We start from the raw sequence: 72,089 nt of genomic DNA, 5'->3' as shown, positions 1-72,089 counted from the left end.
GGATGTCTTGCCACCTCTGGCATTACAATCTAGTGGACGTCTTGCCACCTCTGGCATTACAATCTAGTGGACGTCTTGCCACCTCTGGCATTATAATCTAGTGGACGTCTTGCCACCTCTGGCATTACAATCAGGTGGACGTCTTGCCGACTCTGGCATTACAATCTGTTGAATGTCTTGCCACCTCTGGCATTACAATCTAGTGGATGTCTTGCCACCTCTGGCATTACAATCTGTTGGACGTCTTGACACCTCTGGCATTACAATATAGTGGACATCTTGCCACCTCTGGTATTACAATCTAGTGGACGTCTTGCCACCTCTGGCATTACAATCTGTTGGATGTCTTGCCACCTCTGGCATTACAATTTAGTGGACGTCTTGCCACCTCTGGCATTACAATCTAGTGGACGTCTTGCCACCTCTGGCATTACAATCTAGTGGACGTCTTGCCACCTCTGGCATTACAATCTAGTGGACGTCTTGCCGCCTCTGGCATTACAATCAGGTGGACGTCTTGCCGCCTCTGGCATTACAATCTGTTGGATGTCTTGCCACCTCTGGCATTACAATCTAGTGGATGTCTTGCCACCTCTGGCATTACAATCTGTTGGACGTCTTGCCACCTCTGGCATTACAATATAGTGGACGTCTTGCCACCTCTGGCATTACAATCTAGTGGACGTCTTGCCACCTCTGGCATTATAATCTAGTGGACGTCTTGCCACCTCTGGCATTACAATCTAATGGACGTCTTGCCACCTCTGGCATTACAATCTAGTGGACGCCTTGCGACCTCTGGCATTAGAATCTAGTGGACGTCTTGCCACCTCTGGCCTTACAATCTCGTGGATGTCTTGCCACCTCTGGCATTACAATCCGTTGGACGCCTTGCCACCTCTGGCATTACAATCCAGTGGACGTCTTGCGACCTCTGGCATTAGAATCTAGTGGACGTCTTGCCACTTCTGGCATTACAATCTAGTGGACGCCTTGCGACCTCTGGCATTAGAATCTAGTGGACGTCTTGCCACTTCTGGCATTACAATCTAGTGGACGTCTTGCCACCTCTGGCCTTACAATCTCGTGGATGTCTTGCCCCCTCTGGCATTACAATCCGTTGGACGCCTTGCCATCTCTGGCATTACAATCTAGTGGACGTCTTGCCACCTCTGGCATTACAATCTAGTGGACGTCTTGCCACTTCTGGCATTACAATCTGTTGGACGTCTTGCCACCTCTGGCATTACAATCTAGTGGATGTCTTGCCACCTCTGGCATTACAATCTAGTGGACGTCTTGCCACTTCTGGCATTACAATCTGTTGGACGTCTTGCCACCTCTGGCATTACAATCTAGTGGATGTCTTGCCACTTCTGGCATTACAATCTGTTGGACGTCTTGCCACCTCTGGCCTTACAATCTCGTGGATGTCTTGCCACCTCTGGCATTACAATCCGTTGGACGCCTTGCCACCTCTGGCATTACAATCCAGTGGACGTCTTGCCACCTCTGGCATTACAATCTAGTGGACGCCTTGCGACCTCTGGCATTACAATCTAGTGGACGTCTTGCCACTTCTGGCATTATAATCTAGTGGACGTCTTGCCACCTCTGGCCTTACAATCTCGTGGATGTCTTGCCCCCTCTGGCATTACAATCCGTTGGACGCCTTGCCACCTCTGGCATTACAATCTAGTGGACGTCTTGCCACTTCTGGCATTACAATCTGTTGGACGTCTTGCCACCTCTGGCATTACAATCTAGTGGATGTCTTGCCACCTCTGGCATTACAATCTAGTGGACGTCTTGCCACCTCTGGCATTACAATCTGTTGGACGTCTTGCCACCTCTGGCATTACAATCTAGTGGACGTCTTGCCACCTCTGGCATTACAATCTAGTGGACGTCTTGCCACTTCTGGCATTACAATCTGTTGGACGTCTTGCCACCTCTGGCATTACAATCTAGTGGATGTCTTGCCACCTCTGGCATTACAATCCGTTGGACGCCTAGCCACCTCTGGCATTACAATCTGTTGGACGTCTTGCCACCTCTGGCATTACAATCCAGTGGACGTCTTGCCACCTCTGGCATTACAATCTAGTGGACGTCTTGCCACCTCTGGCATCACAATCTAGTGGACGTCTTGCCACCTCTGGCAATTCAATCTAGTGGACGCCTTGCCACCTCTGCCATTACAATCTAGTGGACGTCTTGCCACCTCTGGCATTACAATCTGTTGGACGTCTTGCCACCTCTGCCATTACAATCTAGTGGACGTCTTGCCACCTCTGGCATTACAATCTAGTGGACGTCTTGCCACTTCTGGCATTACAATCTGTTGGACGTCTTGCCACCTCTGGCATTACAATCTAGTGGATGTCTTGCCACCTCTGGCATTACAATCCGTTGGACGCCTTGCCACCTCTGGCATTACAATCTAGTGGACGTCTTGCCACCTCTGGCATTACAATCTAGTGGACGTCTTGCCACTTCTGGCATTACAATCTAGTGGACGTCTTGCCACTTCTGGCATTACAATCTGTTGGACGTCTTGCCACCTCTGGCATTACAATCTAGTGGACGTCTTGCCACCTCTGGCATTACAATCTAGTGGACGTCTTGCCACCTCTGGCATTACAATCTAGTGGACGTCTTGCCACTTCTGGCATTACAATCTGTTGGACGTCTTGCCACCTCTGGCATTACAATCTAGTGGATGTCTTGCCACCTCTGGCATTACAATCCGTTGGACGCCTAGCCACCTCTGGCATTACAATCTGTTGGACGTCTTGCCACCTCTGGCATTACAATCCAGTGGACGTCTTGCCACTTCTGGCATTACAATCTAGTGGACGTCTTGCCACCTCTGGCATTACAATCTAGTGGACGCCTTGCCACCTCCGGCATTACAATCTAGTGGACGTCTTGCCACCTCTGGCATTACAATCTAGTGGACGTCTTGCCACCTCTGGCATCACAATCTAGTGGACGTCTTGCCACCTCTGGCAATTCAATCTAGTGGACGCCTTGCCACCTCTGCCATTACAATCTAGTGGACGTCTTGCCACCTCTGGCATTACAATCTGTTGGACGTCTTGCCACCTCTGCCATTACAATCTAGTGGACGTCTTGCCACCTCTGGCATTACAATCTAGTGGACGCCTTGCCACCTCTGGCATTACAATCTAGTGGACGTCTTGCCACCTCTGGAATTACAATCTAGTAGACGTCTTGCCACCTCTGGCATTACAATCTGTTGGACGTCTTGCCAGCAAAAGCAACAAAAAAAAGAACTCCAAGAATGTTTCTGGCAAACAGACTTGCACCAATCTACCACAAAAGGTCTTTAGAAAATAGGACACCGGTGTCATCACATTTTCGTGGCCACTTGTTGCTAGGCAGATTTGGTTAAAACAAACATCACTGCCCCGTGGGCCATCATGTCATTTATTGGGAATGTAATTTCACGCGTGACTTTGATGCTTTTTGGCCAGGACTCTCTTGAAAAAGAGGTTTTTCATCTCAATGGGAATCTTTTACTGGTTCAAAAAAATATATAAAATACAGTTCGTCTTAAATATAGAACACACTGCCTGAATAATATTAGTGTGCTGCAAACAGACAGTTTGGCTTCTGCCACGGCCAGCGAGCAGTGCCAGCACCATGACAACGGACTCCTCCTGACCTCGCTTGTGCTCACAGTGTAGCTCGTGCGCATTATTGCACCCAGAGTGCATCACAAGGCATTAACAATCTTACATAGCGTATCAGCTACTTGTTTGTTTTGCATTTGCATTATTGACACACGGCATGTTTATCACTTAAGTACAAACCCCCAAAAGCAGTGAAGTTTTCACGTTGTGTAAATGGTAAATAAAAAGAGAATACAACAAATCCTATTCAACTTATATTCAATTGAATAGACTGCAAAGACAAGATATTTAACCTTCAAATATTTTGCAACACATTGCAAAAAAGGCATTTTTACCAGTGTGTTACATGGCCTTTCCTTTTAACAACACACAGTAAAGGTTTGGGAACTGAGGAGACACATTTTTGAAGTGGAATTCTTTCCCGTTCTTGCTTGATGTACAGCTTAAGTTGTTCAACAGTCTTCCTTCTCATATTTTAGCCTTCACACATTTTCAATGTTTGGACTACAGGCAGGCCAGTCTAGTACCCGCACTCTTTTACTACGAAGCCGCGCAATTTGATCCTGTTCTGTCTCCATGGAATGTTTGATCCTGTTCTGTCTCCCTGGAATAATTGATCATGGAATTTTTGATCCTGTTCTGTCTCCTGAAAGTGTTGGATCCGGTTCTGTCACCCTGTAATGTTTGATCCTGTTCTGTCTCCCTGGAATGTTTGATCCTGGAATTTTTTATCCTGTTCTGTCACCCTGTAATGTTTGATCCTGTTCTGTTTCCCTGCAATGTTTGATCCTGTTCTGTCTCCTGGGAGTGTTGGATCCTGTTCTGTCACCCTGTAATGTTTGATCCTGTTCTGTCTCCCTGCAATGTTTGATCCTGTTCTGTCTCTCTGGAATGTTTGGTCCTGCTCCGGCTCCCTGGAATGTTTGATCCCGTTCTGTCTCCCTGGAATGTTTGATCCCGTTCTGTCTCCCTGGAATGTTGGATCCTGTTCGGTCTCCCTGCAATGTTTGATCCTGTTCTGTCTCTCTGGAATGTTTAGTCCTGTTCCGGCTCCCTGGAATGTTTGATCCTGTTCTGTCTCCCTGCAATGTTTGATCCTGTTCTGTCTCCCTGGAATGTTTGGTCCTGTTCCGTCTCCCTGGAATGTTTAATCCTGGAATGTTTGATCCTGTTCTGTCTCCCTGTAATGTTTGATCCTGTTCTGTCTCCCTGTAAGGTTTGATCCGGTTCTGTCTTCCTATAATGTTTGATCCTGTTCTGTCTCCCTGTAATGTTCGATCCTTTCCTGTCTCCCTGTAATATTTAATCCTGTTCTGTCTCCCTGTAATGTTCGATTCTTTTCTGTCTCCCAGTAATGTTTGTCTGACCTTTGATGGGACTGTGCAGAAAATTTAAATTTCCCTTCAGAGATAAATAAAGAATCAAAGTATTTCTGACTGTGATCTTTATAAAACAGCAGCAGGCGACAAGTGTGTTGTATTACTGATCAAATATCATCCCGGGGGCCATGGATCAATCATTCTCAGGCCAGATCCAGCCCGCCGGCCTTGACTTTGACACCACTGATGTCGTCGTAGCGGCGGGTGGAGGCGAGTACAAGGTGCCAAATAATGGCCTCTGCGGCCTCACCCGATCTTAAAAGGCGTGCAGCTCGAGAAGCGCAGGCCAGGTATCTTAATCCCCGCCACCCTCGGGATTCCCCGGCCAGAGATCCCATTAGTCCAGATAAAAGGTATTCCCGGAGAAGCTGGACGCAACCCCCCCGACCTCCACCTGACCCCTCGCTGCCTGCAATTACAACGCCCACGCCAGCTGGCGGTGAAAAGAGCTGTGAAGCCTGCGCATGTCCTGATGAACAACACACCACCACACGGAGGGCATGGAGGAGGCGTGCACCCCCCCTCGCCGTGACCTTGAATTCCGCCCCTCAGACTGGGTCGTCATGTGGAGCCACTGAGCAATAATCACACACCAGGTGAACACTCAAACACCGCGTCGTCTCACTTTAATCATGTCCAGAGGACGGGCGTCGGAGCGTGAGGAGGCAGGAAACCACCGGAATATTCTCCGCTGGGTCGGAACTCTAGGTACACCCGCTCGGTGGGGGTGACGCCTGACTCAAATGTCCCAAACCAAAAGACTTAAGACAACCTTTTATGATCCACAAGGGAAATGGTTCCACACAGTAGCTCAGTTACAAGGATGGAAAGTGTAAGGATGGAAAGGATAATGCAGGTATAAAATAGACTAAAATTGCCAAAAATGCAATTAATTACCTCACAAATTACTGACTTTAGAGTAATTAAATAACATAGAGACTACACAAACTTAAAAGCCTACTGAAAGCCACTACTACCGACCACGCAGTCTGGTAGTTTAAATATCAATGATGAAATATTAACATTGCAACACATGCCGATACGGCCTTTTAGTTTACTAAATTGCAATTTTCAATTTCCCGCGGAGTTTCTTGCTGAAAACGTCGCAGAATGACAGGACATATAAGCGCAGCACAATTTGCGGCTAAAAGTCGGCTCTTTTCATCACGCAATTAAACAGTATTCTGGACATCTGTGTTGCTGAATCTTCTACAATTTGTTCAATTAATATTGGAGAAGTCAAAGTAGAAAGATGGAGGTGGGAAGCTTTAGCCGTTAGCCACACAAACACACGGTGTTTCCTTGTTTAAAATTCCCGGAGGTGAAGCTTTACTATGGATCAGAGCGGTCAAGCGAACATGGTTCCCGACCACTTGTCAACCGGCAGGTTTCGGTGAGAAAATTGTGGTAAAAAGTCACCTTGCAGCTGACGTCGACTTCCCTCAGAGACTGGCCTCAAGACACCCGTGGACACACCCCTCCGGCTATCAGGTACTATTTAATCTCACTAAAACACTAGCAACGCAATAGAAAGATAAGGGATTGCCCAGAATTATCCTAGTAAATGTGTCTAAAAACATCTGAATCTGTCCCAATGCAATCGCCTTTTTTTTTTTTTGTGCCTCACTCTAACTTTCCTCATCCACAAATCTTTCATCCTCGCTCAAATTAATGGGGGAAATCGTCGCTTTCTCGGTCCAAATAGCTTTTGTCACTGGAGGCTCCCATTATAAACAATGTGAGGATGTGAGGACCTCCACAACCCGTGACGTCACGCGCACATCGTCTGCTACTTCCGGTACAGGCAAGGCTTTTTTATTAGCAACCAAAAGTTGCAAACTTTTTTGTCGATGTTCTCTACTAAATCATCCATCCATTTTCTACTACTTGTCCATCAGTGTTGGCGCTAGCGATTTTCAAAATGGGAAACCATCAAGTCATAAACAATGGGGTCCCGCAGTAAATTTTTGGGGTACCACTTTTTTGTGAGCGTTTTGAAAACAAATGATAAATGTATGCATGATCCTGTTACAGCTTACATTCGATATTGTGGGTGGGAGGGGCCTATCCCCGGGTGCATGTCTTTGGAGGTGGGAGGGGCCTATCCCCGGGTGCATGTCTTTTGAGGTGGGAGGGGCCTCACACCAGACGCATGTCTTTGGAGGTGGGAGGAGCTTCTCACCAGGTGCATGTCTTTGGAGGTGGGAGGAGCTTATCCCCAGGTGCATGTCTTTGGAGGTGGGAGGGGCCTATCCCCAGGTGCATGTTCTTTGGAGGTGGGAGGGGCCTATCCCCGGGTGCATGTCTTTGGAAGTAGGAGGGGCCTCACACCAGACGCATGTCTTTGGAGGTGGGAGGAGCCTATCCCCGGGTGCATGTCTTTGGAGGTAGGAGGGGCCTATCCCCAGGTGCATGTCTTTGGAGGTGGGAGGAGCCTATCCCCGGGTGCATGTCTTTGGAGGTAGGAGGGGCCTATCCCCAGGTGCATGTCTTTGGAGGTGGGAAGAAGCAGGAGTAGAACCCACACAGTTACAGAGAGAACATGCAAACTCCACACAGAAAGATCCCAAGCGCAAAATCGAACCCAGGACCTTTGTATTGTGAGGCACATGCACTAACCCCTCTACCACCGTGCTGCCCATATGTAAATGTATTCAGTTATAAACATTCATTCACTTTCTTCTTTCCTTCACGGATCCAAACTTTGCCACTGCCGGTATTTCTGTCTACATTTTTATTGTAATATTTTCAGAAGGAGTTTGTTCTATTTTTGACAAAGAAAGTTGACTTTGTTTTTTTGTTTCAATGCCATGATTTCAATAGTTGGCGTGCACAGATGTTCCTCCATGCAGCCCCCGAGCTACAATGACTTTATAGACACCCCCGTTCCAAATAAACTGATTTTCAGGGGACAGTTAATCTCCTCTGCTATAAAAAATGTGGTCAATGACTCCTCCACAGTCACTTTATGTCATGTGCACGCTCATTACCACACACACTTCATTATTCAAACAATGAGCCGTTAAAAAGAGAATCAAGATGACCTCGATGCTATAACTTTATGAGGGGGAAAAAAGCCAACGCTGCAAAGTTAAAGAGGTGATGAATATCAACAATTTAGCCACAAGTGAGTGGAGTAAAAGATGAGATTGCATACAAATAAGAGACGTGTTCTGCTCAGTCGTCTTAGTTTGTTTGGGAAGGAACCTTCTTCCTCTAACTTGAAAAACACTGACCACATGCTAGAGTCATTATACACACAAGTCAGGCCAATATGTCACAAACCTAGTCCAGGAAAAATAAGTCTATGCGCCTTAAATCAGTGTTTTTCAACCACAGTGCCGCGGCACACTCGTCATTTCACCTAATTGGGTTCAAACTATTTTTGGCAAACCAGTAACTATAGTTGCAAATGATGTGTTGTTGTCGGTGCTGTCTAGAGCTCGGCAGAGTAACCGTGTAATACTCTTCCATATCAGTAGGAGGCAGCAGGTAGCTAATTGCTTTGTAGTGTTGCGTTTGGACCAGATGTTCCACCAAGGGAATTTAAGTTACTGGTCAATCCCAAGTTCTTTTGATGACACATAAACTGAGTTTAAATGATCACCCAGAACAGAATAGGTATTTTGCCATTTATTCCAAAGCTTTAGGGAGTCCAACCTAAAAACAACACATTCAAATCGCGTCGCCAAGTTGATCTGAAAACATTACGGAAGTGTTGTCTTCTTCAATATGCCAATAGCCCCCACCCTTCAGAACGAATACACATGCTTATTGTTCTACTTAGCCTGAGACAGGATGAGATAAGAATTCAAGGTAACTTACAGTGTACCATCGGTCACGAGATGGAGAAAAAATAGAAATAGTACAAATGGAAACCCCTAGCTATTTCAAATATGACTATAGAAAGAAATAACTCTTAAATATGGATATATGTAGATATTCATCTCCGTCAGAAGATGTCGGGAACAGCGGGAGGCAGCGTGCAGGTAAAAAGGTATCTAATGCTTAAAACAAAAATAAACAAAAGGTGAGTTCCGCTAAGAAAAGGCATTGAAGCTTAGGGAAGGCTATTTAGAACAAAACTACAACTGAACTGGCTACAAAGTAAACAAAAACAGAATGCTGGACGACAGCAAAGACTTACTGTGGAGTAAGTACATTCGAACATGACATGACAATCAACAATGTCATCACCAAAAAGGATAAAAACAACTGAAATATTCTTGATTGCTAAAACAAAGTAGATGCGGGGAATGTCGCTCAAAGGAAGACATTAAACTTCTATAGGAAAATACCAACAAAAGAGAAAAAGCCACCAAAATAGGTTTGCAAGACAAGAAGTAAAATACTACACTTAGGAAAAGAGCCAAAAAAATCCATATAAGTCAGGGTGTTATGTGACAGGTGGTGAAAGTACACCTACTTTGAGACAAGAGCTATATTGATGCATGCTTGGTTATGCTTTAAAGTCATATCCAAAAATAGCAACATCAACATTGTATTGTCTAATGAGTTTAATTTTTTTATAATTTCTGCTGGTGGTGTGCCTCCACATTTTTTCAATGAAAAAAATATGCCGTGGCGTAGATGCGGAGCATAGATGGTGAAATCTCTAAATTCCTTGCAATAGCTGGTTGGGAAATGTTGTCCTTAAACAATTTGGTCAGGCATTTGTTGACAAAGTGGTGACCCTCGCCCCGTCCTTGTTTGTGAACAAGTGGGCATTTCATGGAAGCTGCTTTTTATACCCAATCATCAATCATTCAATCAATCAATGTTTACTTATATAGCCCTAAATCACTAGTGTCTCAAAGGGCTGCACAAACCACAACACGAACCACTACGACATCCTCAGTAGGGAAAGGAAAACTCACACCCAGTGGGACGTCGGTGACAATGATGACTATGAGAACCTTGGAGAGGAGGAAAGCAATAGATGTCGAGCGGGTCTAACATGATACTGTGAAAGTTCAATCCATAATGGATCCAACACAGTCGCGAGAGTCCAGTTCACTGCGGAGCCAGCCAATCATGGCACCCACCTGTTCCCAATTAGCCTGTTCACCTGTGGGATGTTCCAAATAAGTCTTTGATGAGCATTCCTCAACTTTCTCAGTCTTTTTTGCCACTTGTGCCAGCTTTTTGGGAAACATGTTGCAGGCATCCAATTCCATCCATCCATCCATTTTCCCTTCCATTTTCTACCACTTATTCCCTTTTGGGGTCACGGGGGGCGCTGGCGCCTATCTCAGCTACAATCGGGCGGACGGCGGCGTACACCCTGGACAAGTCACCACCTCATCGCAGGGCATCCAATTCCAAATGAGCTAATATTTGCAAAAAAGGACAACGTTTCTCAGTTAGAACATGAAATATTTTGTCTTTGCAGTCTATTCAATTGAATATAAGTTGCAAAGGATGTTTTTAATTACCATTTACACAACATGACAACTGGACTGCTTTTGGCTTTATGTATTTAATGTAACTGGAGAACCCCTGCTTGATACAGCCCATGCCCTGACAGCCTTTAACTATTGCACGGACCAGAACTCTTACACATGAGACTGTGTGTGTGTTTTCAAACCAGCCCACTCAACTTTTACTCTCACCTCCAAAAAAGGAATGCATAAAGAGCTGCAGTCCGACCACTTCCTGTACGGGCTGCCCCTAATGGAGTGTCCACTGTGGGTCTTACCTGACACGTCACGAGCAGCTCTCCTCAGGCGTGTGTGTTCACAGCTGCTTTCCATATCTGCCAGATAAGAACAACTATCAGAAGCCCAGAAGAAGTAAGAGGGGGGAAAAAAAACAAAAAACATCAATCTTAACTCCCAGATGACTCAAGAATTCCATTATTGTGTGAAATAAATCTGACAAGGCCACATCAGGCCAGCTTCATTACATGGCTGGACTTAAGCGGATTTATGTTCCTCGTGCACGTTTCTGACGCTCAAGGAACTCTTTGTTTTACAGCTCGGAGCGTATGAAAATCACGGCGAAGACTTTTTCAACATTCCTGACTTGTACAATTGACCGCGCTCTGCGTTGAAGGAATACTTGGGAGCACGTACTGTGAATTCATTGGAGGCTTCAGTGTTATTCTAATAAGGAAATGTGCTTTTCCAGCCAGGGTACACACCTCAATTATTTGAAGGTACTTGGTTGGGCGGCACGGTGAAACAGGGGTTAGTGCATGTGCCTCACAATACGAAGGTCCTGAGTTCAATGCCGGGCTCGGGATCTTTCTGTGTGGAGTTTGCATGTTCTTCCCCGTGACTGCATGGGTTCCCTCTGGGTAGTCCTGCTTCTTTCCACCTTCAAAGACATAAACCTAGGAATAGGCTCCTCCCACCTCCAAAGACATGCACCTGGGGATAGACTCCTCCCACCTCAAAGAACATGCACCTGGGGATAGGCCCCCTCCCACCTCCAATGCGATGAATCTGGGAATAGGCTCCTTCCACCTCCAAAGACATGCATCTGGGAATAGGCTCCTCCCACCTCCAAATACATGCACCTGGGAATAGGCTCCTCCCACCTCCAAAGACATGCACCTGGGGATAGGCCCCTCCCATCTGCAAAGTGATGCACCTAGGGATAGGCTCCTCCCACCTCCAAAGACATGCACCTGGGGATAGGCTCCTCCCACCTCCAAAGACATGCACCTGGGGATAAGCTCCTCCCACCTCCAAAGACATGCACCTGGGTATAGGCTCCTCCCACCTCGAAAGACATGCACCTGGGGATCGGCCCCTCCCATCTGCAAAGTGATGCACCTAGGGATAGGCTCCTCCCACCTCCAAAGACATGCATCTGGGGATAGGCTCCTCCCACCTCCAAAGACATGCACCTGGGGATAGGCTCCTCCCACCTCCAAAGACATGCATCTGAGAATAGGCTCCTCCCACCTCCAAAGACATAAACCTAGGAATAGGCTCCTCCCACCTCCAAAGACATGCACCTGGGGATAGACTCCTCCCACCTCAAAGAACATGCACCTGGGGATAGGCCCCCTCCCACCTCCAATGCGATGCATCTGGGAATAGGCTCCTCCCACCTCCAAAGACATGCATCTGGGAATAGGCTCCTCCCACCTCCAAAGACATGCACCTGGGAATAGGCTCCTGCCACCTCCAAAGACATGCACCTGGGGATAGGCTCCTCCCACCTCCAAAGACATGCACCTGGGGATAGGCTCCTCCCACCTCCAAAGACATGCACCTGGGGATAAGCTCCTCCCACCTCCAAAGACATGCACCTGGGTATAGGCTCCTCCCACCTCAAAAGACATGCACCTGGGGATAGGCCCCTCCCATCTGCAAAGTGATGCACCTAGGGATAGGCTCCTCCCACCTCCAAAGACATGCATCTGGGGATAGGCTCCTCCCACCTCCAAAGACATGCACCTGGGGATAGGCTCCTCCCACCTCTAAAGACATGCATCTGAGAATAGGCTCCTCCCACCTCCAAAGACATAAACCTAGGAATAGGCTCCTCCCACCTCCAAAGACATGCACCTGGGGATAGGCTCCTCCCACCTCCAAAGACATAAACCTAGGAATAGGCTCCTCCCACCTCCAAAGACATGCACCTGGGGATAGGCTCCTCCCACCTCAAAAGACGTGCATCTGGAAATAGGCTCCTCCCACTACCAAAGGCATAAACCTAGGAATAGGCTCCTCCCACCTCCAAAGACATGCACCTGGGGATAGACTCCTCCCACCTCAAAGAACATGCACCTGGGGATAGGCCCCCTCCCACCTCCAATGCGATGAATCTGGGAATAGGCTCCTCCCACCTCCAAAGACATGCATCTGGGAATAGGCTCCTCCCACCTCCAAAGACATGCACCTGGGAATAGGCTCCTGCCACCTCCAAAGACATGCACCTGGGGATAGGCTCCTCCCACCTCCAAAGACATGCACCTGGGGATAAGCTCCTCCCACCTCCAAAGACATGCACCTGGGTATAGGCTCCTCCCACCTCAAAAGACATGCACCTGGGGATAGGCCCCTCCCATCTGCAAAGTGATGCACCTAGGGATAGGCTCCTCCCACCTCCAAAGACATGCACCTGGGGATAGGCTCCTCCAACCTCCAAAGACATGCATCTGAGAATAGGCTCCTCCCACCTCCAAAGACATAAACCTAGGAATAGGCTCCTCCCACCTCCAAAGACATGCACCTGGGGATAGACTCCTCCCACCTCAAAGAACATGCACCTGGGGATAGGCCCCCTCCCACCTCCAATGCGATGCATCTGGGAATAGGCTCCTCCCACCTCCAAAGACATGCATCTGGGAATAGGCTCCTCCCACCTCAAAAGACATGCACCTGGGAATAGGCTCCTGCCACCTCCAAAGACATGCACCTGGGGATAGGCTCCTCCCACCTCCAAAGACATGCACCTGGGGATAGGCTCCTCCCACCTCCAAAGACATGCACCTGGGGATAAGCTCCTCCCACCTCCAAAGACATGCACCTGGGTATAGGCTCCTCCCACCTCAAAAGACATGCACCTGGGGATAGGCCCCTCCCATCTGCAAAGTGATGCACCTAGGGATAGGCTCCTCCCACCTCCAAAGACATGCATCTGGGGATAGGCTCCTCCCACCTCCAAAGACATGCACCTGGGGATAGGCTCCTCCCACCTCCAAAGACATGCATCTGAGAATAGGCTCCTCCCACCTCCAAAGCCATAAACCTAGGAATAGGCTCCTCCCACCTCCAAAGACATGCACCTGGGGATAGGCTCCTCCCACCTCCAAAGACATAAACCTAGGAATAGGCTCCTCCCACCTCCAAAGACATGCACCTGGGGATAGGCTCCTCCCACCTCAAAAGACGTGCATCTGGAAATAGGCTCCTCCCACCACCAAAGACATAAACCTAGGAATAGGCTCCTTCCACCTCCAAAGACATGCACCTGGGGATAGGCTCCTCCCACCTCCAAAGACATGCACCTGGGGATAGGCTCCTCCATCCTCCAAAGCGATGCACCTGGGGATAGGCTCCTCCCACCTTCAAAGACATGCATCTGGGAATAGGCTCCTCCCACCTCCAAAGACATGCACCTGGGAATAGGCTCCTGCCACCTCCAAAGACATGCACCTAGAAATAGGCTCCTCCCACCTCCAAAGACATGCACCTGGGGATAGGTTTGATTGTCAATATTAAATTGGCCTTTAGTGTGTGAATGTTGTCTATCTGTGTTGGCCCTGTGATGAGGTGGCGACTTGTCCAGGATGTACTCCGCCTTCTGCCCAAATGCAGCTGAGCTAGGCTCCGGCCCCTTCCCCAAAATGGACAAGCGGTAGGAAATGGATGGATGGTTGGGGGCCTGTGCAAAAAAAAAAAATAATAATTCCCTGAATAACATTTTTGTGTTGAAAAGATAATCTCAATATTTTGTTACATTCGAGAACAGGGATGTCAAACATGCAGCCCGTGGGCCGAATCAGGCCCGCGAACAAGCTCTATACGGCCCGCGAGATTAGTATGCTGAGTGTGAAATTGAGGTGCATTTTTAAACTAAAGAAACTGCTGTTCTAAATGTGTCCACTGGGTGTCGCAATGGCATTTCTAGTTTGCAAGGAAAATTGGTTAGACAAGCAAATTTACAGAAACTGAACAGTGGTAATCAGAATGAGGTAGTTTATACATAGAAGTGTTTTTGTTCATGCTTTATTTTCCATCCATCTATCAATTTTCTACCGCTTGTCCCTTTTGGGGTTGCGGGGGATGCTGGAGCCTATGTCAGCTGCATTTGGGCGGAAGGCGGCGTACACCCTGGACAAGTCGCCACCTCATCCCAGGGCCAACACAGATTGAGAGACATTTCTAATATAAAGTTGTGTAAAGTTCTTAATTGTATCCGTCAGTAAACTCGCCATGAAAGCACAAAAAATACAGGTGTAGTGAGTTTACATTATTCACCTAAGAACTTTAGGTGTTGTTATTGCACTAGTGAGCCACGGATGAGGCTCACTAGGGCAATAAAAAGTTTTTGTTCAATCCATACTTGCCAACCATGAGACCTCTGATTTCGGGAGATGGGGAGGGGGGGCGTGGTCGGGGGGTGGCGGAGGCATGGTTAAGAGGGGAAGGAATATATTTACATCTACAATTCACCAACTCGAGTATTTCATATATATTTCCCATATATGTGTGTATGAAATAGTTAACTTTCAGTGAATACTAACTATATATATTTATTTTATCATATATATAAATAAAATAAATAGTTTCAGAAGGCACCTATCAAATACACAGTAATAAAAACACAGTTGTTCTACTAACTGTACTGTGCTTGCTGGGTACTAAAAAACAACAACAACACTTACCTTTCACTATTTGAGTAACCTTTGTTCTGCCATTTATTTCTTCATTTTGCTTGTCGACGGTGTAATATATTGGGTTGGAGTTAATAACCAGCCGAGGTGATGGAGTTACTGTGGGCTTCAGTCAGAACAGACTCCCTCACTTGCCGTCAGGTGCGCAACGCCACGTAAATCGTTGGCCAATCAAAAAGCAACCCCATAACGCTATAGCCAACATTCACCAGGAGATGGCAACAGAAAAGATAGAATCACTCTATTACAGACGGCGTGCCATGGCTGTAACTTCCTCGTTCTTCTGCTTCGTCTCCTTGTGTGTGCAGTTTTTTTTATTCAAATCCGTAGAGGTTTTAACGTGATTGGGCGTGGCCTCCAGATCCAGCTGAATTTCGGGAGATTTTCGGGAGAAAATTTCTTCCGGGAGGTTTTTGGGAGAGCCGCTGAATTTCGGGAGTGTACCAGAAAATCCGAGAGGGTTGGCAAATATGGTTTGGCGGGGTTTGCTGCTAGCGGGTTGTATAAAATAGTCAGGAAGTGTCATGGATACAAAGGATTCTGGGTATTTGTTGTGTTGCGTTTATGTTGTGTTACTGGGAGGGTGTTCTCCCGAAATGTGTTTGTCAATCTTGTTTGGTGTGGCTTCACAGCGTGGCGCATATTACTAAGCGTGTTAAAATTGTTTATATCACAACCATTACTGTACTCTGTGTCACCCAGTATGCCTTGCAGTCGTGTGCGTGTGTCTGCATAAGCCACACACAACATGATGCTGAATTGACAAGCAGATCGTACATGCAGTAGAAGGCGATAAATTCAATGGCTTCATAGCACGCCCTAACACTTATTATCTGGGTGACTGCCGGCAGTCATTCTAGAGCAGGGGTAGGGAACCTATGGCTCTAGAGCCAGATGTGGCTCTTATGATGTCTGCACCTGGCTCTCAGATAAATCTTAGCTGAGATTGCTTAACACGGTACGTAATGAATAATTCCCCTGGTAATCACAGTGTCAAAAATAACGTTCTAAATATAAAACATTTTCACGCATTTTATTCCATCCATCCGTTCCTACCGCACCTGTTCAAGAAGTCGCATTAACGGTAAGAAGTATTTTATTTATTGTTGGTTAGCTTCAGAATAATAATGTTATTAAAAATAATAAGAGACTTGTTATACTCGGAAAATGTTGGTTTTATCTGAAAATGCACGCATTTAGTTGGATTCAGTCTTAAAAAAATATTATATGGCTCTCACGGTAATACTTTTTAAAATATTTGGCTTGTAAGGTTCTCTCGGCCAAAAAGGTTCCCGGCCCCTGTTCTAGAGAATATGAGCGTCTCCTACTGTCTTCTTCGCTTTGTGACACGGGTCTTAAATGGCTCTTTAAATGGCATGTATATCAAATATTTCCGGGAGATTTAACCGCCACCCGCCCGAATCTAAGTAAAATTAATTTTTTCGTCATGTCACCCGCCCGAATCTAAGTAAAATTAATTTTTTTTGTCATGTCACCCGCCCGAATCTAAGTAAAATGAATTTTTTCGTCATGTCACCCGCCCGAATCTAAGTAAAATGAATTTTTTCGTCATGTCACCCGCCCGACCCGCGGTGAGACCGCAAACCGCGCATCTCTACTACCAATACATCTCAATTTGGACAACGTTCAACTGGGATGAAAAATATCATGGCTGAAACGACTGAAGGTTTAGTTTTTTTTCAACATAAAAACACCACTTGATGAAATGTAAAAAGTTGTGTTTGCTACTCTTCTTATGCTCTCATAACTGCCAAAGAGCCCGTAAAAGGCGAGCGGTGAAAGTTGCCTGGCTCGCCGCCTGGCACTTCAGAATTCAAGCAATAAATGATGTCCGTACGCGTGCTGGGAGTCACGGCGACCCCAGAAAAGTCTCCGCCGGCCAGCCCAAGCAACATATTTCAACAGGCGGGCCTCGTTAAAACGGCAAGCGATCATCTCCTGAGATCTGACACGCTCTTAAGAAAAAAAGCCTCACTTTGGTGAAAACATTGAGGTGTGGAAAGAAAAGGGTTTTTCTTGAGCTGAGCGCAGGGTGGAAGTGGAGAACGTGGAAAGGAGGCTGCAGCTGGAAGTCTTTGGCACATGCAGCCATGAGATCTGGGGAATTAACAACATGGACGTGACAACACGCCAAGATTCCATGTGCTGCACTTCAAGCAAGCAGCAACAGAGGAGAGGAAGAGTGACATTTACATTTCTGCATGTCTCATGTACAGCAGGAGACTGCCACCTACAGGCCGAGTTGCTGCTTGATAATGCAATGAAAACAATTACACACCTATTTAATAATACCACCTTAACATTTGGCAAACAATTATACATTATTTTAAAACCTCTTCTCACTCCTGTGCTTACCAAAGGCATGCGGTAAAAGTAAGCATGCGCTAATTAATTTAAAACCTCTTCTCACTCCTGCGCTTACCAAAGGCATGCGGTAAAAAGCAAGCATGCGCTAATTATTTCAAAACCCCTTCTCACTCCAGCGCTTACCAAAGGCATGCGGCAAAAGTAAGCATGCGCTAATTATTTCAAAACCTCTTCTCACTCCGGCACTTACCAAAGGCATCCGGTAAAAGTAAGCATGCGCTAATTATTTTAAAACCTCTTCTCACTCCTGCGCTTACCAAAGGCATGCTTTAAAAGTAAGCATGCGCTAATTATTTCAAAACCTCTTCTCACTCCAGCACTTACCAAAGGCATGCGGTAAAAGTAAGCATGCGCTAATTATTTCAAATCCTCTTCTCACTCCGGCACTTACCAAAGGCATGCGGTAAGAGTAAGCATGCGCTAATTATTTTAAAACCTCTTTTCACGCCTGCGCTTACCAAAGGCATGCGGTAAAAGTAAGCATGCGCTAATTATTTCAAAACCTCTTCTCACTCCGGCACTTACAAAAGGCATGCGGTAAAAGTAAGCATGCGCTAATTATTTTAGGAAGCGAGTTTGACATGGCAGTAATTCAAAACAGGCGCATACTAAATACCCTGCGGCAATTCAAGGAAATACGGTATTTATATACAGCTCGGTTGGTAGAGTGGCCATGCCAGCAACTTGAGGGTTCCAGGTTCGATCCCCACTTCTGCCATTCTAGTCACTGCTGTTGTGTCCTTGGGCAAGACACTTTACCCACCTGCTCCCAGTGCCACCCACACTGCTTTAAATGTAACTTAGATATTGGGTTTCACTATGTAGAAGTGTTTTGAGTCACCAGAGAAAAGCGCTATATAAATACAATTCACACATTATTTAATAACTCCACCTTAACTTTTGACAACCAAACAATTACACAAAACAACTGGGTAAAGAATGATGGTATTATTTTCCACCCAACTCTGGTTTGAGTCACACATTAAGAGTTACTAAAATGGCCTTCTTTCATCTCCGTAATATCGCTAAAATGTGTTCCATTTTGTTCACTAGCAACACTGAGATCATTATTCATGCGTTTGTTACGTCTCGTCTCCATTACTGTAACCTATTATTTTGGGGTCTCCTTAAGTCTAGCATTAAAAGATTACACTTGGTATAAAATGCGGCTGCTTGACTTTTGACAAGAACAAGTCTTATCATATTACGCCTATACTGTATATACCTTTTTATATATATATATATATATATATATATATATATATATATATATATATATATATATATATATATATATATATATATATATATATATATGTCCCGGCAAAAAAATCTGCCTTCAAAGAACTCAGGCTTATTAGTGATTCCCAGAGCCCCCAAACAAGTCTGCGGGCGTTTTCTATTGGGGCTCCAGTACTCTGGAATGCCCTCCCGGTAACAGTTAGAGATGCTACGTCAGTAAAAGCATTTAAGTCCCATCTTAAAACTCATTTGTACACCCTAGCCGTTATATAGACCTCCTTTTAGACCAGTCGATCTGCCACTTCTCCGGTCTGCTTTCCTCTGCCCCCCTCTCCTGTGTGGAGAGGTTATCAGGTGACCACTGCTCAGTCTCAATGGTGGACGCGCTAGCTGTTCAAAGTCGGGACCCAGGATGGACCACTCCTTTGTGCATCCGTTGGGGACGTCTCTGCGCCGTGACGTGTCTCCACTCAAGATGATCCCCTGCTGGCCCCACTATGGACTGGACTCTCACTATTATGTTAGATCCACTATGGACTGGACACTCACACTATTATGTTAGACCCACTATGGACTGGAATCTCACACTATTATGTTAGATCCACTATGGACTGGACTCTCACATTATTATGTTAGATCAACTATGGACTGGACTCTCACTATTATGTTAGATCTACTATGGACTGGACTCTCACACTATTATGTTAGACCGAGTATGAACTGGACTCTCACTATTATGTTAGATCCCACTATGGACTGGACTCACACTATTATGTTGGATCCACTATGGACTGGACTCTCACACTATTATGTTAGATCCACTATGGACTGGAGTCTCACACTAGTATGTTAGATCCACTATCGACTGGACTCTCATACTATTATGTTAGATCCACTATGGACTAGACTGTCACTATTATGTTAAATCGACAATGGACTGGACTCTCACACTATTATGTTAAATCGACAATGGACTGGACTCTCACACTATTATGTTAGATCCACTATGGACTGGACTCTCACACTATTATGTTAGATCCACTATGGACTGGACTCTCACTATTATGTTAGATCCCCTATGGACTGGACTCTCACTATTATGTTAGGTCCACTATGGACTGGACTCCCACACTATTAACTAGATCCACTATGGACTGGACTTTCACACTATTATGTTAGATCCACTATGGACTGGACTCACACTATTATGTTGGATCCACTATGGACTGGACTTTCACACTATTATGTTAAATCCACTATGGACTGGACTCTCACACTATTATGTTAAATCCACTATGGACTAGACTATCACAATATTATGTTAGATCCACTATGGACTGGACTCTCACAATATGATGCTAGATTTACTCGGCATCCGTTGCACCGGTCGTCCTCTCCAAGGTTTCTCGTTGTACCCATTGGGTTGAGTTTTTCCTTGCCCTGATGTGGGATCCGAGCAGAGGATGTCATTGTGGCTTGTGCAGCCCTTTGAGATATTTGTGATTAAGGGCGATATAGGTAAACTTTGATTGTTTGATAATCAACGTAGTAATCAATAGGGTTGTACAGTATAGCGGTTCTTGTATAGTATCGTGGTACTAATGAATAAAAAACGGTATTATACTATGTTTGAAAAGTACCGGTTTGCCATATTTTATTTTTTTTTACCGGCATGATGGCGCATCAATGTCATGCTGTGACATTGCTGGTTTTACGAGCAGAGGAGCATGTTGGGCAGCGCACACACACAGAGTACTTACAAGCAGACACAGTGTGTAGACAGAAAAGGGAGAATGGACGCATTTTGGTGTAAAAAGTAAATATAAAGGTGAAGTTATAACACTGAAACACCCTCAGGAAGAGCTGCTTTAAGACATGGCTAGCAAGCTAGCAGCTAACATCCACCCACAGTCGGCAGTGTTTTAGCTACTTCTAAGTCACGAATCCTCGCCTGCATGGCGACAAAAAAAGTAAGGTTCTTACAAGTACCATTATTACTGGAGGACGAGGAATAGCTAAACATGCTTCACTACACACTGTAGATCACCGGCGTCACAATGTAAAAAAATGCCATGGGTGGATTTACACCTGACATCCACTGTAATGATATCTAGTACAGGAGCCTAGCTAGTCGATACTACTATGACTACATCGATATTTTTTATAGTCACAAAATCGTTTTTCCTCCTTTATTTTTTTCTAAATTCATATTGTAATAATAAACTCAGGAAATACATCCCTGGACACATGAGGACCTTGAATATGACCAATGTATGATCCTGTAACTAATTGGTATCGCATCGATACCTAAATGTGTGGTATCATCCAAAACTAATGTAAAATATCAAAGAAGAGAAGAATAAGTGATTATTACATTTTAACAGAAGTGTAGATAGAACATGTTCAAACAGAAAATAAGCAGATATAAACAGTAAATGAACAAGCAGATTAATAATCAATTTTTACAGATTGTCCTTTATAACAAGTACAAAATAATAGGTGTATAAATGACAATATGTTACTGCATACGTCAGCAGACTAATTAGGAGTCTTTGTCTGTTTACTTACTACTAAAAGACAAGTTGTCTGGTATGCTCAACAAATAGGACTAAATTACAATAATAAACATAAGTTTACTATACCCTAAGATTGTTTGTTAAAACAAAGACAATAATCACATCTTATTTATTTGGAAAAGAATCAAAATACATGTTGGTACCAAAATTTTGGTATCGAGACAACCCTAGTGATAACACAATACATAATTTGATCTATTTTTCTCAGGTTCTGTACAGTTTTAATATGCAGGTATTGTGTTATTTGTTTGGACCTCGACTGATTTGCTACAAAGATAGTATTGGAATTAATCTGCAAGTCAGTCTCATGAATGGGGTTGGTTTCCTTTCTAATACCCGATGTCTTTCCTAGCCGGGAATCTAACCCACGGCCTCTGCCGTGACAGGCAGCTATTCAAGTGTAAAAAGAAGTTAACACGTCAGGGAATAGGTAGTGTACTCACCCCTCGATGATGCTCGGTGTGGACGTTCTCAAGGCTAGACACATCTTAGGTTCATGTAATTGTCACACAAGTGTAAAAAGAAGCCGAGTAATGCACATGTAAACAATATGACAGTAGTGGAAGTGAGCACTTACCCATGACTTGGATGATGCAGACATGCAAAGGACTATAAAGAGAAAGATCATTCTGCTCTGCTTTTATTGGCGTTGACTTGAACTGTTGTACTTAGCAGCCAGGACAGACACTTGCTTCCACTATGTTGCAATATCCAAAGAACCTACATTGTCAACACTGTACAACTTCTTTTTTGTTGTTGTTTTTAAAGTAGAAATTACTCATTTTGACAAAAGAAATAGACCACAAAAACCAACTGAAGTTGTATTCGATTACTGTTTTTTTAACCCCCCACTGTTACTGTTAAACAAGCACAAAAAACACACAAAAGTAAAAAAAAAGAAAAAAACTTTTTGAGACATCAGTGATTTTTTTCCAGAAAATTCTCCAAAAAAGTACACGTCTGAGGCTTCGCAGTTTGACGTTCCACGGTACTTGTTCAAACCCCGTTTCCATATGAGTTGGGAAATTGTGTTAGATGTAAATATAAACAGAATACAATGATTTGCAAATCCTTTTCAACCCATATTCAATTGACTGCACTACAAAGACAACATATTTGATGTTCAAACTCATAAACATTGGTGTTTTTTTTGCATATGATAATTAACTTGCCCTTTCCCAACTACACGTGCCAAAGTAGTTGGGAAAGGCCATGTTCACCACCGTGTTACATCACCTTTTCTTTTAACAACACTCAATAAACGTTTGGGAACTGAGGAAACTAATTGTTGAAACTTTAAAAGTGGAATTCTTTCCCATTCTTGTTTTATGTAGAGCTTCAGTCGTTCAACAGTCCGGGGGTGTCCGCTGTCGTATTTTACGCTTCATAATGCGCCACACATTTTCCATGGGAGACAAGTCTGGACTGCAGGCGGGCCAGGAAAGTACAGGCACTCTTTTTTTTATGAAGCCACGCTGTTGTAACAAGTGCTGAATGTGGCTTGGCATTGTCTTGCTGAAATAAGCAGGGGCGTCCATGAAAAAGACGGCGCTTGGATGGCAGCATATGTTGTTCCAAAACCTGTATGTACCTTTCAGCATTAAAAGTGCCTTCACAGATGTGTAAGTTACCCATGCCTTGGGCACTAATGCACCCCCATACCATCACACATGCTGGCTTTTGAACTTTGCGTCGATAACAGTCTGGATGGTTCGCTTCCCCTTTGGTACGGATGTCGATTTTTTCAAAAACAATTTGAAATGTGGACTCGTCAGATCACAAAAAACTTTTCCACTTTGCATCAGTCCGTCTTAGATGATCTTGGGCCCAGAAAAGCCGGCGGCGTTTCTGGATGTTGTTGATTAATGTCTTTCGCTTTGCATAGTAGCGCTTTAACTTGCACTTACAGATGTAGCGACCAACTGTATTTAGTGACAGTTGGTCACTAAATACAGGGGCGGCATGGCGTAGTGGCTAGAGCGGCCGGCCAGAAACCTGAGGGTTGCAGGTTAGCTTCCCACCTATTGACATCCAAAAAATCGCTGCCGTTGTGTCCTTGGGCAGGACACTTCACCCTTTGCCCCCGGTGCCGCTCACACTGGTGAATGAATGATGAATGAAGATAGGTGGTGGTCGGAGGGGCCATAGGCGCAAACTGGCAGCCACGCTTCCGTCTGTCTACTCCAGGGCAGCTGTGGCTACTGATGTAGCTTACCACCACCAGGTGTGAATGAATGTTGAGTCCCACTTCTCTGTGAGCGATTTGAGTGTCTAGAAAAGCGCGATATAAATCTAAGTTATTATTAAAATTATTTTCTGAAGTGTTCCTGAGCCAATGTGGTGATATCCTTTAGAGATTGATGTCGGTTTTTGATACAGTGCCGTCTGAGGGATGGAAGGTCACGGTCATTCAATGTTGGTTTCCGGCCATGTCGCCTACGTGGACTGATTTCTCCAGATTCTCTGAACCTTTTGATGATATTATGGAGCGTAGATGTTGAAATCCTTAAATTTCTTGCAATTGCACTTTGAGAAACGTTGTTCTTAAACTGTTTGACTATTTGCTCACGCAGTTGTGGACAAAGGGGTGTACCTCGCCCCATCCTTTCTTGTGAAAGACTGAACATTTTTTGGGAAGCTGTTTTTATACCCAATCATGGCACCCACCTGTTCCCAATTAGCCTGCACTCCCGTGGGATGTTCCAAATAAGTGTTTGATGAGCATTCCTCAACTTTATCAGTATTTAATGCCACCCTTCCCAACTTCTTTGTCACGTGTTGCTGGCATCAAATTCTAAAGTTAATGATTATTTGCAGGTTGAACATCAAATATGTTGTCTTTGTAGCATATTCAACTGAATATGGGTTGAAAAGGATTTGCAAATCATTGTATTCCGTTTATATTTACATCGAACACAATTTCCCAACTCATATGGAAACGGGATTTGTACAATAAGTGGCTTTTTTTCAAATGAAGGTAATGCAAGCGTGTTGTGCATGTGTATGAGGAATTTATTTCAGACAAAGTATTATTATTCACACTTCTTTACAATACGTCATAAAGTCCGGCAATCATTTCAATACTTTTAACAACTTGACAGTAAAAGTCGACCATTTCAAAGACAGCCCATTAATTAGGTAAAAAACAGACGATGAGGAAAGACCTTGATTAGTCAACACAACCCCGAAGCAGCCGCTCTGAACCTGACACCAGCTTCTCTCCTCTCGAAAAACGGTGGCCTTATTTAAAGATTTACTACTTTATGATACAAGCTTCGCTATAGACCACGTTGCGTGTTAGTTTGTACATGTATTCATACTGACTTAAGTTCATAGCAGTGATCATCAAAAACAAAAAAGATACTCAAAAGAAAGAAATGGAAACTTTTTCCCACTGTTAGCACTTTTTTCCCCTTTTTCTCACCCTCAGCATCACACACACACACACACACACACACGCACACACACACTATACTTGACAACCTCGAGACCTCCGATTTCGGGAGGTGGGGGTGGTGTGTGGGGGGTGGGGGGTGTGGTTAAGAGGGGAGGAGTATATTTACAGCTACAATTTTCCAAGTCAAGTATTTCATATACATACATATATATATACATATATATATATATATATATATATATACACATATATATATATATATATATATACATATATATATATACATACATATATATATATATATATATATATATATATATATATATATATATATATATATATATATATGTATATGAAATACTTGACTTTCAGTGAATTCTAGCTATATATGTACAGTATATATTTATTATATATGGCTGGGGAGAGGGAAGTCTGGGTTTCCCTGCTTAGGCTGTTGCCCCCGCGACCCGACCTCGGATAAGCGGAAGATGATGGATGGATATATATATATATATATATATATATATATATGTATATGTATATATATATATATATATATTAATTATATATATAAGAGAAATACTTGAATTTCAGTGTTCATTTATTTACACATATACACACAACACTCATCTACTTACTGTTGAGTTAAGGGTTGAATTGTCCATCCTTGTTCTATTCTCTGTCACTAGGTTTCTAACCATGCTGAACACCCTCTCTGATGATGCATTGCTGTGTGGCACGCACAAAAGTGTTTTCATCAAATGCACTAAAGTCTTGAATCTTCCATCTCTCCCTAGCATGGCCCAAAACGTACAGTAGATGGCAGTATTGTCCTGTTTAAGAGTGTCACAACATTGCTGTTTAGGGCAGACGAACTGCTTTACGGTAGACGAAAACGTGACTGCTGTTGTTGTGTGTTGTTACCGCGCTGGGAGGACGTTAATGAAACTGCCTAACAATAAACCCACATAAGAAACCAAAAACTCGCCCTCGATCATTCTACAGTTATAACGTCATTGGGCAGGCATGCTGTTTATATTTTGGGAAAGCGGACGTGAAAACAGGCTGTCGACACATCACTCAGGTCCGCATGGAGCTGGAGGGGGCGTGGCCTCCAGCTCCGCCTGAATTTCGGGAGAAAATTTGTCCCGGGAGGTTTTCGGGAGAGGCGCTGAATTTCGAGAGTCTCCCGGAAAATCCGGAAGGGTTGGCAAGTATGAGACAGACACACACACACACACACACACACACACACACACACACACACACACACACACACACACACACACACACGCGCTCCGAAATTGGAACAAATACCTATACACAAGATAAAAATCGATATATTTAAATTTCAATATTAATGATATTACTGGATTCCACGATGAAAGGCAAATGAGAAAGGACCCAAAAGAAAATCCCTTTTTTTTCCCCCTCTTAATGCTTCTTCATGCAAGTGGGAGGAGCTTTCGCCGCCATCGTCGACTTTGCGAGTGACTGGCCTCACGCTCTCCTCCCGGCCCCGTTCCCCTTTTTCTTCAAGAACATTTTAAAAATTGGTCCAAAGGAGCGAAAACACAAGTCATTTTCATGGCACGGACGCCACCGGTGCTGAGGCAGAAAACGTGGGAGGAAGATGGCACAATGTGTCTCTGTTCCTCCGATGGAGAGGAACAATAAGATCCACGAAGAAGGAGGAGGAGGAACACCACACACTTGCCGTTATACTGGTTAAGTGCATTAAGGGGTTAACAGCGTTCAGTCCGCAAATGCATCCGGTGCGGTATTTTTTTTTTCCTTCTTTAAAAAGGTGTCCAGCGAGGGCACAGTCGATGGCGATGATGTCACAAGGCGACCGTGATTCTTGTTGTGTTCGCAGTCAAGTGTGGATCGGTTGGCACAACAGAGGAAAAAAAGCCTCCAACGGGACGAAAAAAATATCCGACCAAACAACAACTTAACTTCCAGTGATTCAGTCCACCGCTGACAGGATGACCAGCAGCAAGAGGAAGGGGATGGGGTGTGTGTGTGTGTGTGTGTGTTAGACGGAGAAGGGTTTATGAAAGGTAGATTCCTTACAAGAGGAGACAGCAATTGCTCTCTGTGGTTTTTTCTCTGTTCCGCTGACCTAGAAAGAGCAGAGAGAACAAGTGTGAGTTGGCATTGTGGATCAATCATGCCTTCAAGAGATGAAGGCGGAGCAGACTGCTGGTTTCTTTGTCTACTTTGCCGCCTAGAGCAGCGTTTTTCAACCACTGCGCCGCGGTGTGCACAGGTGTTTCTATGGGTTGGAGAATGCTTATTTCGAGTCGAGTTATTTGAGAAATCAGACTTATTTAGTGCAGGGAAACTTAGTCGCTGGTATGGAAACAAGAGTTGAGAACATTCAAGAAGAGGTTCTAGCATACCATCAACACTAAAATACTCCAAGGTGTGTGCCTACAGCAGGGGTGTCCAAACTTTTTCCACTGAGGGCCGCACACTGAAAAATCAAAGCAAGCGGGGGCCATTTATTTTAAAAAACAATCCAATATATGTATAAAAAATTTACATTTGGGCCTCCACTCAGGCTTGATCCCGGGGACCCCAAAGGGTTTTGGTAAAAATAAAATGTTAAAAATGTGCCATTATTCAGTATTATTATTTATATTATTATTCAAGTTTTAAATCTCTGGATCAGGGGTAGGGAACCTATGGCTCTAGAGCCAGATGTGTCTCTTTTGATGACTGCACCTGGCTCTCAGACAAATCTTAGCTGACATTGCTTAACGCGATAATTATGAATAATTTCGCTGGTAATCACAGTGCTAAAAATAACGTGCAAAATATAAAACATTCTCATGCATTTATATCCATCCATCCGTTTTCTACCGCACCTGTTTAAGAAGTCGCATTAATGGTAAGAAGTATTTTAGGTCACGATGGGGGGGGGGTTGCAGCTTGCTGCGGGGTCGTTCTCCCAAGAAGGCAGACGGACTACTCGGGACATGGCATTTAGGTAAAAACATGATTTAATTTTAACTAAAAAAATATACAAACAAAAATTGCTCACAGCGGAGGCACAACTTGGGCTAAAGAAAAAAGCTAACGCATAAACAGACTAAGAACATAAATCAAACAAAACTTACTTGGCATGAAGCACGAAACTATGGCAAGGCATGAAACAAGTCAGCACAGGGCGACTGACTGGCAAAGACAAGCTTAAATACTGCCTCTGATTAGTGCTCGGGAAGCAGGTGAGCGGGGATTTTGTCCACCAGAGACAGGTGGACAAAATGAGTAACCAAGGAAACCAGACAAGGGAGTGGAAAAAAACAGGAACTTAAAGAGTCCAAAGGACAAACAGCACCTGGCCAAACAAAAACATGATCAACAGACATGACATTTTATTTATTATTGGTTACCTTCAGAATAACAATGTTATTAAAAAGATTAAGAGACTTTTTATACTCTAAAATGTTGGTCTTACTCAAAAATGCACGCATTTAGTTGTATTCAGTGTTAAAAAATATGATATGGCTCTCACGGAAATACATTTTGAAATATTTGGCTTTCATAGCTCTCTCAGCCAAAAAGGTTCCCAACCCCTGCCCTAGATCAACATTAGGTCTATCTGTTAATATAATGTTTTTAAAGATTTAAGTTGTATGCTCTTTTTGTCAAAGAAAACCATGTTTTTTATGGAAAAAAACTAAATATGCAATATTTTCACCCAATAAAATGTTTAAGTAGAATATTTGAGGTTATATAATAATTGGAGCCATAAAAAGGTCAACAACTCATAACACCGTTGATTTCAATACACTATTATTTTTTGTGCAATGACACTTAAAAACAAACACTGATCCAAAGGGGTCCTACTCATTAAAGTGTTAAAAAATAAATTATACTTTTTTTTTTTTTACTGTTTACTTTTAACACAATGGTCTCGATATCATTGGGGATAGGTTGATTGGCAACACTAAATGGTCCCTAGTGTGTGAATGTGAGTGTGAATGTTGTCTGTCTATCTGTGTTGGCCCTGCGATGAGGTGGTGACTTGTCCAGGGTGTACCCCGCCTTACGCCCGATTGTAGCAGAGATAGGCACCAGCGCCACCCGCGACCCCAAAAGGGAATAAGCGGTAGAAAAATGGATGGATGGATGGATGGATGGGTCTCGAGATCAACTTCAGATCTATTCGTCAATTGTACGTTTTTTTGGAGTTTATGTTTTTTGTTTGTTCATTTTAGGCCCTTCTTTGAAAAAAAAAACAGCTCAGTTTTTTATATGGCAAACACAAAATATCCAACATTTGCCCACAAAAATATCTCAAAGTGGAATATTTCATATGACGTAATTGGAGCATTGAATAGGTCATATAATTCATAATGACATTGGTTTTGATTCATTATTATTTTTTAAAGAAAGAAACAGCCTGCATGGCAGCTGTGTGTTATTGGAGTAAACATTGCAAAATGTTCCTGTTACATTTTACATTTGCTCTTTTATACCACTTTTTTTGTTTAAATTTTTTTCCATAGTATTTTTAAAATGTGCCGTGGGGCCGTTAAAAAATGACCTGCGGGCCGCACTTTGGACACCCCTGGCAACAGTGTATATTTCACTGTTATATTGCAAAATTATTAAAGAATTTTATTATTAAAAGGGTCACTTTATATAATGTTTCTATATTTAAAACACTTCCTTGTGGTTTGCATCAGTGGTCCCAACCAATGGTCCGGTGAACTAAAGTCTATGGATAAATGATAAATGGGTTGTACTTGTATAGCGCTTTTCTACCTTCAAAGTACTCAAAGCGCTTTGACACTACTTCCACATTTACACACACATTCACACACTGATGGAGGGAGCTGCCATGCAAGGCGCCAACCAGCACCCATCAGGAGCAAGGGTGAAGTGTCTTGCTCAGGACACAACGGACGTGACGAGGTAGGTACTAGGTGGGATTTGAACCAGTGTGTTCTTCTTTGCAAAGAGAAAAGGTTAAGTTAAAGTTAAAGTGCCATTGATTGTCACACACACACTAGGTGTGGTGAAATTTGTCCTCTGCATTTGACCAATCACCCTTGATCACCCCCTGGGAGGTGAGGGGAGCAGTGAGCAGTAGCGGTAGTCGCGCCCGGGAATCATTTTTGGTGTTTTAATCCCCAATTCCAACCCTTGATGCTGAGTGCCAAGCAGGGAGGTAATGGCTCCCATTTTTATAGTCTTTGGTATGACTCGGCCGAGGTTTGAACTCACGACCTACCCATCTCAGAGCAGACACTCTAACCACTAGGCCACTGACTAAAGCCCAGGGGCTCCTACATAATCAACATCATGGCGAGTTTTTTCATGTATTCATTTTTCATGCACTTATTTGCTATATTTATCTGCCACACATGGAAAGCCAGCACGTGAAAATAATGCCTACATTAAACCGGTCCCTGGTCTACATGACATGTAATGGTGGTTCTTTGGTCAAAATGTTGAACGGATTTTGTTTGAGAGACCTTCTTCAAGACACTATCTGACTGGCTCTTCTGAATGCGCACATTTTTTATGTACCAAAGCCCTCTTCCGGGCTAACCCCCCTTCGACTGTGCCTCCACCCTGTCAGCCATGATGTAGTTTTAAGTGCGTCCATATCGAGTATACTGACTGATATAAAGTAGAACTAAATGCTACTTTATATTAGAAATGACAACAACGGCGGATTTTAGCATGCATGTGCATGTACGAGCCAGTCCGCTTCAGAACAACAGCATAGTGACAAAGAAGGAATTTATTGACTACAAATGTTTCTACTAGGGCTGCGAATCTTTGGGTGTCCCACGATTCGATTCAATATCGATTCTGGGGGTCACGATTCGATAATATATCGATTTTTTCGATTCGATTCGATTCTCGATTCAAAAACTATATTTTTCCGATTCAAAACGATTCTGTATTCATACAATACATAGGATTTCAGCAGGATCTACCCCAGTCTGCTGACATGCTAGCAGAGTAGTAGATTAAAAAAAAAAAAAAAAAGCTTTTATAATTGTAAAGGACAATGTTTCATCAACTGATTGCAATAATGTAAATTTGTTTTAACTATTAAACGAACCAAAAATATGACTTATTTTATCTTTGTGAAAATATTGGACACAGTGTGTTGTCAAGCTTATGAGATGCGATGCAAGTGTAAGCCACTGTGACACTATTCTTCTTTTATTTTTATAAATGTCTAATGATAATGTCAATGAGGGATTTTTAATCACTGCTATGCTGAAATTATAACTAATACTGATACTGTTGTTGATAATCATTTTTGTTTCACTACTTTTGGTTTGTTCTGTGTCGTGTTTGTGTCTTCTCTCAATTGCTCTGTTTATTGCAGTTCTGAGTGTTGCTGGGTCAGGTTTGGTTTTGGAATTGGATTGCATTGTTATGGTATTGCTGTATAGTGGTTTGTTGGATTGATTTAAAAAAAAAATCCCCCCCCAAAAAAAAAATAAATACATTTTTTAAAAATGAGAATCGATTCTGAATCGCACAACGTATTCGAATCAATTTTTCCCCACATCCCTAGTTTCTACCATTCATGGAGATATCCCCTGAAGTAACAAAGGCAAAATACGTCACTCGAGACTCAAATTCTAAAAGGCTTGTTTGGAAAATGTTTTATAAATATATCTCTGTCATGCCTTCGTGGTTTAGATTCTGATTTTCCAGGGTTATGGTGATCCCAAATACAGAAAAACAGGTTAAGAAATGTTTTGCTTAACAGAACCCCTTTGCCGGATAAGAAGAGGCAACTAATTGTCTAGAAAATCTAGATAGTGTGAGGAAGCACTAGTGATCACATTGACACTGGGCAAGCACGCTGCTGCTCACTGCTCCCATCATCTCCCAGAGGATGAACGAGGGGACGGGTCAAAAGTGGAAAACAAATTGCACCAGACCCAGTGTGTGTGTGTGTGTGTGTGTGTGTGTGTGTGTGTGTGTGTGTGTGTGTGAGACGATTGTTGGGACTTTAATTTGAACTTAAAACGAAGAAATACATGAATAATGGATTGGGATTTCCATAGCACCTTTCAAGGCACTCAGAAGCCCATTATTCATTCATTCACTCCACAGCCACACACTGATGCTAGTAAGCTGCTGGAACCACGTCAGCCCTCAGGTATATGTCACACAAATATATAAATATATATATATATATATATATATATATATATATATATATATATATATATATATATATATATATATATATATAAATATATATATATATATACGTTTTTCAACCTTTTTTGAGCCAAGGCACATTTTTTGCGTTGAAAAAATGCGGAGGCACACCATCAGCAGAAATCATTAAAAAACTAAACTCAGTTGACAGTAAAAAGTCTTTGTCGCAATTGTTGGATATGACTTTAAAAACCTCTTAAGGACCAAGTTGTTTGTTTACATGTTTTTTCTTCCTCTTTGCTATTTGGGCAGGTAGCGGGGGTGTATATATTTTCACGTCTTCATATATATATATATATATATATATATATATATATATATATATATATATATATATATATAATCTGTTCATGAATGAGTATATCCATTCGACCCCCGTGTTCAATGGAGAAGTCTGATCTACAAAATTTGCAGGCAACATACCCCTTCCTCTTGGAGCTGTCCTGGATGAACTGAAATTTTTTTTTTCCAATCATTTTGGAACTTGCAAGCGTACTTCTTCTTATTCGTCGTCGCCACGTCTCTTCTTCGTTCTTCTGCTTCGTCTCTGTTATCTTTTTGGACATTACTACTTGCCGTAGTTTTGAAGCAATGCATGATGGGAATCCGGATGTTGTGCGTCAGTGTATTAACGTGCCGGCTTGAATAAACATGCTGAGAAATAGCTCTGTGCCTGCCTACTCTATGTCTTATAGATAAACCTATGGATAATGGAGACATATATAATAGTCTCCTTTTCAGGTTGTAGAGGACGCTAAAGGCACGCCCCCAATATTTTTGTCAGGGTGGAAATCGGTAGAAATTCGGGAGAATGGTTGCCCCGGGAGATTTTCGGGAGGGGCACTGAAATTCGGTAGTCGACAGGGAAAATCGGGAGGGTTGGCAAGTATGGTTCAAACCCCGGTTGAGTCATACCAAAGACTATAAAAATGGGAGCAATTACCTCCCTGCTTTGCGCTCAGCATCAAGGGTGGGACTTGGGGGTAAAATCACCAAAAATTATGACTGGGCGCGGCTACCGCTGCTGCCCACTGCTCCCCTCACCTCCCAGGGGGTGATCAAGGGTGACGGGTCAAATGCAGAGAATAATTTCGCCACACCTAGTGTGTGTGAGACAATTATTGGTACTTAAATACACACAAAGAGATACAAACAAGTAATAAAAGTTGGTTTTACATAATATGAGCCCTTTACAGATAAGATGAGAAGGCAAAGCAAGGACACTACTAAAGATGTAGATAAGAAAAAGCAGGTGAGGAAGCACTAGTGACAATGACACTGGGCCAGCTTGTATAAACATACATTGCTTAACAAGATGTGTGTCATAAAACGAGGAAATACATGAATAATGGATTGGGATTTCCATAGCACCTTTCAAGTCACTCAGAAGCCCATTATTCATTAATTTACTCCACGGCCACACACTGATGCTAGTAAGCTGGGTATGCTCCACATAAATATTTTACAAAACATGATTACAACTCCAAATGTTATTGTTACTTATTTGGAAAATAAAGCCTAAGAAGAGTTTTTCACAGGCAACTACACGTAAAGGGGTCAGATGGTGGTCTAATGCATGCGTCCAGCACAGCGTATGCTCACCGTGGGAGTTGGGCTCAGGAAGCGTTTCCCTGGCAACCAGGTGCATGACGGTGGTTCGGCCCGGGGGCAGTTTCAGAGCTGTAGAGACAGAACATACATACATTTATTTTAGCCAAGTTTGAGGAGAAACACCATGTGATGTTCACTTGCGTTTAAGAAAATACGCTCATAGGAGTGCTCTTTTGGAACTAAACGTTAATACAGCTACAGAATGTCTGTACAGCGTTACAACCAAAACTGACACGTGATACATATTGGCCGATATGATACAAATATCAACCTTCTTTTATTTAACAGCAATTGCTTTTTGTGCATGTAATCTTCCTAATATAGAGATGATATTATGCTCTTTTACAGGAAGAAAGGAAATTGCCCTTAACATGACTCATGTTATTTAATACTGTTGCTGCTTGTTTCAACTTTAAACAGACATAGCTTTTAATAGCTTTTTGGATGTGTCACCAATACCAGCAGCACCTTTCAAATATTCACAACAAGTATTTGAGCAAAAGGAAATGGAAGTGTGATTCCAGTGTACACTCAATGACACAGAAACATAACACACCGACCGTGACTTCAATCATTCTAAGTGAACACAAAAACAGCACATCCATTTGAAAATGTACAATGGCACACATTACAGACTTTTAGTCTGGCTTGTTTTCCAGAACGATAAACATTTCAGTCTTCTCAGCGGTCAGTCTGCTCCTCCTTGTTGAAGATGCGCAGAGAAATCTTCCAAAACAGCAGTAAATTGATTTACTTCTTAGCACGAGATCAGGGGTGTCCAAACTTTTTGACTCGGGGGCCGCATTGGGCAAAACAATGTGTGTGTGTGTGTGTGTGTGTATATATATATATATATATACATATACATATACACACGCATATTAATGCATACCGTATTTCCTTGAACTGCCGCCCGGTATATAGTATGCGCCTGCCTTGAATTACTGCCGGGTCAAACTCATTTCGCAAAATAATTAGCGCATGCTTAGTATTTCCGCCGGGTCAAACTCGTCACGTCACGAGTGACACTTCACCTGTCCTCATTTTCAAAATAGAGGAGGCTGATTTCAATAATTTTAAATCACATAAAGGGAATAAGATTAAGAGCTATTCAGTAGGATTTAAGATTCAAGCTATTGATTACCGGTATGCTAAAAAGAACAGTAAGCAGCTATGTTTTATTAATATACCGTAGCTGCGTATGTCAAATATGAGTCATTAAATGACTCCCGCCTCCTGGTGGTAGAGGGAGCTAGTGATCCTTCTTGCGACTACTTGGCTGCAGAAGAAGTGACAACGAGTGTCGTGATATGTGCTGGAAACGGATATGACGCAGGGGATGCACAACGGACCTTTTAGGATGTAACACCACTACTCTTATGCTGGCTATGTAAACAACCGAGCTGAAATAAAGCATGTTGCAGTCATATATACTCAGTGTATTTTTTATACAATAACACTTCATGGTGGCAGCGGTGGGATAAAGAGATCACCCATGGAGCAAAACGAGTAAACTGATAAAACAGTTTACTAAACTGGACTTTCAATCGAAGCAGGAGGTAATAAAGGAAGATCTCCATCGAGACGGAGAGACTTTTAAAACTGAAGAAAGATAAGGAAGACTTCTATAAACAAGTTATCAATGCTTTTGATCAGAAGGAGCTGCAAATGGACTTCATTTATAAGTAAAGGTAAGACTATAATAATGTTTTTCTAATTAAATGTGCTTTTCATGATGGTATCCTTACATCACACTCAAATTTTTACCGCATGACTTTGGTAAGCGCTGGAGTGAGAAGAGGTTTTAAATTAATTAGCGCCCCGGCGGCAATTAAAGGAAATACGGTATACACATACACACACACACATATATATGTATATATATTAGGGCTTGGCGATATACGCGTTATATTGCAGGTTAGTTTCTGTGCGACATAGAAAATGACTATATGTTGATATTGGAGTATACGTTCTCACGCAGTTGCTTTTAGCTACGGGCATTACACTGTAGGCTCTTCTCACTCCTTGTGTCTCCTTCTCACAGACAGTATGCACACCTTCTTACATACGTCACAAACTTTCATGTCATACGTCACATACGTATACCCCCTCGCGGAGCAGAGAGATGCCGCATGGGTAACGTTAGCTGTGATGCTAGCGAAGCCGTGCGAGTGGTAATACGAGAAAAAGAAGGTGCGGATCTGGTAACAAATGAAGGAAGAATTAATTCCCCAAAAAAACAGCAGGGGGTCCATCGTCTGGCGGTGGTTTGGCTTCAAGCGAGAATATGTCGAATAGACAACTTTCATTTGTCAAATGTTGGGCACAAGCGTTGCTACCAAAAGTAGCATTAGTGCTAATATGTAGCATCATGGGACGGCGTGGTTAAGTTGGTAGAGTGGCTGAGCCAGCAATCTGAGGGTTACTGGTTCAATCCCCACCTTCTACCATCCTAGTCACGTCCGTTGTGTCCTTGGGCAAGACACTTCACCCTTGCTCCTGATGGGTCCTGGTTTGCGCCTTACATGGCAGCTCCCGCCATCAGTGCGTGAGTGTGTGTGTGTGTGAATGAGTGAATGTGGAAGTAGTGTCAAAACGCTTTGGGCTCCTTAAAAAGGGGTAGAAAAGTCCATACAAGTACAACCCATTTACCAACATTTGAAAAGTCACCTGCTAATAACTGTTAAATAAATACAGTTTTGGTCAATTGACTTAGTTGTGATTTCATTCTCTGCATGAAAGTTAAAAGTAGCATATATGAATGCAGTATGAACAAGACTGTTTTAATGTAGACACATAGAATCATCATACTGCTGTGATTATATGTATCAAGTGTTCATTCAAGGCTAAGGCAAAATACGGATATATATATTGTGTATCGCGATATATATATATATATATATATATATATATATATATTATGCGCGGTTTGCAGTCTCATCCGCGGAGTCCGCGGATAAACCGCGGGTCGGGCGGGTGACATGAAGAAAAAATCGATTTTTATTAGATACGGGCGGGTGGCGATTGAACCATCCGGAAATATTTGATATACATGGTTCTGGGATCGGTATCCTTTACCATTCAAAGAGCCATTTAAGACCCGTGTCACAAAGCGAAGAAGACAATAGGAGACGCTAAAATTCTCTAAAATGACTGCCGGCAGTCACCCAGATAGTAAGTATTAAGGCGTGCTATGAAGCCATTGACTTTGTCGCCTTCTACAGCATGTACGATCTGCTTGTCAGTCCAGCTTCATGTTGTGTGTGGCTTCCACGGCAACACGAAAACGACTGCAAGGCATACTGGGTGACACAGAGTACACTAATGGTTATGATATAAACAATTTTAACACTCTTAGTAATATGCGCCACGCTGTGAAGCCACACCAAACAGGATTGACAAACACATTTCGGGAGGACATCCTCCCAGTAACACAACATAAACGCAACACAACAAATACCCAGAATTCTTTGTATCCATGACACTTCACCCTGCCACCCCCCCGCCCCCGTGCGTCGGTAAAGTGGGCGGGGTTGGGGGTGCGGGGTGTAAAATAAATTCAGGTAATGTCACGGATACAAAGGATTTTGGGTATTTGTTGTGTTGCGTTTATCTTGTGTTACTGTGAGGATGTTCTCCCGAAATGTGTTTGTCAATCTTGTTGGTGTGGCTTCACAGCGTGGTGCATATTAGTAAGTGTTAAAGTTGTTTATATCACAACCATCAGTGTACTTTTTATTACCCAGAATGCCTTTCAACATTGTACGTGGAATTGCGGAAGCTGCACACAACATGTTGCCGGACTAACAATTGGTTTGTACATGTTGTTGAAGATGTCAAAGGCAATGGCTTCACAGCACGCCCCTATTCTTGCCATCAGGATGAACGCCAATTGGATGTTCGCAGGCACGTTAGCGGCTCCAATTGTCTTCATTACTCTGTGAAACGGGTTCAAATAGCTTTGTGAGTGGTAAAGGTGGCCGACCTCTGATGTATTAAAGCGGGCGGGTGGATGCGGAACAATTAAAATGTTGGTTCGGGTGGACGGCGGGTGGATGACGACATTGGTGACGCGGTTGCGGATGATATAATTGCCTATCCGCGCATCTCTCATATATATATATATATATATATATATATATATATATATATATATATATATATATATATATATATATATATATGCACACACATGGCGACACCAATAGAGCTCAGCTGAGAGCAGTGCCCTATTGGTGATGCAGTTTGCGCTCGTGTGAGTGTGGCGGGAACAGAGAAGTCTGAAAGAAATAGCTAAAAAACAAAAAACAAAAAAAACAACAACCACCACAAGGTGGAAAAGAAGCAAATGGCATAGAGAAGACGAGAGAGGGTTTGCAATCATTTAAAACTGAAAAAGAGACATCGTGGTGAAATGTTTGCACTGTCAAACAGAGCTGGAATTTCACACAAATCGACGACGCGGCACATTACCAGAAAGCCTCATTCCTATTAAAGAGCAGCAAAAAAGCAGAAACAAGGTAAAGGTCTATTTTGGCAAATAACGCCATTTTGCATGTCGGACTTGCATAATTTTTAGAAGTAACACTGGACAAATATTTTATTCAAACACATGGGGGCTTGTGAATACGTGTTAGCACCTGCATGTACTGTATGTTAATGCTAAAGATTTGTTTGTCCGAAAATCAAAAACCGATTAATACATTTTTAAATGTATATCAATCAATCAATCAATGTTTATTTATATACAGTAGCCCTAAATCACAACTGCCTCAAAGGGCTGCACAAACCACAACGACATCCGCGGATCAGCGCCCACATAAGGGCAAGGAAAATCTCACAACCCAGTGGGACGTCGATGAGAATGACTATGAGAAACCTTGGAGAGGATCGCAAATGTAGGTCACAAGTGATAGCTGTACAACAGTTGTCCATAACTGTGAGGTACAAATATAGTCTATTTATGATAGTGGCTGTAGTTTGTACAGCGTTATACTGAAATCACTTTTTTATATTTGCCTGGTGGTGGTGTAGCATCTCACCTCCGAGGGTCACATTGCCATGAAGGAAGCGCCCCTGGAAGATGAGGCGGAGTATGCTGGGGCTGCTCACCCTCTCTTCCTCCCAGCCTGGCGGCACAACAACATCACGATTAGGACCATGTGATGGTGCAAAAATGTGGCCAAAAATGCAGTAAAGAAGGACCAGGAAAAGGACGGACAGACGTGGGCGAACGTGCTTAGCTGCAAACTGAGCTCACCCGTGGGCCAGTTATCAAACACATGCTTGGCGATGTCTGTGGCCGAGTCGTTTGGCGAGAAGGTGAAGTTCTCGGTCTTCCCGCTGACCAGGATGAGGCGGAGGTGTACCTGAGACAAGCAAAGAAAAAACATCAAAAGTAGTACCAGGGTGGAATCCCTCCTCTTATTCTGACCTCCTCGGACACGGGGCGACACGCGGGGGGCATTCCAGCCTAATGAGATTTACATCCACCCTCCCACGACGTTCCTCCGTTCACTCGGCCGAGCGAGGACCGACGCAAGGAGAAGCCGGACAACGTAACGAGAAGGGTGCGGCTAAAGGCCGGCGAGCTCCCGCTTGTCCGGGTTGTTGGCCTAATGCGATAACCCCGGGTGTCCCAGACAGCTCTGGGCCACGTTATTAAATTTACATGGGGGAGAACTAAGACGGAGAGAGGGGGGGTGGGCGGTGCATATGTGAAGGGGAGGACTTCTAATTGGGGGGGGGGGGACTACCACCAGGCAACCTGGTCACACAAAGAGCTAAAAATAGAAATGTTTTTAAGAGGTCTGAAATATTTAAAGTTAAAGTACAAAAGATTATCACGCACACTCTAGGTCTGGTGAAATGTGTCCTCTGCATTTGACCCATCGCCTTATTCACCCCCAATTCCGACGCTTGATGCTGAGTGGGAGGTAATGTCTCCCATTTTTATAGTCTTTGGTATGACTCGGCCAAGGTTTGAACTCACAACCTACCCATCTCAGGGCGGACACTCTAACCACTAGGCCACTGAGTAGGTCTGAGTAGGTTATCAGCAATTCAACCTCAGAGTCGATCAAGAACTTGGACCAGGGTTATTTAATTGGTGGCCAGGGGCCAAACCTGGCCCGGGAGTGACACTGTACTAGCCTGTGACTTCAGTTCAAAACTTGAGAGCCAAACATTTTTGCAGATAATTCCTAAAAGTGTGCTCTGTTGTGTAGAAGAATATGGACCAGTGTAAAAAAATTGACAGATCCTAACATTGACATTGAACCTTTGCCAGCAAACATAGAAAACTGGGGCCTTAACTTGCGATTTATATAACTGAGGTGGTCCTCAAGGCACCCCTTTAAGTCCTCTTTTTTGGAAGTCGGGTTGTACGGTATACTGGTACTAGTGTAGCACCACGATACTCAATCAATCAATGTTTATTTATATAGCCCTAAATCACAAGTGTCTCAAAGGGCTGCACGCCACAACGACATCCGCATAAGGGCAAGGAAATACTTACAACCCAGTGGGACGTCAATGAGAATGACTATGAGAAACTTTGGAGGACCGGATGCAATGGACATCAAGTGGGTCTGACATATTGTGAAAGTCCAGTCTATAGTGGATCCAACATAATAGTGAAAGTCCATTCCATAGTGGATCTAACATCAGAGTGAGAGTCCAGTCCATAGTGGATCTAATAGTGGATCTAACATAATAGTGAGAGTCCAGTCCATAGTGGATCTAACATAATAGTGAGAGTCCAGTCCATAGTGGATCTAACATAATAGTGAGAGTCCTGTCCATAGTGGATCTAACATAATTGTGAGAGTCCAGTCCATAGTGGATCCAACATAATTGTGAGAGTCCAGTCCATAGTGGATCTTACATCAGAGTAAGAGTCCAGTCCATAGTGGATCTAACGTAATAGTGAGAGTCCAGCCCATAGTGGATCTAACATAATAGTGAGAGTCCAGTCCATAGTGGATCTAACATCAGAGTAAGAGTCCAGTCCATAGTGGATCTAACGTAATAGTGAGAGTCCAGTCCAGAGTGGATCTAACGTAATAGTGAGAGTCCAGTCCATAGTGGATCCAACATAATCGTTAGAGTCCAGTCCATAGTGGGGCCAGCAGGAAACCAGCCCGGGCGGAGAAGGGTCAGCATACTTTCCATCCATCTATCTATTTTCTACCGATTATCCCCTTCGGGGTCGCTGGAGCCTATCTCAGCTGCATTCGGGCGGAAGGCATTGTACACCCTGGACAAATCGCCTCCTCATCACAGGGCCAACACAGATAGACAACATTCACACTCACATTCACACACTAGGAACCATTTAGTGTTGCCAATCAACCTATCCCCAGGTGCATGTCTTTGGAGGTGGGAGGAGCCTATCCCCAGGTGCATGTCTTTGTAAGTGGGAGGAGCCTATCTCCAGGTGCATGTCTTTGGAGGTGGGAGGAAGCAGGAGTAGAACCAACGCAGTCACAGGGAGAACATGCAAACTCCACACAGAAAGATCCCGGGCGCAGGATCGAACCCAGGACCTTTGTATTGTGAGGCAAACGCACTAACCCCTCTTCCACTGATACTAATTCATCATATTCGGTACTATAACACCTCTAAAAGGGACACCCCCACCCTTTTTAACAGTTATGACAGCGCGTCATCGTCACGGTTATACGAGCAGAGAAGCATGTTAGCGCACACACACACACACACACACACACACACACACACACACACACACACACACACACACACACACACACACACACACACACACACACACACACACACACACACACACACACACACACACACACACACACACACACAGAGTACTTACAAGCAGACACCGTGTGTAGACAGAAAAGGGAGAATGGACGCATTTTGGTGTAAAAAGTAAAGATAAAGGTGAAGTTATAACACTGAAACACCCTCAGGAAGAGACATGGCGCAGTCGGCTTTAATTGAGCTACAGTACTTCTAAAACAGAATCAGACTCAGAATCGTTTCTATTGCCATTGTTTGAGAACGGGTTCACAAACTAAGAATTGTACTTGATGCAATGGTGCAACATAGAACACATAGAACACAGAATAGAATAACATGAGCTATAACTGAGCTATCAGATGTTATATTTCATGTGCCTGATGGCCGAGGAGAAAAAACAGTCCAGGTGGCGGGAGGTGTGGGTCTGGATGGACCCTAGTCTTCTGACTACGTGTCCCATTTGTCCTCCCTACATGGGGATAAATAAAGTCAGTTTCTTACAAGTATCATTATTTTTTATTTATTTATTTATTTCGGCAATCTTCACATAAAACAAAGAACAACAACAAAAAAAAGGAAAACAAAAAAACACTCATTTGAGCAATGATTGAGCCGAAAGGGTGTAGGTTGAAGCAACGCTTATATAAACCTATCCCATCACAATAAGAACAAGATTCAAAAATATATAAAATCTAAAACATGCTTCACTTATATTACTTTTTTTTAAGCAATATATAAGCAACATATATGTAGCACACGTCTCATATACACAGTTTAACATTTAAATCAAACATATACATTTGTACACTTATATATATATATATATATATATATATATATATATATATATATATATATATATATATATATATATATATATATACACACAATTCATTTAAATTCCATATAAAGTGGTAATATATACATTTTAATATAACCTATATGTATAATTATGAAATCATAAATTGTATTTATATACATATTATATATTATTGTCTTTCAAAAAAAAAGACGAGGAATATCTTAACATGCTTCACTACACACCGTAGTGAAGCACAATGTAAACAACACAATGGGTGGATCTACACCTGACATCCACTGTAATGATTCCAAGTACAGGAGCGTAACTAGTCGATACAACTATGATTACATCGATATTTTCTATCGTCAAAAAAAATATATATATTTTTAAAAAATTCATATTATGTTTATAAAGTCAGTAAATACGCCCCTGGACACATGAGGACTTTGAATATGAACAATGTATGATCCTGTAACTACTTGGCATCGGATGGACACCCAAATTTGTGTTGTCATCCAATACTAATGTCAAGTATCAAAGAAGGGAAGATTAAGTCATTATTACATTTATCACTTATAATAACTGCTTTGCCAGCAACTTGAGGGTGCCAGGTTCGATCCGCGCTTCCGCCATCCTAGTCACTGCCGTCGTGTCCTTGGGCAACACTTTACCCACCTGCTCCCAATGCCAGCCCCACTGCTTTAAATGTAACTTACATATTGGCTTTCGTTATGTAAAAGCGCTTTGAGTCACTAGAGAAAAGCGCTATATAAATATAATTCACTTCACATTTTGATACCGGTACCAAAATGTATTTTGATACTTTTCGATACACCACAAAAAATGGCAATATTGTGATTATTTGAACAAAAAATCTGAGGGTACATGAAACATGTTTATTATTGTAATTTAGTCCTTAAATAAAATAGTGAACATACTAGACAACTTGTCATTTAGTAGTAAGTAAACAAAGACTCCTAATTAATTAATTAAACATACAAGATTTTGTGACGCTAAAAAATATCGATGTAATCATGGTAGTATCGACTGGATTGTATTTAACTTGGTATCATTACAGTGGATGTCAGGTGTAGATCCACCAATGGCATTTGTTTACATTGTGACCCCGGTGAGCTATTGTATCCTCCTACGGTGTGTAGTAAAGCATGTTTAGCTATTCCTCATCCTACAGTGATAATGATAAGTGTAAGAAACTTACTTTAATTTTTGGCCACGGAGACGAGGATTAGGGATTTAGAAGTAGCTAAAACGCTGCAGACTGCGTATGGATGTTAGCCGCTAGCTAGCTAGCCATGTCTTAAGGCAGCTCTTGCTGAGGGTGTTTCAGTGTTATAACTTCACCTTTATCTTTACTTTTTACAATAAAAGGCATCCATTCTCCCTTTTTTAGTCTACACACTGTATCTGCTTGTAAGTACTCTGTGTGTGTGCGCTGCCATACATGCTTCTCTGCTCGTAAAACCAGCAATGTCCTGATGCGTCGTCATGCCTGGGAACCGGTACTTTCCAAACGGAGTATAGTACCGATTTTGATTCATTAGTACCACGATACTATACTAGTACTGGTATACAAATCGGCCGTTCTTAAGTCAAATGTTTTCCTTTTTCTAAAATCGATAAAATTGAACGATTGCTTTTTAAAATGATGTTAGATCAATACCCACAGTGTCGCCCGGAAGGCAAAATAGCCGACCACAGATTAATGTAGTTGAATTTTAGGAATATAAATCGAAGTTTGGATTAACTAACACCCTTTTAAAGTAATATCTAAATGGGGAACATTTATCTATGATTATATGGAAAATGTGCTGATGTTGTGTTTGACAGAAAGCAGATTCCGCAGAAGTCTGCTTTTCCAAATTAATGCTGCACATTATTATTACATTACTTCATAAAATGACTATTGTTTGTGGAACATTGTGTACAGAACATTTGTTATCTAAAAGTTTGTTTTTAAAAAGGCATATTGCGTGTTAAAATTTATCATTTTTGGGGGGCCAAGCTCTAATGAAATTGATTTCATTGGGATACGTTGATTTGAAGTACAAGTGTTTTGGGTTAAGAGCTGTGTCACAAAACTAATTATGCTCCTAAGTTGAGGTGCTACTCTGTTTCTTTCCTTTAGTTAAAAACTTTTTCCAAAGGCACAACCAGGAACCAGTTTTATTCCTTGATTCCAAAACGACGCCCAAGATAGAGAGAACAGGAAAAACTGGTGTCAAGGCAAGGATATTTGAATTAAGTAAATATTTTTGAGTATTAGTTAGGCATTAAATACATCAAATAAAAATTCCTCAAGTGTTGTGTACAGATAATTAAAATAAAAACTTATTACAAAAAATACCCCTGCAACATTTGGTGCTGTACTCATCTATTCAATTACAAACCACACAAGCAGTGAAGTTGTAATGTTGTGTAAATGTTAAATAAAAAGAGAATACAATGATTTGCAAATCCTTTTCAACTTATATTCAATTGAATAGACTGCAAAGACAAGATATTTCATGTTCACACTTGAAAACTTTATTTTTTGCCAACATTAGCTCATTTGGAATTTGATGCCTGCAACATGTTTCAAGAAGGCTGGCACAAGTGGCAAAAAAGACTGAGAAAGTTGAGGAATGCTCATCAGAGGCTTATTTGGAACATCCCACAGGTGAACAAGCTAATTGGGAACAGGTGGGTGCCATGATTGGGTATAAAAGCAGCTTCCATGAAATGCTCAGTCTTTCACAAACAAGGACGGGGCGAGGGTCACCACTTTGTCAACAAATGACTGAGAAAGTTGTTTAAGAACATTTCTCAACCAGCTATTGAAAGGAATTTAGGGATTTCACCATCTACGCTCCATAATACCATCAAAAGTTTCAGAGAATCTGGAGAAATCACTGCACGTAAGCCATGATATTACAGACCTTGGATCCCTCAAGCGGTACTGCATCAAAAAGCGACAGCAGTGTGTAAAGCAGAGGTGTGGACTCGAGTCACATGACTTGGACTCGAGTCAGACTCGAGTCATGAATTTGATGACCTCAGACTCGACTTGACAAAATGTAAAAAGACTTGCAACTCGACTTTGACTTTAACATCAATGACTTGGGACTTGACTTGGACTTGAGCCTTTTGACTTGACATGACTTGCAACTTTCCCCAAAACCCAACGATTAAAAAGTTATTCAGGAGCGCTCCGTATCTTCCATTGTGTACGTGTGTTTGTCAACATGTGTGCGATGACAGCCTGTGCGCTACCTGTCAGTACAACAGCCAATCAAATTACAGCCAATCAAATTACATCCACGTTGTTTTCGTCACACAGCATTCATCCAATCAAATTGCAGGAAAACCAAGCAGAACTGCTCTCAAACAACAGAAGAATAAGTGGGGAAAATTATGCCATAAAGTGTTTCGTTCGGGTATTAAAACTACGACTTGGTCAACAACACAGGAATTTCCGTATGCAAATCATGCGGTTGGAAGATTACAGACGGAGACGCAACAACTTCCAACTTCGTTCGACATTTGAAGTTGCACAAAGAAGGGTACGTTTTGAATGTAAGCTAACGTTTATTGGCTGAGTAACGTAACTTTTATTTGTTGTGTAGTTAAATCAGTGAGGCTGTAAACTCACTGCTGACGTTATAACCATAGACATCTTATAAGTAGACACAGCATCGAGCGCGACTGCCTGTTGCCGCTGACGTGACGCACGGCCGCCATCTTGGAGTGGTGATCCGCTCCACTCAGGGCAATTCCTTTGGCAGGAGCAATGAACTGTCAGCACATTTAATTCATATTACCTCACTGTATACCACTGATACTCACGCGCTTTTTTGTCATACGTGTAACTATGATAAAGGACACATGTCTTGGTGTGTTCATAATTTGCTTAACAGTAATAGAATATTCTTATATGCTATAAGTGACCAGACGTCTCAGATCAAAACTGGGAATATAATCCCAGATAAGGGGGGAAAAAACAGTCAGCTATTTTTAAGTCAAAGAAACAATATGATTAGGTTATACATACACATGCGTATATCCTACATAAACAATGTATGAATACATTAGATAGCTTTATATCTTACAGACCTATAGACCAGTGGTTCTCAAATGGGGGTACTTGAAAGTACGCCAAGGGGTATATACATGATGTTTTTCTTAAATATTCTAAAAATAGCAACAATTCAACATCCTTTATAAATATATTTACTGAATAATACTTCAACAAAATATGAATGTAAGTTCATAAACTGTGAAAAGAAATGCAACAATGCAATATTCAGTGTTGACAGCTAGATTTTTTGTAGACATGTTCCATAAATATTGATGTTAAAGATTTCTTTTTTGTGAAGAAATGTTTAGAATAAAATTCATGAATCCAGATGGATCTCTATTACAATCCCCAAAGAGGGCACTTTATGTTGATTACTTTTATGTGTAGAAATTTTTATTTAAAATTGAATCACTTGTTTATTTTTTAACAAGTTTTTAGTTATTTTTACATCTTTTTTTTTCCAAATAGTTCAAGAAAGACCACTACAAATGAGCAATATTTTGCACTGTTATACAATTTAATAAATCAGAAACTGATGACATAGTGCTGTATTTTACTTTTGTATCTCATTTTTCAACCAAAAATGCTTTGCTCTGATTAGGAGGTACTTGAATTTAAAAAATGTTCACAGGGGGTACATCACTGAAAAAAGGTTGAGAACCACTGTTATAGACTTTATCTCTGTTGCTGCAACAGCAGAGAGTTTATTCTGTCTTGACACTTTGTATTGATATTTTCTATTACATTCTTCCCTTAAATGATCATGTTTACAGTGATTGTTTTGTATGTATTTTTCATGTATGTTGCTTTGGATAAAAGTGTCTGCCAAATACTTAAACATATATAAACACCTGAAAGTCTTTATTTCAGCTAAAACCACCAATCTGTTTCACTGGATTCAGAATAAAACCAAGTTCTGTCTTACCCAACAAAGTTAGTATTTGAATATTGTTACTTTACTTATCTGACTTATCTGTGGTTACAATAAAATGAGAATGAATCATAATCAATGGCGGCTGGTGAATTTTGTTTTAGGTGGGCCTGAAAGTTTGTAAACCACATACCTGTAGGGGGTCATCCTCCCCCAGATTTCTTTGTGATTTTCACATACAAATATTGTAGTTCTTTGCTCCTGCTTAACTCTGTGGTAATATTCTTTTCACAAAATACAACCAATAGTATGTTAATGTTAAATGTTACTTGTGAAAAGTAATCCCCCAATTCCTATTTTCAACAGTCCGCTCATTTGAGCAGGAAAACACTGAATACCAGCCCAGCATCTTTGTTTTCTACCTGTCAACTGTCAGTTTAGGCTGCTTGCCAGCTCCTCATCACCTTTTCAAGATGGCGGCCAAATTGCTTGCGTAACAGCAGCCAATTTAACGTCTACTTATAAGATGTCTATGGTTATAACGTCATTGCAAACACGGCAATCTGTTGTGTCGACTGCAGTTCGCTACCTTATTCATACTTTTTAAGCAGGGTTGCATGAGGTACCTACACATAACGTTACGTTAGTGAATGTATCACAAACAGTAACGTAACGTTAGACGGCGGTCAGCAGCACCGCATATTTTAGCCACCTACAAAAAGACAAACATAGTCAAATAAAGGTCAGTTAAAATGTATACTATATTAAGAATATGTGTACATATTTCATAGAGCCCTGACATCTAAAAAGTACAGCACTGTTCATTGTTATGTTCATGTATTTGTTATGTTTTTTATGTGTACGCACACATATATAGTGTGAGATGAGATCAATGAGATAAGGTAAGAACAGGATAGAAACTGCTGTGGAACGAGTTACAATGCAATATTCCATGGAAATACAATGTTAATACTTTTGTGCAAATAAGTACAGTTGCACTTGTTTTTTGAAATGTGTTTATACTGTAAAGGAATGAGTTAAGTGTTTAGAATAACTGCTTAATAGTGCTATTATAAAGTGCAGTACAAGCACAGTTTTTTAAAATAATAAATACATACAGCGTTTTAAAATCATACACAATCTATGTACATATATTAGTCTGTGCTTAAAAAGACTTGAAATGACTCGAAACTCAAAATGCAGGACTTGGGACTTGACTTGAGACTTCCCAGTATTGACTTTGGACTTGACTCGGGACTTGCCTGTCTTGACTCGGGACTTGACTCGAGACTTGAGGGCAAAGACTTGAGACTTACCTGTGACTTGCAAAACAATGACTTGGTCCCACCTCTGGTGTAAAGGATATCACCACATGGGCTCAGGAACACTTCAAAAAACCACTGTCAGTAACAAAAGTTGGTCACTACATCTGTAAGTGCAAGTTAAAACTCTACTATGCAAAGCCAGAGCCATTTATCAACAACACCCAAAAACACCGCCGGCTATGCTGGGCCCAAGCTCATCGAAGATGGACTGACGCAAAGTGGAAAGGTGTTCTTTGGTCTGACATGTCCACATTTCAAATTGCTTTTGGAAACTGTGGATGTTGTGTCCTACGGAACAAAGAGGACAAGAACCATCTGGTTTTCTATAGGCGCAAAGTGTAAAAGGCAGCATGTGTGATGGTATGCGGGTGTGTTGTGGCCAAGGCATGGGTAACTTACACATCTGTGAAGGCACCATTAATGCTGAAAGGTACATACAGCTTTTGGAGCAACATAAGTTGCCATCCAAGCAACGTTATCATGGACACCCCTGCTTATTTCAGCAAGACAATGCCAAGCCAGGTGTTACAACAGCGTAGCTTCATAGTAAAAGAGTGCGGGTACTAGACTGGCCTACCTGTAGTCCAGACCTGTCTCCCACTAAATATGTGTGGTGCAGTATGAAGCCGAAAATACCACAATGGAGAACCTGGACTCTTAAGAGCAAGAATGGGAAAAAATTCCACTCCAAAAATGTGTCTCCTCAGTTCCCGAACCTTTACTGAGTGTTGTTAAAAGGAAAGGCCATGTAACACACAGGTAAAAATGCCGTTTGAACTTTTTTGCAATGTGTTGCTGCTATTAAATTCTAAGTTAATTATTATCATTATTTTTAAATAAAAGTAAGTTTCTCAGTGTGAACGTTAAATATCTTGTCTTTGCAGTCTATTCAATTGAATATAAGTTGAAAAGGACTTGCAGATCATTGTATTCTCTTTTTATTTAGCATTTACACATGACAACTTCATTGCTTTTGGAGTTTGTAATAAAATAATTCATTTTGCCTTTAAACATTACTAAAGTTGGCTTTGCCAAACTTAATTTTCTTTGTTTTTCAAGCTGGTGCAGCTCCCTTCAGTTTTTTGGTATAAATAATATAAAAAAATTAATAGCACATGTATTGTCCAATAACAAAAGACTAGGGCTGATTTGATTCAATTCCATATTAACAGTATTAACAAGTTTAACACTGTTACAAACGTGAACCCAAACCAAACAAGAAAGAAAGACAAATTTTGGAAAAACATCCGCACCGTAACAACAACATTAACACAACAGAATAAATACCCAGAACCCCTTGCAACAGTGACTCTTCCGGAATGCTACAATACACACGTCCCCCCCGCTACACTCCCCACCTCAACCCCGATGACTTCACATCAAATATTGGATTTTGAAAAATATTTTTGGTGGAAAATTTTGCATATTTTGTGTGTTTGCCATTAAAAACATAGTTTTGTTTGACAAAAAAGGGCGGAAAACAAACAAACAACAAAACAACATAAAAAAACAAAAAAAAACATTTTGAAATGAGGAATAAATGTGAAGTTGATGTAGACTCCAGAGATTTGAGCGTTAAATATAAAATGTATGTATGCCCTGGCACGCCATTATCATCATTTTATCATCCAAGCAAAACACTTTACACTTTTATACTGAAATAAATACACCTACAACTTATTAAATAAAAATATAGAAAAATCCACCGGCAGCGGTAAATTTTAGATCCATGAAGGAAAGAAGAAAGCGACAGAATATTTATAGCTGAATACATTTACATATGCATACAAATTTGTCTTATTTTTCTATTATTTCTTGTAATGAATGAAGTAACGTTTATGACAACTATTTTCCAAAACACAACATATAACGTGAGATATAACAAGATCATACATACGTTTATCCTTTGTTTTCAAAACGCTTACAAAAAAGTGGGACCCCAAAAATTTACTGTGGGACCCCATTTTTATGACATGATGGGGTCCACGGGACACCATTTTGAAAATTTCTAGCGCCAACACTGCTGTCAACAGAGGAGAAAAAATGCTTTATTTCAATAAATATATTATTTATAAAGCAAATTGGAGTATCATTGGCAAATGTTCACCTAGTCCCGGCCTTGGCACGCATATGTGTGTCCTCTTTTTTGGATTTCACAATATGGTCAGCCTACCCTGTGACAACTTTTTGGCAATGTGTTGCTGCCATTAAATTCCAAGTTACTGATTAATTTTTTTTTAAGTTTCTCAGTGTGAACATGAAATATCTTGTCTTTGCAGTCTATTCAATTGAATATAGGTTGAAAAGAATTCGCAAATCATTGTATTCTCTTTTTATTTACCATTTTACACCAGTGGTCCCCAACAGATTTAATTTATTAATTTTATTTTATTTTTTTAAATGTTTTATTTTTTTAATTATGTATTTGTTTTAATAAAATCAACATAAAAAACACTAGATACACTTACAATTAGTGCACCAACCCAAAAAAACTCCCTTTTTCATGACAAACAAAAAAAAAAAAAGAATCTCCATCCCCCCCGGCCCCCCGGGCCGCGGGACAAATTATCAAGCGTTGACCGGTCCACAGCAACAAAAAGGTTGGGGACCATTGATTTACACAACGTGACAACTTCACTGCTTTTGGGTTTTGTAAGACAAGAAATTCTAAGAGTAAAATAAAATATTCTCAGTATTAAAGGCACACATACTTCTACTAAAGAAAATACGGTATTTCAAGTTGAAAAGTTTATTACCAACAGTGCCGTAACGTCTGGTTGACTAGAGTTAGTTATTTCTGCTTGAATGGCAGAAAATGTCTGTTATCAACTGTGTGTTTTGAGGTGGTAAAAAAAAAAAAAAAGTTGCATTGCTGCTCTTTGACCATTTCCCCTATTTACATTATTTCCTACAGGAAATGTTTACGCAAATACAAACAAATTGAGGTCCCGGGTGGATTCTGTATAAACACCAAGAGTTTGCACTGGCTATAGTAGCGAGACGTAACATAAATAGTGGTTAGAGTGTCCGCCCTGAGATCGCTAGGTTGGGAGTTCAAACCCCGGCTGAGTCATACCTAAGACTATAAAAACGTGACCCATTTCCCTGCTTGGCACTCAGCATCAAGGGTTGGAAAGGGGGTTAAATCACCACAAATGATTCCCGGGCGCGGCACCGCTGCTGCCCACTACTCCCCTCACCTCCCAGGGGGTGAACAAGGGGATAGGTCAAATGCAGAGGACACATTTCGCCATACCTAGTGTGTGTGTGACAATCATTGGTACTTTACTTACTTTACTTAAATACATCACGGTGATTTATTGCTTGAAACACAAATGTTGGCCTCGGAGCTCGCCATAATGCTTCTGGAGGAAATACCTCCAGAAAAGCACTCAAGCGTGGCTTATCTCCGCTCAGGTGCACCCCGCCCCTCTTTAAAAAGGTGCAACATGAACTTTGTCAGCTTCAAGAAGGACGGAGGCGAGAACAAAGAGACTTAACCCACGAGGCGGGACAATCCCGCTCTCTGATCTGTTTACAAATACGGCGCTCCCACTGTGGGACCCCCCGCCCCCCCACTGAACCCAATAACCTCGAGTGGGGTTACATACCCATGTCATACTAACAAGCCCCCCCCATCCACCCACTATACATGTCTTTCATCCCCCCGTTAAATGAAAACAACCTCAATCTGCCCGGTTCGCCATGGCAACATCTTCCGCGGCACATGTCCTTGAGGTTCTCCAATCCAAGGGTCGACGTCAAATCCTTTGAACGCTGATAGAAATTACTTTTTTTTTTTTTTTTTTATACAAAGAGGGCTACCGGGGCTCTCACCGGCTTAACTGCTCTTGATACATTTAGCTACATTTTCCTAAAAAAAACAACCCAGCTAATACTCCCTTATGAATGTATGCTTATGGATTTTACAGGCTGACAATTTAGGATTAGGGCATCTTCGAGCACTTTAATATAAAAAGAAATGTTGTTTCGTAAAGCCATTTGTGGACATGCTAGAAGCATAACACTTTTTTGTGTGTCTGGCAAAAGAAATAGGACCACAAACAAAGAAGAGAATGCGACAATAATAATTTGACCTACAGTTGCACTAAAAATGACCCCACCCGCCCCAAGTAAAGTATATTCCCTCGCCACTTTGCCATTCATTCACTACGATCTGGTACGTCGCAAATTTTAAAGCACCCATTAAAGTTGTCCTGTTAAAAGTACATCGGTTTTAAAGGCCTACTGAAACCCACTACTACCCACCACGCAGTCTGATAGTTTATATATCAATGATGAAATATTAAACATTGCGACACATGCCAATACGGCCTTTTTAGTTTACTAAATTGCAATTTTAAATTTCCCGGGAGTTTCGTCTTGAAAACTTTGTGTAGTGATGACGTGTACGCAAGACGTCACGCGTTTTTAGGAAGTATGAGCTCTACGCACACACACAACTAAATGTCGTCTGCTTTAACGGCATAATTATTCAGTATTTTGGAGATCTGTGTTGCTAAATCTTTTGCAATTTGTTCAATTAATATTGGAGAAGTCACAGTAGAAAGATGGAGTTGGGAAGCTTTAGCCTTTAACCACACAAACACACGGTGATTCATTGTTTAAAATTACCGGAGGTGAAAATTTCCTATGGATCAGAACGCGGTCAAGCGAACATGGATCCCTACCAAATATCAACCAGCAGGTTTCGGTGAGAAAATTGTGGTTAAAAAGTCGCTTCTTACCGAAGAAAAGTTGCGCTTAGGCCGTCCATGAAGCTGCCGTCGACTCCCCTGAGACACTGCGCGTCAAGACACCCGTGGACACACCCTTCCGACTATCAGGTACTATTTAACTCACTAAAACACTAGCAACACAATAGAAAGATAAGGAATTTCCCACAATTATCCTAGTAAATGTGTCTAAAAACATCGGAACCCGTCCCAATGCATTTGCGTTTTTTTTAACTTGTTTTTTTTTTTTCCTAGTCCGTCGCCATCAATATCCTCAAACACGAATCTTTCATCCTCGCTCAAATTAATGGGGAAATTGTCGTTTTCTCGGTCCGAATAGCACTTTTTGTTGGAAGTTCCCATTAAAAACAATGTGAATATGTGAGGAGCCCCCACAATTGTGACGTAGAGGCAGGGCAGGGCATTTCTCTTAACACCAAAAGTTGCGAACTTTATCGTGGATGTTCTCTACTAAATCCTTTCAGCAAAAATATGGCAATATCGCGAAATTATCAAGTATGACACATAAAAGGGACCTGCTATCCCCGTTTAAATAAGAAAATCTCATTTCAGTAGGCCTTTAAGAGTGTATGAGGTGTTTTAAGAGCACAGGAAGTGTTTATAAGTGTGTGAGAAAGAATTGGCCCAACTTGATGCGAAAAGATCAGATTTGAATTAGGGCTGGGCAATATATGGAATATACTGCATATGTTGCGGGTTTGTCTCTGTGCGATATCGAAAATTACTATATGGTGATATTGGAGTATACGTTCTCACGCAGTTGCTTTTAGCTGCTGGCATTACACTACAGGCTCTTCTCACTCTTTCTTGTCTGTCGTTCTGACAGAGACGTAAAACAAGCGCACCTTCTGTCAGGTTCAAACGCTGATGACATCTATTAAACAAGACCAGAAGAAAAGAAATAAACAAAGACAGAGTTCAATTTGGCTCAATATTGAGGACACGTTTTTTGTGATAACTTAGAAACAACTACTCTAACACCTTCTTACATACGTCACATACTGTCGCGCGTGCAACGTCATACGCCCTCGAGGAGCAGAGAGGTAGCGGCATGGTAACATTAGCTGTGATGCGAGCGGTGCGAATGGTAAAACAAGCGAAAGAAGGTGCAAATCTGGTAACAAATGAAGGAAGAATTAATTCCCAAGAAAAACAGCGCTGGGTCCATCGCCTGGCGGTGCTTTGGCTTCAAGCGGGAAGATGTTGAACAACCGTAATATGTCAAGTATGCGGCAAAGCGTTGCTACAAAAAGTAGCAGCACTGCTAATTTGTAGCATCATTTGAAGTCACCCACTAAAGCAGTGGTTCTCAAATTTGGGTACGCGTATCCCTGGGGGTACTTGAAGGTATGCCAAGGGGTACGTGAGATTTTTTATAAATATTCTAAAAATAGCAACAATTCAAAAATCCTTTATAAATATATGTATTGAATAATACTTCAACAAAATATGAATGTAAGTTGATAAACTGTGAAAATAAATGCAACAATGGAATATTCAGTGTTGGGACCTAGATTTTTTGTGGACATGTTCCATAAATATTGATGTTAAAGATTTCTTTTTTTATGAAGAAATGTTTAGAATGAAGTCCATGAATCCAGATGGATCTCTATTACAATCCCCAAAGAGGGCACTTTAAGTTGATGATAACTTCTATGTGTAGAAATCTTTATTTATAATTGAATCACTTGTTTATTTTTCAACAAGTTTTTAGTCATTTTATATCTTTTTTTCCAAATAGTTCAAGAAAGACCACTTCAAATGAGCAATATTTTGCACTGTAATACAATTTAATAAATCAAAAACTGATGACATAGTCCTGTATTTTACTTCTTTTTTCTCTTTTTTTCAACGAAAAATGCTTTGCTCTTATTAGGGGGTTCTTGAATAAAAAAAATGTTCACAGGGGGTACATCACTGAGAAAAGATGAGGAACCACTGCATTAGAGAATGAGGAGTGCTTCAAACTCCACATGTCAACATCTCCATTCGGTGCCACACCCACAAAATGACCAAGCAACCATTTCCACATCAACACCGTATGAAAAAAATAGTCAACAACAACAGGAGATAACGTCCGCAGGAACCTACCACATAGAGATTTGATTTCCTATTATGCAGCTCAGTTTTATTTGACACTTTTTGAAATATCTTCTGACATCATGCACAAAAGTGCAGTTTATTTGTTTTAAACTATTGTCGTGGCATTCTGTACAAAAAGTGCACTTTAATTTAGTGTTTTGATATGTCATCTTAGTGACATCATGCACAAAAGTGCACTCATAGCTTGTTTTAAAATGTCTCTGACAATCTTCCACTTTCTGTTTTTGGAAATGACATGAATGTTTGTGCCACTGCTTAATAACTGTTTAATAGATACACTTTTAGTTGGATTTCCCTCTCAGCATGAAAGTTTAAAATTAGCATGTCTGAATGCAGTATGAAGAACAATATTTTAATGTAGACACATAGAATCATCATACTGCTGGGATTATATGCATCAAGTGTTCATTCAAGACTAAGGCAAAATATGGAGATATATATGGTGTATCATGACATGGCCTAAAATATTGAGATATTATTAAAAGGCCATATTGCCCAGCCCTAATTTGAAGCACTTTGGCGCGTTCAAGCTGGCAAAAAGTATTAGATGTGTGTCACTTAGGGGCAAAAAAAAAAAATCAGATTTAGTGAGCAGTGTAAACGGGGCCATAGTCACTGCTTGTAAAATAAAATGGTTTGAGATTTGTATCGGTTTATTGCAAACTACTTTCAACCAAATACAATTTCACTAGAGTTTGTATAATTTTTTAAAAAGCTCCAATTTATATTCTGTTTTGATTACTCGTTAGAGGTTATCTTGAAAAAAAAAGTATAAAATCCAGACCACATGGAGTACTTGGAACTTTGAATAGTATTGCAATAGGAAGGCTGCCATCATGTGACCTAGAGTGCAGATTTAGGCTTATTTTGAAAGGTTTAGAGGCAAATATAAATGTGATAATGAAAAATTGTTTTTAATAAGAAGAGTGGATCTTTACACTCTTAGGAGTTTTTTTTATTATTATTAATTTGAAACCATTTATCATTACCAGGATGTTACTGCTACCTCACTTCACTTGGTATTTATAAAAAAAGATTGGAGGCACATCATGTCTTTACATCTGTGGGCTCCACAAATAAAACATTAATCCGTGAAAGACAATGTTGGACTTATTTGAGCATCGCTAAGTAACATATTTGAATGACATAACGAGTCCCATGCCGCTGTGATCGTGACACTAATTAGAAAAAAGATACGTTTTTTTGCAGTTGATTTCCTGCTACAAAAAATTGTCTCATTTACAATTCATGTCTGCAGTTGTTTTCATGTTGTAAAGTTCATAGTTTGTCTCATTATTTAGCTGTGGCTGTCTCGGTTGTTCAGCAATGTTTGCTCGCGATATCAAGATTCAGTTTATGCTACCAGAGATTTTTTCATCTACTTTACTAATACTATTAAGGATATTTTCTTGATGCTAACAAATAGCACCAAAGATGCTATAATGTGGTCATCCGGGTCAAATAAAGCACTTGGTTTTCTTACACAACAACAAAATAAGTCGATCTCTTGTCCTTTCTTTACATTTAATTCTACTCGCTAACACTACTAATATAGAGTAAATGTGATTGCATCGCAGATAGTTTCTCATACAAACATTTTACAGAGTGATCACTGCAGACACAAGCGGTCCGATTGTATTCCACAAGATGAGGAAAGTGATATTTTTAAAGAGCCATTTCTGTTGACACACTTTCATCTTACCTGACTTTATTAACTTTATGAATCACTTCTTTCGGGACTCTATTAAAGTTATTTCCTATCTCTCCTTTTTGAACGATTGCAACACCCGAGAACCGAACAGCAAGACGGCATTTTCTGCTCAAACGCTACTCTCGCTCTCACTCGTTTAAATGCTACGCTCAAGCTGCTTGACCATCTTGTGAATTAAGCCGCCAAGAAGAAAAACGGATTCGACGTCAAATGCAACCCTCCTATAGAGCACACATGAGAGCGGTGGTGTGAGTTGTTTTCTTTTACTTAAGTTTTACTAATGCACATATTTAAAAGTGCCATTTCAATGTTAATCATGTATATTTATTAGAATCAAAACCTTAAGGTTATGGCAAGCAGAAATATTTTATTTTTAACTATATTGTACTAACATATTATTCATATTAATTCATTATTCATAATTATTACTAAAATACCCAATAGACCCCGGTTGGATCATCTAAATACAAGCAAACCAGCACCAACATAAATACTACATTTGACATTTACTGCCAAACACCTTGCACTGCAAAAAGTGAAATCTAAGTAAGATGAAATATCTCAAATAAGAGTGATATTTGCTTATTTTCTGTCTGATAAGATCATTCTTCTCACTAAGCAGATTTTATAGTAGAGTCTTTTACTTGTTTTAAGGGCTTTGGTCCTAAATTATTTGAGTAAAACATGCTTGAAACTAGAATATCAACTGTTGCAAAGCTGTGCCATTAACACTCACAAGTATAAAACTGATTTTTCAAAGTAATAATTTCTTATTTCAAGCATGAAATAAGAATATATTTGAAATAATTGCAGAATTTCCCCCAGGGATCAATAAAGTACTTTCTATTCTTTTCTATTCTATGAAATTAAAAAAAATAATGTCTCATATTTAAAACAAATGGACTTTGCTCTTTTATTTTCAATGAAACAAGAGAAAATACATACTCATATAGTAGTACAGTTGGCACAGTACAGTAAACGGACAGTTAATATTTAAACATTTCAAACTATTTTGAACAGAAATAGTTCACGCACATTCAGATAAATTCTTCAAAATTATAATTAAAAACAATTTGGCTAGGGCCAGGGCTGTATGTATATGTATATTATACACACACACATACACGTACATACACACACACATACACACACAAACACACATATACATACCTCGCGCACTAATTGACTGAAGGAGCACGCACTTGTCGCGATTATGTCATGTTATGGATGGGAAAATGCATTTTTTAGACAATATGATTTGCCTGAGCGGCTAGGAGACCCCGAGAGTAACAAGCGGTTGCCTTGTCATTAAGAAAAATTAACTATTTTTTTAGTATAGGTTTGCTGGTTTCAAGAAATGTAATGCCGAGCACATATCATGATGTCAAGATAATGGCACTAGCATTTACTTCATTTAAGAATATTTTTTGAAAAAAAGGTCTCTTTTTTTTTTTAACCAAGAAAAGTGCACTCTTTATTAGTGAGAATATACTTATTTTACGGTATTTTGGGGTTCAGTGAGGTTAGCTAATTTTACTTGTTTTGGAAATTCTTGACAAGCCAAATTTTCTTGTTCTATTGGCAGATAATTTTCCTTGGTTTTAGTATAATACTCCTCATTTTATTATTTATTTTTTCTTGTTTTTGAACACTGACTTTTTGCAGTGTGCCATCAATCTCTCTGCCGATTGTTAATCATCCAACACATTCTCATTCAGCCCACACTTGCATAACACTGCCTGTTTCTTTTCACCCGTGAAAATGAATACCCGTCAAGTAACAAAATCGTACGTGCACTGGTATTTTTTCTCATTACGCCGCAAATGTTGTCCATTGCAAAGTCGGGGCGGGGGGACTGCGGTCAGGACTTAACACGAGGGTACAATCAATAGGCGTCTAAACCTTAAAAGGAAAGTAGGGCAACGTTTTAACTGAGATTAGACAGATGGTGTTCACGGGAGCTGCAGCCACTGTCTCGGGCTAAGTGTTTATGAACATTGGTTAATCCATTACCCCACACCCCCATCTACCCGCTAACCTACACAGCCAAAGAATGGCTTCAATTTGGGAAAATAAATGGTAAATGGGTTACACATGTATACATATTCTACCTTCAAGATACTCAAAGCGCTTTAACACTATTTCCACATTCACACACTGATGGCGGGTGAAGTGTCTTGCTCAAGGACACGACAGACATGACGAGGTTGGTAGAAGGTGGGGATTGAACCAGGAACCCTCAGGTTGCTGGCACGGCCACTCTCCCAACTGCGCCATGCCTTCTCCAAAATGATGCTGTATGATGACGACTCCAAATTGTTTTTTTATTATTGTAAATAACCACGTTGAATAAATGAAAAGTACCAATGGGCGTTCTTATTTAGTAATAATATATAATTAATTTATTTGACCTCAAGATCGAAACGACAGTATGCTAACAAGCTTTTTCACTGCCATGCTAAAAAAAACAACTTCCCCAGCCAATGAATTAACGTCTTTTTTTTTTATTGTTTCTGTTATTTTGAAATAAAGTGAAAATTAACTGTCCAGAACATTCCACAATTACACTAAAGGCTTCTTTATGCAAGACTGGCTTTTTCGCAAAACAATATAAGATTAAGAAAAAAACAAACTGATGTGCCTATTTGGCACAAGCGGCAAAAAAGACGGAGAAAGTTGAGGAATGATCAAAGACTTATTTGAAACATCCCTCAGGTGAAAAGGCTAATTGGGAACAGGTGGGTGCCATGATTGGGTATCAGTCATTCACAAACAAGGACCGGGCGAGGGTCACTACTTTGTCAACAAAAGCCTGAGCAAAATATTTAAGAACAACATTTCTCAACCAGCTATTGCACATCAGTGTGTGAATGGGTAAAGTGACCCAGCACTTTAAGTACCTTGAAGTCAGAAAAGCGCTATACAAGTATAACCCATTTACCATTTATTATGCAAAGCAAAAGCCATTTATCAACAACACCCAGAAACGCCGCAGGCTTTTCTGGGCCCCGAGTTCATCTAAAACGGACTGACGCAAATTGAGAACGTGTTCTGTGGTCTGACGAGTCCTCAGTGGCCTGCAGTGGTTAGAGTGTCCACCCTGAGATCGGTAAGTTGAGTTCATACTAAAGACGTTTAAAACGGGACCCATTACCTCCCTGCTTGGCACTCAGTATCAAGGGTTGGAATTGGGTTGTTAAATCACCAAAAATGATTCCCGGGCGTGGCCACCGCGGCTGCCCACTGCTCCCCTCACCTCCCAGGGGGTGATCAAGAGTAATGGGTCAAATGCAGATAATAATTTCACCACACCTAGTGTGTGTGACAATCAATGGTACTTAAACTTTTTAACTTCAACATTTCAAATAGTTTTTGGAAGCTGTGGACGAACAAAGAGGAAAAGAACCATCCGGCGCACAGTTTGTTTGTGCAAGATTGGCTTTATCACTAAACAATATAAGATTAAAAAAAAACCCTGATGTGCTTCTTGTTTTGTACGCTGTTTTTAATTTGATGTTTCTAGTATTATAATAATTTATCTATAGCATTGGATTCACTACATCAGCGGTCAGGAACCTTTTTGGCTGAGAGCCATGAAAGCCAAATATTTCAAAATGTATTTCCGTGAGAGCCATAAAATATTTTTTAACACTGAATACAACTACCAGTAAATGTGTGCATTTTTTAGACCAACATTTTTAGAATATATTAAGTCCGTTATTCTTTTTAAATAACATTATTATTCTAAAGCTAACCAATAATAAATATAATACTTCTTACCATTAATGGGACTTCTTGAAAATGTGCGATAGAAAATGGATGGTTAGATTAAAATGCATGAGAATGCTTTATAATTTGAACATTATTTTTAACACTGTGATTACCAGCGGAATTATTAATTACTTATCGTGTTAAAGGCCTACTGAAACCCACTACTACCGACCACGCAGTCTGATAGTTTATATATCAATGATGAAATATTAACATTGCAACACATGCCAATACGGCCGGTTTAGTTTACTAAATTGCAATTTTAAATTTCCCGCGAAGTGTCCTGTTGAAAACGTCGCGGAATGATGACGCTTATGTTGACGCGTGCTTGTGAAGTTATTGGTTGTAGTGGACATTTTATCCCAGCACCACTCATGGCTGAAAGTTGTCCGATTTAATAGCATAATTACACAGTATTCTGGACATCTGTGTTGCTGAATCTTTTGCAATTTGTTCAATTAATAATGGAGACTATAAAGAAGAATGCTCTTGGTGGAAAGCGGTGGATTGCAGCTGCCTTTAGCAACATAAACACAGCCGGTGTTTCTTTGTTTGTTGTGAAGCTTTAATATGGAACAGAGCGGTCAAGCGAACATATTTCTCTACCACATGTCAACCGGCAGGTTTCGGTGAGAAAATTGTGGTAATAAGTCGGCTCTTACCGGAGACATGAGCGGAGCTTGCATAATCCTGCAGCTGTCAAAGAGGCAGCTGCGACTTTCTTGGCTCCTCCATGGCTTCCATCAGAGACACTGGCGGTCACCACACCCCTCTGACTTACAGGTATGACTTTATAATCTCACTAAAACACTAGTAACACAATAAGCAGATAAGGGATTTTCCAGAATTATCCTTGTAAATGTGTCTAATAACATCTGAATCGCTCCCACTGCCCTCGTTTTTTTTTTTCCTTCATCTAGTACTTCACTCTCACTATCCTCATCCACAAATCTTTCATCCTCGCTCAAATTAATGGGGAAATTGTCGCTTTCTCGGTCCGAATCGCTCTTGCTGCGAGTATAAACAATGTGAGAATGTGAGGAGCCCTACAACCCGTAACGTCACGCGCACATCGTCTGCTACTTCCGGTACAGGCAAGGCTTTTTTACTTGCGACCAAAAGTTGCGAACTTTATCGTCGATGTTCTCTACTAAATCCTTTCAGCAAAAATATGGCAATATCGCGAAATGATCAAGTACGACACACTTTAAAGGCCCACTGGAATGAGATTTTCTTATTTAAACGGGGACAGCAGGTCCATTCTATGTGTCGTACTTGACCATTTCGCGATATTGCCATATTTTTGCTGAAATGATTTATTAGAGAACATCGACGATAAAGTTCGCAACTTTCGGTCGCTAATAAAAAAGTCTTGCCTGTACTGGAAGGAGAAGCCGATGTGCGCGTGACGTCACGGGTGTGAGGGCTCCTCACATCCTCACATTGATTACAATCATAGACACCAGCAGCGCGAGCGATTCTGACCAAGAAATCGACAATTTCCCCATTAATTGGAGCGAGGATGAAAGATTTGTGGATGAGGATGGTGAGAGTGGAGGACTAGAACAGGGGTCGGGAACCTTTTTGGCTGAGAGAGCCATACAAGCCAAATATTTTTAAAAGTATTTCCGTGAGCGCGATATAATTTATTTTTTTTATAACAATGAATATAACTATATGCGTGCATTTTTAAGAAACACCAACATTTTTAGAGTATAATAAGTCTCGTATTCTTTTTAATAACATTGTTATTCTGAGGCTAACGAAAAATAAATAAAATACTTCTTACCATTAATGCGACTTTTTGAACAGGTGCGGCAGAAACCGGATGGATGGATGAAAATGCATGAGAATGTTTTATCATTTGAACGTTATTTTTGACACAGTGATTACCAGCGGAAATATTCATTACTTATCGTGTTAAGCAATGTCAGCTAAGTTTTATCTAGGAGCCAGGTGCAGTCATCAAAAGAGCCACATCTGGCTCTAGATCCATAGGTTCCCTACCTTTGGACTAGAAAAAACAAACAAAAAAGAGACACGGGCAGGAGCGATTCAGATGTTATTAGACACATTTACTAGGATAATTCTGGAAAATCCCTTATCTGATTATTGTGTTACCAGCGTTTTAGTGAGATTATAAAGTCATACCTGAAAGTCGGAGGGGTGTGGTGACCGCCAGTGTCTCTGAGTGAAGCCATGGAGGAGCCAAGAAAGTCACAGCCGCCTCTTTGACAGCTGCTGCAGGAAGAACAACACAAGCTCCGCTCATGTTTACTGTAAGAGCCAACTTATTACCACAATTTTCTCACCGAAACCTGCCGGTTAACATGTGGTAGAGAAACATGTCGGCTTGACCGCTCTGTTCCATATTAAAGCTTCACAACAAACAAAGAAACACCGGCTGTGTTTGTGTTGTTAAAGGCAGCTGCAATCCACCGCTTTCCACCAACAGCATTCTTCTTTGACGTCTCCATTATTAATAGAACAAATTGCAAAAGATTCAGCAACAAAGATGTCCAAAATACTGTGTAATTATGCGATAAATAAAAAGAGATGACTTTTAGCCGTGAGTGGTGCGAGGCTGAAATGTCCGCTACAACCAATAACGTCACAGGCACGCGTCAACATTCCGCAATGTTTTCAACAGGATACCTTGCGGGAAATTAAAAATTGCAATTTAGTAAACTAAACCGGCCGTATTGGCATGTGTTGCGATGTTAATATTTCATCATTGATATATATAAACTATCAGACTGCGTGGTCGGTAGTAGTGGGTTTCAGTAGGCCTTTAACTGTACATATGACAATAAACAATCTTGAATCTTGAATAAAGCGCACCGGATTATAAAGCGCGCTGTCAGCTTTTGAGAAAATGTGAGGTTTGTAGGTGCGCCTTATAGAAAATATGGTAGTTATTTGTTTTTATTGAAAACCCCCCCAACTCACCATGTCGAGATCCCGGTGGGTGCTCATAGCTCGGCGCGGACAGGAAGCAGTGGAGCCGGGGCGGAGAGGGCAGGACGGGGGGCGCTTCAGCTGCTGGAGACGGGGCCAGAGCCCTGCCACAAACAACACGACGTGAGCCGCTTACAGCGCGGTCTGGCACCAGGATGACTTATCTGCACAGATTACTGGCTTTGGCGGCCGAGGACAACCACGCACGCCATTTTTGCTGCCAGAAAGGTGCAGCTTTTCTACCTGAAGATAGAACACTTGGAACAACCCCTCCTCCATTTTAGCAGCGAAGAGAAACACGTATCTCATGTTACTCGAAGCAACCACCGCCTGTTAACTTGCTGGCTATAAAATAAATCACTAATTTATGTCAATTAATCAGTGGAGACAACAGCAAGTGAGAAGAAGAAGAAGAAGAGGGGGGGGGTTGCTAATGTTAGCATTAGCCTTCGACAAAACTGCCGCTGGCTATTAAGCGAAGCTTGCCGCTTAACAAGACGTACGTCGTCCATGTCCCTTGTCCCTACCTGCATTTGATGAATACGATGGAACTGGGCATCCAGTAAAGCGGGGGAGGGAGATAGTCGATATGTTGCTCTCCCACCGGAAAATATCGATGGCGAAATGGCTAAGGCTGAATGTTGCGTACAGCTGGCTAATGGACGGCAAGACGCCGGATGTCAGCTGATTGTAAACATACAAAACAGCCGCAAAGCACGCTGGGAGATGAAGTTTCAAGAATATTGGTTTCCGTCCATCCATTTTTACCGCTTTAAAACAAGTTTTACAGTTAGTTTTAATTTTTTTTTCAGACGTGTAGCGAAGTCCATGTGTTTACTAAGTTGTGGATGCAATAGGCTCATATTTATTAGGTATTGATGAGTAATAGAGCAGATATATATGTATTTTATGGGAGTCAAGTGGCGAAAAGTGTTCTACACGCCTTACATTAGAGGGGACGCTATAATCCATTCATCGTTGTACTACCGCTTGTCCCTTTTGGGGTTGCTGGAGCCTATCTCAGCTGCATTCGGGCGGAAGGCGGGGTGCACCCTGGACAAGTCACCATCTCATTGCAGGGCCAACACAGTGTGAAGAAAAAATATTTAAAACAAGTTTTACAGTTAGTTTTGAAGCTTTTTTTTAAAAGATGTGTAGCAAAGCCTATATGTTAACTAAGTTGTGGGTGCAATAAGCTCATATTTATTAGGTATTGATGAGTAATATAGCAGATAAATATGTCTTTTATGGGAGTCAAGTGGCGAAAAGTGTTCTACACGCCTTACAATAGAGGGGACGCTATAATCCATCCATACATTTTCTACCGCTTGTCCTTTTCAGGGTAGCGAGGAGGGCGCGGGAGCCTAACTCAGCTGCATTTGGGCGGAAGACAGGGTTACACCTTGGACAAGTCACCACCTCATCGCAGAGCGGACAGTGTGAATAAAAAAAATTTTAAACAAGTTTTACAGTAGTTCTGTTTTGTTTTTTGTTTTTTTAGATGTGTAGCGAAGCCTATATGTTTACTAAGTTGTGGGTGCAATAAGCTCATATTTATTAGGTATTGGTGAGTAATATAGAAGATAAATATGTCTTTTATGGGAGTCAAGTCATGGTGAAAAGTGTTCTACACGCCTTACAATAGAGGGGACGCTATAATCCATCCATACATTTTCTACAGCTTGTCCCTTTCGGGGTCACGGGGAGGGCGCTGGAGCCTATCTCAGCTGCATTCGGGCGGAAGGCGGGGTTACACCCTGGACAAGTCGCCACCTCATCACAAGGGCCAACACAGTGTGGAGAAAAATATTTCTAGCAAGTTTTACAATTAGTTTATTTTTATTTATTTTTTAATTAAAGATGTGTAGCAAAGCCTATGTGTTTACTAAGTTGTGGGTGCAATAAGCTCATATTTATTAGGTATTGGTGAGTAACATAGAAGATAAATATGTCTTTTATGGGTGTCAAGTGGCGAAAAGTGTCCTACACGCCTTACAGTAGAGGGGACGCTATAATCCATCCATACATTTTCTACCGCTTGTCCTTTTCGGGGTCACGGGGAGGGCGCTGGAGCCTATCTCAGCTGCATTCGGGCGGAAGGCGGGGTTACACCCTGGACAAGTCGCCACCTCATCGCAAGGACAACACAGTGTGAAGAAAAAATATGTTAACAAGTTTTACAGTTATTTTTGAATTTTAAAATGTATTTTTAAAAATGTGTAGCAAAGCCTATATGTTTACTAAATTGTGGGTGCAATAGGCTCTTTTTTATTAGGTATTGATGAGTAATATAGTAGATGAATATGTCTTTTATGGGAGTCAAGTGGCGAAAAGTGTTCTACACCCCTCACAATAGAGGGGACGCTATAGTACATCCATATGTTTTCTACCGCTTGTCCCTTTCGGGGTCACGGGGAAGGCGCTGGAGCCTATCTCAGCTGCATTCGGGCGGAAGGCGGGGTTACACCCTGGACAAGTCGCCACCTCATCAGAGGGCCTACACAGTGTGAAGAAAAAATATTTCAAACAAGTTTTACAATTAGTTTTGATTTTTTTTTTTTTAAAGATGTGTAGCAAAGCCTATATGTTTACTAAGTTGTGGGTGCAATAAGCTCATATTTATTAGCTATTAATGAGTAATATAGCAGATACATATGTCTTATGGGCGTCAAATCATGGCAAAAAGTGTTCTACACGCCCTACAATAGAGGGGACGCTGTAATCCATCCATACATTTTCTACCGATTGTCGTATTCGGGGTAGCGAGGAGGGCGCTGGAGCCTATCTCAGCTGCATTTGGGCGGAAGAGAGGGTTACACCTTGGACAAGTTGCCACCTCATCGCAGGGCCAACACAGTGTGAAAATAAAATATTTAAAACAAGTTTTACAGTTAGTTTTTTGAATGTATTTTTTTTTTAAGATGTGTAGCAAAGCCTATATGTTTACTAAGTTGTGGGTGTAATAGGCTTATATTTATTAGGTATTGATGAATAATATAGCAGATAAATATGTCTTTTATGCGAGTCAAGTGGGGCGGCATAGCTCGGTTGGTAGAGTGGCCGTGCCAGCAACTTGCGGGTTGCAGGTTCGATTCCCGCTTCCGCCATTCTAGTCACTGCCGTTGTGTCCTTGGGCAAGGCACTTTACCCTCCTGCTCCCAGTGCCACCCACACTGGTTTAAATGTAACTTAGATATTGGGTTTCACTATGTAAAGTGCTTTGAGTCACTAGAGAAAAGCGCTATATAAATATAATTCACTTCACTTCACTAAAAAGTGTTCTACACCCCTCACAATAGAGGGGACGCTATGATCCATCCATCGTTTTCCTACCGCTTGTCCCTTTCGGGGTCGCTGGAGCCTATCTCAGCTGCATTCGGGCGGAAGGCAGGGTGCACCATGGACAAGTCACCACCTGATTGCAGGGCCAACACAGTGTGAAGAAAAAATATTTCCACATTTTTTTAAATTAGTTTTGAACTTTTTTTTAAATTTTTTTTTAAGATGTGTAGCAAAGCCTATATGTTTACTAAGTTGTGGGTGCAATAACCTCATATTTATTAGGTATTGATGATTAATATAGCAGATAAATATGTCTTTTCTGGGAGTCACGTGGTAAAAAGTGTTCTACACCCCTCACAATAGAGGGGACGCTATAATCCATCCATCGTTTTCCTACCGCTTGTCCCTTTCAGGGTCGCTGGAGCCTATCTCAGCTGCATTCGGGTGGAAGGCGGGGTTACACCCTGGACAAGTCGCCACCTCATCACAGGGCCTACACAGTGTGAAGAAAAAATATTTTAAACAAGTTTTAGTTAGTTTTGAATTTTAAAATTTATTTTTAAAGATGTGTAGCAAAGCCTGTATGTTTACTAAGTTGTGGGGGTAATAGGCTCATATTTATTAGGTATTGACGAGTATTATAGTAGATAAATATGTCTTTTACGGGAGTCAAGTGGCGAAAAGTGTTCTACACGCCTTACAATAGAGGGGAAGCTATAATCCATCCATACATTTTCTACCGCTTGTCCCTTTCGGGGTCGCTGCAGACAATCTCAGCTGCATTGGGCCAATACAGTGTGAAGAAAAAATATTTAAAACAAGTTTTACAGTTAGTTTTGAAGCTTTTTTTTAAGATGTGTAGCGAAGCCTATATGTTTACTAAGTTGTGGGTACAATAGGCTCATATTTATTTGGTATTGATGACTAATATAGCAGATAAATATGTCTTTTATGGAAGTCAAGTTGCGAAAAGTGTCCTACACACCTTACAATAGACGGGACGCTATAATCCATCCATCGTTGTACTACTGCTTGTCCCTTTCGGGGTCGCTGGAGCCTATCTCAGCTGCATTCCGGCAGAAGGCAGGGTGCACCATGGACAAGTCACCACCTGATTGCAGGGCCAACACAGTGTGAAGAAAAAATATTTAAAACAAGTTCTACAGTTAGTTTTAAAGATGTGTAGCAAAACATATATGTTTACTAAGTTGTGGGTGCAATAGGCTCGTATTTATTAGGTATTGATGAGTAATATAGCAGATAAATATGTCTTTTATGGGAGTCAAGTGGCGAAAAGTGTTCTACACGCCTTACAATAGAGGGGACGCTATAATCTATCCATACATTTTCTACTGCTTGTCCATTTCGGGGTCACTGGAGCCTATCTCAGCTGGATTCGGGCGGAAGGCGGGATGCACCCTGGACAAGTCACCACTTGATTGCAGGGCCAACACAGTGTGAAGAAAAAATATTTCCAAAAAGTTTTTTAATTAGTTTTAAAGATGTATAGCAAAGTCTATATGTTTACTAAGTTGTGGGTGCAATAGGCTCATATTTATTAGGTATTGATGTGTAATATAAAAAAAGAAAACACACATGCTCTATGTGGAAGCTTTACATTATTATCATTTATTTAGCCGGTCCTGTCACATGATAGGTGATATGGTAAACAGCAACACAACGTATGTAACTATGCACATGTACCATACAAGGCCGCCTCTGTAAAATATCAATAAATGAGTGACGGGGGCGGTTCCTATGAGATTTTACGCAACCATAAGCCGAGCCCCTTCCTGCCCTGTCACTGATAAGAATATCATGGCAAATTTCACAAGGAAGCACTCGTTGCCTCCCAGTGACCCCCGGCTGATAAACATGCCCACTGGGATTTAAAGCCTCCCGTTAACATCTGGAGAATGTATGTTATGATTAGGTTACATTTACAGGAAAAATATTGTTCAACAACACATTTGTATCAGTAGCATCAAAACAAATCCAAGTTGGATTTTTATAAAAAAAAAATGTTGAAGAACCATTTCACCTTAGACCAGGGGTGTCCAAATTTTTTCCTTGGAGGGCCGCACACGGAAAAATTTAAGCATGCGGGGGCCATTTTGATATTTTTCATTTTCAAACCATAACAAAATATATATATTTTTTAATCCTTAGGGTTCCTGACGAGCATAGAGGGTATCAGTCACTAAAATGTTAAAAATAAGTCAATTATATATATATTTTTTTTTATTTAATGCTTACAGTTAATCTCTATATCAACTTGAGTTTGATATAAAGTAAAACAAATAAGGTTTTATGCCTTTTCTGTCAAAAACAACTTTGTTTTTTATAGTAAACCTGTAATATGCAGTATTTATATGGATAGAAAGATAGATAGATTGTACTTTATTGATTCCTTCAGGAGAGTTCCTTTATTTAGCAATTAAAGCCCTCAAAGATCAATAATGCAGGACACCATTGATTTGAATTATTTCATATTTTTGAGTAATTACTGTGAAAAGTTACATAAAATCCTACTAAATATATTTGAGATCCAAAAGGTTCCCCACTCATAAAGTGATGCATTTGTATTAGTTGTTTTTTTTACTTTTAACACTTAAATTTCAAGATCAACTTCCGATATATCCGTCCATTTTAAGTTTGAACTATTATTTTGTTTGTTTTATGCTCTTTTGTCAAAACTTAGATGTTTTCATGTGGCAACCACATAAATATGCAATATTTTTTCCACATTAAACATTTTAAAGGGATAATTTTTAATAATTAATAATAGTAATAATTCATTATAACATAGATTTTTTCTTCCTTTTTTTTTTTAGCAATGGAAAAAAAAGAAAATAAAGACAAAAGGGGAAAAAAACTGCCTGCATGGCAGCTCTGTGTCAACATTGCCACTTTTTCTCATTAGATTTCACCTCATTCCACTTTTTTAAAATGTTTTTTATTTATATTTGCAATATAATCAATTTTGCAATTTTTGCAGAATGTGTGGCGGGCCGGTAAACGATTAGCTGCTGGCCGCAAATGCCTTAGACACAATTGTGATAGGGAACTCAAATTTAAATAACGTTGATGACTATACATTAACAATTTATGTACTGCAGAGTTGGAATTGAATTTGCTCTTGAGAGAATTATAATATATCCATTAATCCAGTGTTTTTCTGCGATGAGATGGGTGCAACCCGCCTTCCGCCCAAATGCAGCTGAGACAGGCTCCAGCACCCCCCTTTACCCCAAAAGGAACAAGCGGTAGAAAATGGATGGACGGATCCAGTGCTTTTCAACCTTTTTTGAGCCAAGGCACATTTTTTGCGTTGAAAAAATTCAGAGGCACACCACCAGCAGAAAGCATAAAAAAAATGAAACTCAGTTGACAGTAAAAAGTCGGTGCCGCAATGTTTGGATTTGACTTTAAAGCATAATCAAGCATGCATCACTGTAGCTCTTGTCTCAAAGTAGGTGTACTGTCACCGCCTGTCACATAACATCCTGACTTAATTGGACTTTTTTGCTGTTTTCCTGTTTGTATTGTTTTACTTCTTGTCTTGCGCTCCTATTTTGGTGGCTCTTTCTTTTTTTTTTTGGTGTTTTCCTGCAGCAGTTTCATGTTTTCCTTTGAGCGATATTTGGTCATATATGTCCTGTTCGGATGTTCTTTGTGGACGCCATCTTTGCTCCACAGTAAGTCTTTGCTGTCGTCCAGCATTCTGTTTTCGTTTACTTTGTAGCCAGTTCAGTTTTAGTTTGGTTCTGCATAGCCTTCCTTTAACCCAGGGGTAGGGAACCTATGGCTCAGGAGCCAGATGTGGCTCTTTTGATGACTGCATCTGGCTCTCGGATAAATCTGAGCTGGCATTGCTTAACACGATTAGTAATGAATAATTCCACTTGTAATCACAGTGTTAAAAATAATCTTCAAAATATAAAACATTCTCATGCATTTTTAATCCATCCATCCGTTTTTACCCCACCTGTTCAAGAAGTTGCGTTAATGGTAAGAAGTTATTTATTTATTATTGGTTAGTGTGGGGCTTGCCCTCCTGGGGGTTCTTTAGACCCCCAAGCACCGACATCAGAGCCTGTTTCAGGGTTACAATATTGTTTTATTTTTCAATAAGTCCCTCAGTTGCTTTCCAGCAATTGTATTATTCTCTTTCGTTTTCGCTCGCACTCTGGCTCCAGCCCCAACCCCGTCTCTCCTCCTGGCTGCTGCTTATAAATAACTAAATACATGGGTTGTACTTGTATGGCGCTTTTCTACCTTCTAGGTACTAGAAGCACTTTGACACTACTTCCAGATTTACCCATTCACACACACATTCACACACTGATGGAGGGAGCTTATAACAGAGTGACAGGTGATTAGATTACAAGGCCCAGGTGATTTAGAGGCCGGTCCTGGCACACCCCAGTTCACTGCAGGCCCACAGGCCACGCCCCCTCCACAGTTAGCTTCAGAATAACAATGTTATTACAAAGAATAAGAGACCTATTATACTCTAGAAATGTTGGTCTTACTTAATAATGCATGCGTTTCGTTGTGTTCAGTGTTAAAAAAAATATTATATGGCTCTTACGGAAATACATTTTAAAATATTTGGCTTTTTGGCTCTCTCAACCAAAAAGGTTCCCGACCCCTGCTCTAAGCTTTAATGCCTTTTGCTTATTTTTGGTTTAAGCAATAGATTGTTATGAGAGTAGGTATGTGTGTGTGGCCCTTTAATATGTGACAGCATGTGAGGTGAGTGACGTCAGTGAGTGTGTGGGCGAGAGAGGCGAGGGAGCGATAGCGAGTGCGGGCGGGAACTATTTTTTTGGTG

The 72,089-nt window shown here is 41.2% G+C and overlaps 1 protein-coding gene across 1 annotated transcript; it reads right to left on the bottom strand.

Annotated features, from left to right (window-relative positions):
- Window positions 1-24,589: 24,589 nt before the first annotated feature.
- Window positions 24,590-64,765, bottom strand: ubl3b (ubiquitin-like 3b). The gene is made up of 6 exons (XM_061900241.1): window positions 64,498-64,765; window positions 63,962-64,074; window positions 39,082-39,190; window positions 38,864-38,950; window positions 33,813-33,890; window positions 24,590-27,120 (listed from the first exon to the last, which is right to left on the bottom strand). Exons 1-6 carry the CDS (start codon window positions 64,730-64,732, stop codon window positions 27,068-27,070), a joined length of 675 nt encoding a protein of 224 aa, XP_061756225.1. The 5' UTR covers window positions 64,733-64,765; the 3' UTR covers window positions 24,590-27,067.
- Window positions 64,766-72,089: the final 7,324 nt, after the last annotated feature.

Source organism: Nerophis ophidion, linkage group LG05 (genome assembly GCF_033978795.1).
Source record: "Nerophis ophidion isolate RoL-2023_Sa linkage group LG05, RoL_Noph_v1.0, whole genome shotgun sequence".
Taxonomy (NCBI): domain Eukaryota; kingdom Metazoa; phylum Chordata; class Actinopteri; order Syngnathiformes; family Syngnathidae; genus Nerophis; species Nerophis ophidion.
This window is presented reverse-complemented; position numbering and strand designations above follow the sequence as displayed.

Excerpts from the sequence above, each read along its gene's own strand:
- ubl3b (XM_061900241.1), bottom strand. The coding sequence starts at position 64,732 with ATGGATGGACGGAAACCAATATTCTTGAAACTTCATCTCCCAGCGTGC. Across the intron at positions 64,075-64,497 it reads ATCGTATTCATCAAATGCAG|GGCTCTGGCCCCGTCTCCAG; the intron begins GTAGGGACAAGG and ends TGTTTGTGGCAG. Across the intron at positions 38,951-39,081 it reads GTTTGATAACTGGCCCACGG|GCTGGGAGGAAGAGAGGGTG; the intron begins GTGAGCTCAGTT and ends TTGTGCCGCCAG.